This window comes from Medicago sativa, chromosome 3 (genome assembly GCF_051527215.1).
Source record: "Medicago sativa cultivar Bolivia chromosome 3, Bolivia_mono, whole genome shotgun sequence".
NCBI lineage: Eukaryota > Viridiplantae > Streptophyta > Magnoliopsida > Fabales > Fabaceae > Medicago > Medicago sativa.
Window position 1 is genome coordinate 83,530,467 of NC_140751.1, and position 72,089 is coordinate 83,602,555.

At 34.6% G+C, this 72,089-nt stretch overlaps 5 protein-coding genes and 1 pseudogene across 6 annotated transcripts in view; 2 read left to right on the plus strand and 4 right to left on the minus strand.

Annotated features, from left to right (window-relative positions):
* The first annotated feature begins 24,545 nt into the window (after positions 1 to 24,545).
* On the plus strand, positions 24,546 to 28,767 carry LOC146941072 (early nodulin-70-like). Its single transcript, XM_085754862.1, has 12 exons — positions 24,546 to 25,127; positions 25,270 to 25,318; positions 25,420 to 25,627; positions 25,976 to 26,150; positions 26,236 to 26,307; positions 26,428 to 26,682; positions 26,783 to 26,909; positions 26,992 to 27,278; positions 27,624 to 27,817; positions 27,935 to 28,017; positions 28,205 to 28,281; positions 28,405 to 28,767. The coding sequence occupies exons 1-12, from the start codon at positions 24,813 to 24,815 to the stop codon at positions 28,543 to 28,545; spliced, it is 1,983 nt and encodes a 660-aa protein (XP_085610988.1). The 5' UTR covers positions 24,546 to 24,812; the 3' UTR covers positions 28,546 to 28,767.
* A 5,124-nt stretch (positions 28,768 to 33,891) lies between these two features.
* Positions 33,892 to 41,610, plus strand: SULTR2;1 (slufate transporter 2;1). The gene is made up of 12 exons (XM_085754863.1): positions 33,892 to 34,309; positions 34,505 to 34,553; positions 34,736 to 34,943; positions 35,046 to 35,220; positions 36,099 to 36,164; positions 36,255 to 36,485; positions 36,684 to 36,810; positions 37,629 to 37,915; positions 40,197 to 40,390; positions 40,490 to 40,578; positions 40,872 to 40,948; positions 41,195 to 41,610. Exons 1-12 carry the CDS (start codon positions 33,980 to 33,982, stop codon positions 41,324 to 41,326), a joined length of 1,965 nt encoding a protein of 654 aa, XP_085610989.1. The 5' UTR covers positions 33,892 to 33,979; the 3' UTR covers positions 41,327 to 41,610.
* A 1,850-nt stretch (positions 41,611 to 43,460) lies between these two features.
* LOC146941074 (Tetratricopeptide repeat (TPR)-like superfamily protein) lies at positions 43,461 to 45,042 on the minus strand. The gene has a single exon (XM_085754865.1). It carries the CDS (start codon positions 44,704 to 44,706, stop codon positions 43,633 to 43,635), a length of 1,074 nt encoding a protein of 357 aa, XP_085610991.1. The 5' UTR covers positions 44,707 to 45,042; the 3' UTR covers positions 43,461 to 43,632.
* A 1,929-nt stretch (positions 45,043 to 46,971) lies between these two features.
* LOC146941075 (heavy metal-associated isoprenylated plant protein 23-like) lies at positions 46,972 to 48,162 on the minus strand. The gene is made up of 2 exons (XM_085754866.1): positions 47,723 to 48,162; positions 46,972 to 47,453 (listed from the first exon to the last, which is right to left on the minus strand). The coding sequence occupies exons 1-2, from the start codon at positions 47,886 to 47,888 to the stop codon at positions 47,161 to 47,163; spliced, it is 459 nt and encodes a 152-aa protein (XP_085610992.1). The 5' UTR covers positions 47,889 to 48,162; the 3' UTR covers positions 46,972 to 47,160.
* A 3,347-nt stretch (positions 48,163 to 51,509) lies between these two features.
* Positions 51,510 to 55,309, minus strand: LOC146941076 (aspartic proteinase-like protein 1; annotated as a pseudogene). The gene is made up of 9 exons (XR_015032246.1): positions 54,637 to 55,309; positions 54,153 to 54,397; positions 53,821 to 54,047; positions 53,582 to 53,720; positions 53,430 to 53,500; positions 53,226 to 53,325; positions 52,479 to 52,539; positions 52,312 to 52,383; positions 51,510 to 51,974 (listed from the first exon to the last, which is right to left on the minus strand). The product of XR_015032246.1 is annotated as an aspartic proteinase-like protein 1 (transcript).
* Positions 55,310 to 66,710: 11,401 nt separating this feature from the next.
* Positions 66,711 to 72,089, minus strand: part of CSI1 (binding protein) — a 10,908-nt gene continuing 5,529 nt past the window's right edge. The window contains 5 exon segments of the mRNA XM_085754867.1: positions 66,711 to 67,241; positions 67,342 to 67,458; positions 67,765 to 68,219; positions 69,387 to 71,418; positions 71,420 to 71,938. Coding sequence (XP_085610993.1) covers positions 67,101 to 67,241; positions 67,342 to 67,458; positions 67,765 to 68,219; positions 69,387 to 71,418; positions 71,420 to 71,938 — 3,264 coding nt within the window. The 3' untranslated portion in view covers positions 66,711 to 67,100.

Here is a 72,089-nt window from a genome sequence, read left to right on the forward strand (position 1 = left end):
CCTTACTTCTTTCACTACTCCAGTGCTCCCACCGGAATTAGAGAAGATTTCATGCATGCTTGGACTAAGCTCCGGAAGAAAGAGGTAAAGCATATGGGTGTGAGGTCCGGTACCGCTCATGAGGCCTATACACAGTGGGTGATAAACCAAGCTGAAGAGATTGGTATGCCTTACCCCTCTATGAGATATGTGTCTGCAACTGTTCCTACTATGCCTCTGCCTCTACTCCCACCTACCCAGGAGATGTATCAGGAGCATCTAGCTATGGAGAGTCGGGAGAAGCATCAGTGGAGAGCTAGATACTATGAGGCTGAGAACTTGATCATGACTTTGGATGGAAAAGGTGAGCAGCAGACTCATGAGGTCTTGACGCTGAAGAAAGAGTTAGCTAAGGCTAAGAGAGAGATTGAGGAGAAAGATAGACTGCTTATGAGGGACTCCAAGAGAGCTAGGGGGGCCCGCGACTTCTATGCACGATACTGCGACTATGAGTCCGACTCTGAGGACGACGCTTCCACTTCCTATGCTTGAGGATTTCCACTTCCTGTTGTTATTTCCTTTTGTTTATGTTGAAACTGTCTTGTAAAACTATATGTTGATTGTTTGTTTCCCGTTTATGTCAATTGTTGTTTAGTAATGTTTACAAGTTTATAATTTGTCTAAAACTCTTCGATAACACAAAAAAAGAGTCTTTTTTGCATCTGCATTAACACATTTCATGCATCATATGCATTCATTGGTCACAAAGAACTTCTCTCGTGCTCATTGCCTCCTGGTTTTGTCCGCCGCAGTCTGAAAAGTGGCTCGTGTTCGCAAAGTCTACCAACCAGATAGAATTCATCAGACAAGATTTCACAAGAGAAGGATTATGGCTAACTTTGAAGAAGAAAATGCTCAGCTCCGTGCCGAACTGGCCGCTATAAGAGAAGACTTGGCTAAGGCTCACGACGCTATGTCTACTATGATGGCTGCACAGGAACAACCAGCCACTTCTATTCCGGTTACCGCTGAGGTGATTCCCTCTATCCCACTGTCTACTGTGGCTACTGATGCTCGTTTTGTTATGCCCAACGGCCGTCCTTACGGACTCCCACCTTTCTATTCTCCTAATACTGCTGCTGGTGTCTCTGGTTTTGCTGGTCAAGGACAGATTCCTGTGTCCACTGCTATGCCTCAGGTGACTACCGTCGTTACCGACCCTATTGTACACACTGTGCAACAGGTGATTGATGTTGATACTCCGCGTGGACAAGATCCCGCATTGGAAGCTATGAAGAGACAGTTGAAGGAGTTGGCTGGAGAACTCCGTGAGGTCAAGGCTAGCCGGGGAAGCAATGGTGCCCCTACTAAAGCTCGTGATCTATGCTTGGTATCCCGATTTGAGGTTCCTAAGAAATTCAAAGAGCCAGAATTTGACAAGTACAATGGGACCTCTTGCCCACACAACCATGTTATCCGATATGTCCGAAAGATGGCTAATTATGCGGACAATGATGCACTGATGATCCACTGCTTTCAGAGTAGCTTGACAGATGATGCAGCAGATTGGTACACTAGTCTGAGCAAAGACAACATCCACACTTTTGAGGAACTTGCTGCTGCCTTTGAAGGTCAATATGAATTCAATACCCGTCTGAGGCCAAACAGGGACTCTCTTAAAGCCCTATCTCAGAAATCAGATGAAACATTCCGCGAATATGCTCAGAGGTGGAGAGGGGCAGCTGCTCGTGTTTCTCCTCGACTGGATGAGGAAGAGCTGACACAGACATTCCTGAAGACTCTGAAGAAGGAATATAAGGAGAGAATGATAGTCTCTGCCCCAAACAACTTCTCTGATATGGTTACAATGGGAACACGCCTAGAAGAGGCCGTCCGAGATGGTATTATTGTCCTCGAGAAAGGTGAATCTTCAACCAGTGCACCAAAGAAATACGGTAATGGTCATCACAAGAGAAAGGAATCTGATGTAGGAATGGTGTCTGGTAACCCATCTGCAGCAGCCATGCAACTACCTCTGCCTTATCACTACATGCAATACTCTCAGCATCCGTTCTTCCCACCATTCTACCAACAATATCCTCTGCCACCGGGTCAACCACCAATGCCCGTCAATGCCATTCCTCAGCAAGCACAACAACAACCTCCCGCTCAACAGCAACGGCAGCAACAACAGAGTCCCCGACCCAAGCCTTCTTTTCCACCAATACCGATGCGGTATGGTGAATTGCTCCCAACTCTGCTGGCCAAGGGGCACTGTGTCACCAGACCGGGCAAGCCTCCGCCTAATCCATTGCCTCCCAGGTTCCGACAGGACCTAACATGTGAATTTCATCAGGGTGCTCAAGGCCATGATATTGAAAATTGCTTTGCTCTGAAATATATTGTGCAAGACTTGATAGAAAAGGGACGATTGACCTTTGAGAACAGTGTTCCTCATGTCCTTGACAACCCGCTTCCAAACCACGCTGCTGTCAATATGATTGAGGCCTTTGAAAGGGTTCCCGTTCCTCAAGAGGATCCCATGTTGGATGTCCGCAATGTCGTTACTCCTTTGGTGCCATTACATGTCAAACTTTGCCAGGCTTCTCTGTTCAAACATGACCATGATTCTTGTTCAGAATGTCTGCAGAATCCTATGGGCTGTTGTGTTGTGCAAAATGATATCCAGAGCCTGATGGATGACAAGTACTTGATTGCCAGTGATGTATGTGTGATTGTGCCAGTGTTCCATGATTCTCCTGTTGAAACTGCATCTCATACAAGAAATGTTGAGCCTTTGGTGATCAGGTTACCTGGTCCGGTATCTTATACCTCTACCAAAGCAATTCCCTACAAATACAATGCAACCATGATTGAGAATGGGGTGGAGGTGCCTCTGGTATCCCCAGCTACAGTTGATAATGTTGCCAGTGAAGTTACAGCTCTGAGAAGTGGGAAAGTCCGTCCACCCTTGTTTCAGAAGAAAGTGGTGACACCTATTGCCACAATAACTCCACCAGTTGCCCCTCCTGTTGACAAGAACACCGGCCCAGCAGGACAATCCATTGAAGAGTCCAATCTGGACGAAATCCTGAGGCTTATCAAGAAAAGTGACTATAAGATTGTTGACCAGCTGCTACAAACTCCTTCAAAGATATCCATCCTGTCTCTGCTCATGAGCTCTGAGGCTCATAGGAAAGTGTTAATGAAGATACTGGAGCAAGCTTATGTTGACCACGAAGTCTCTGTAGATCAATTTGATGGGATAGTGAGCAATATTACTGCCTGCAACAACTTGGGGTTTGGTGACGATGAGCTCCCCGAAGCAGGGAAACGCCACAACTTGGCTCTACATATCTCAGTACATTGTGGATCTGACATGATATCCAATGTGTTGGTAGACACTGGATCATCATTGAATGTAATGCCTGAGTCCACACTAAGGCAATTAAGTCGTCATGGGATCTCCCTGAGGGGTAGCAGCTATCTGGTTAAGGCTTTCGATGGATCCCGCAAAGATGTTCTCGGGGAAGTGGACTTGCCAATTACCATTGGTCCTGAGACGTTTCAGATTACCTTCCAAGTCATGGATATCAATGCCTCTTACAGCTGTCTCCTCGGAAGACCATGGATCCACGACGCTGGAGCAGTCACATCCACTTTGCATCAGAAGCTCAAGTTCATGAGAAACGGTAAGGTTGTCACCGTATATGGTGAGGAAGCATATCTGGTTAGCCAAGTGTCATCTTTCTCTTGTGTTGAAGCAGGGTCCGCAGAAGGGACGTCATTCCAAGGCTTGACTGTCGAGGGTGCAGAGCCCCGGAGGGCTGGTGCTAGCATGGCTTCACTCAAGGACGCCCAGAAGGCTGTTCAAGCAGGGCAAGCTGCTGGCTGGGGCAAAGTGATTCAGATTCTGGAAAACAAGCGTAAAGAGGGCCTTGGATTCTCCCCGACATCTGCTGTTTCAAAGGGAACCTTCTACAGTGCTGGGTTCATCAATGCTATTGCTGAAGACGCTGCTGGAAGTAGTCACGTGCCAACATTTGTTATACCAGGAGGCACTGCGAGAAATTGGGAAGCCATTGATGTTCCCTTAGTCATGCATGCTTCCATGTAATGTGTTTTGTTGCTCATGTTTCTTGTTTTCAAAATAACAATCCTTTCGCTCTGCCCAAGGCGAAAGTGATATCATTGTAAGGGCGTGTTTGTTTCGGCATTGCCGTTATCAATAAAAGTTGTCGTTTTCCTCACGACTCTTTGTTTTTTACTTTTTAGTGCCTTTTTCTTGGAAATAATGGTAATACCAGAAAAAACCAAAACATTTGTTGTTTTCTTATTAATTTCAAAAATCTGCATGAAAAACTTTTTCTAAAAATCATCCCAATCATATTATGCAGATTGAACCATAATAAACCCGTTGAACACAGTGACCCTATGGTTCCTCCAAATTTTGAATTCCCTGTATATGAAGCTGAAGATGAGGATGATGATTATGAAGAGATACCGTATGGGATCACTCGACTGCTTGAGCAAGAAAGAAGAACCATTCAGCCTCACCAGGAAGAGATTGAGCTTATCAACCTGGGTACTGAAGAGAACAAGCGAGAGATCAAGATTGGTGCTGCACTTGAGCCAGAGGTGAAAAAGAAGATCATTCAGCTTCTCCATGATTATCCAGATGTCTTTGCATGGTCCTATGAAGATATGCCGGGTCTAGATCCCAAGATTGTGGAACATCGGATACCGACAAGGCCTGAATGTCCTCCTGTCAAGCAGAAGTTGAGAAGGTCTCGTCCAGACATGGCTCTTAAGATCAAGGCTGAAGTACAAAAGCAGATTGATGCGGGTTTCCTCATGACAGCTGAATATCCTGAATGGATTGCCAACATCGTACCAGTACCAAAGAAAGATGGGAAAGTTCGAATGTGCGTGGATTACAGAGATTTGAATAAAGCTAGTCCAAAAGACAACTTCCCATTGCCTCATATTGATGTGCTCGTTGACAGTACTGCTCAATCCAAAGTGTTCTCTTTCATGGATGGTTTCTCCGGTTATAACCAGATACGGATGTCTCCTGAGGATAGAGAAAAGACGTCCTTCATTACTCCGTGGGGAACATTATGTTATAAAGTGATGCCGTTTGGCTTGATAAATGCTGGTGCTACCTATCAAAGAGGTATGACAACTCTGTTTCATGACATGATTCACAAAGAGATTGAAGTATATGTTGATGATATGATTGTGAAGTCAAGTGATGAAGAGCAGCATGTTGTGTATTTGAGAAAGATGTTTGAAAGGTTGAGAAAGTACAAGCTACGGTTGAATCCTAACAAGTGCACATTTGGTGTAAGATCTGGAAAGTTGCTAGGCTTCATTGTCAGTCAAAGAGGCATTGAAGTTGACCCTGACAAAGTCCGAGCCATCAGAGAGATGCCGGCCCCTCAAACTGAGAAGCAAGTCCGAGGTTTTCTCGGACGTCTGAACTATATTTCAAGATTTATATCTCACATGACTACTACTTGTGGACCAATTTTCAAATTGCTCAGAAAGAATCAGCCTGTTGTATGGAATGATGAATGTCAGGAAGCTTTCGATAGCATTAAAGAATACCTGTTGGAACCACCTATCCTTGTCCCGCCAGTGGAAGGAAGGCCTTTGATCATGTATCTGTCAGTGTTAGATGATTCAGTTGGTTGTGTTCTCGGTCAACAAGATGAGACTGGCAAGAAAGAGCATGCTATCTACTATCTGAGCAAGAAGTTCACCGACTGTGAGACTCGGTATACAATGCTTGAAAAGACTTGTTGTGCTTTAGCCTGGGCTGCCAAACGCCTGCGTCATTATATGGTGAATCATACAACTTGGTTGATATCCCGAATGGATCCAATCAAGTACATCTTTGAAAAGCCTGCTGTTACTGGAAAGATCGCACGTTGGCAAATGTTGTTGTCTGAATATGATATTGTGTACAAAGCTCAGAAAGCAATCAAAGGAAGTGTCCTTGCTGAGCATCTTGCTTGTCAGCCTCTTGATGATTACCAGCCAATTAAGTTCGATTTCCCTGATGAAGAGATTATGTATCTGAAAGCAAAAGATTGTGAAGAGCCACTGATCAATGAAGGGCCAGATCCCAACAGCAAATGGGGATTGGTGTTTGATGGTGCTGTTAATGCTTATGGTAAAGGAATTGGAGCCATCATTGTAACTCCACAGGGGCACCACATTCCTTTCACCGCTCGAATAAATTTTGAGTGCACAAACAACATAGCTGAATATGAAGCATGCATCTTGGGCATTGAAGAAGCCCTTGACCTGAGAATCAAACACCTTGACATCTATGGAGATTCTGCACTTGTTATTAATCAGATAAAGGGTGAATGGGAGACTCATCATGAGAAACTAATCCCATACCGTGACTATGCAAGACGTCTGTTGACATACTTTACCAAGGTTGAGCTACACCATATCCCTCGGGATGAAAATCAGATGGCTGACGCTCTTGCTACTCTGTCTTCCATGTTTCATGTCAATCACTGGAATGATGTGCCTGTAATCAAAGTGCAGCGTCTTGATAGACCCGCTCATGTGTTTACCATTGAAAATAGGCCAGATCAAGCTGATGAAGATGTGAATGATAAAAAGCCTTGGTATTACAACATCAAACAATTCTTGCAGAATCGTGAATATCCACCTGGTGCTTCCAACAGGGATAAAAAGACTTTGAGACGATGGGCTAGTAGATTCTTTCTGGACGGAGAAGTCCTATACAAGAGGAACTATGATATGGTCTTGTTGAGATGTGTTGATAAACAAGAAGCTGAGAAGTTGATGCATGATGTACATGACGGTACCTTTGGGACCCACGCTTCGGGTCACGCTATGTCGAGGAAACTGTTAAGAGCCGGCTATTACTGGATAACTATGGAGCGTGATTGCCACAAACATGCTAAGAGATGCCACAAATGTCAAATTTATGCTGACAAGATTCATGTGCCTCCACATGCCCTCAATGTTATCTCTTCCCCATGGCCTTTCTCTATGTGGGGCATTGACATGATCGGAAGAATTGAACCAAAAGCTTCCAATGGACATCGTTTCATTCTAGTGGCAATTGATTATTTCACCAAGTGGGTTGAAGCTGCCTCCTATGCCAATGTGACCAAGCAAGTGGTTGTCAAGTTTATCAAAAATAACATCATCTGTCGATATGGTGTTCCCAACAAAATCATCACTGACAATGGTTCCAATCTGAACAACAGCATGATGCAAGCTTTATGTGAAGAATTCAAAATTGAACATCACAACTCTTCCCCTTATAGACCTCAGATGAATGGTGCAGTTGAGGCCGCTAACAAAAACATCAAGAAGATTGTTCAGAAGATGGTCACTACTTACAAAGACTGGCATGAAATGCTACCTTTTGCCTTGCATGGTTACCGTACTACAGTGCGCAGTTCAACCGGGGCAACTCCTTTCTCTTTGGTATATGGTATGGAAGCAGTTCTCCCTCTAGAAGTGGAGATTCCATCTCTTCGAGTGATCATGGAAGCAAAGTTAACTGAGGCTGAATGGTGTCAAAGTCGGTATGATCAATTGAATCTGATTGAAGAGAAACGTATGGATGCTATGACTCATGGACAGTTGTATCAAGTTCGAATGAAGAATGCTTTTGACAAGAAAGTCCGACCTCGAGAATTCAAGGAAGGCGAACTTGTATTGAAAAGAAGGATAAGTCAGCAACCCGACCCAAGGGGCAAGTGGACACCTAACTATGAAGGTCCTTATGTTGTCAAGAAGGCTTTCTCTGGTGGTGCTTTGATTCTTACACACATGGATGATGTTGAACTCCCAAATCCTGTTAATGCCGATATAGTCAAGAAATACTTTGTCTAGAAAGAAAAGAACAGCGTGGTAGGTCGAAAACCCGAAAGGGCGGCCTAGGCAAAAATGCGCTTCCCGGTGGATCGAAAACCCGAAAGGGCGATCCAGGCAAAAGTTAGGGACAAAAAAAAATAAATATGAAAGAGCTCGCTGAGATTGTACGCAACTCAGGCAAGAATGAGCGCCTCGATGAGCTGAAAACCCGAAAGGGCGGTTCATGCAAAAATGAGGTTGACAATAAAGACAAGTAACTATATCTGGCAAATCACCATCACCCCTTTGGACATCTGCAACTGTCAATGATCGTCTTCATCAGAGGCTTCTGTACTTGTGAATTCAAAATTTCTATGAAATGTAGCGGTCATCGTGTTCAATGTATCACCAACCAATAAAATTACCATTTTCCAAGCTTTGTAAATCCGTGAAGCCATGCCTTTGGCTGACTTTCACTCTTCTACATCAATTTGAGCCTTTCTATTGTTTGAAACTCTATTTTTCTTCCTACTTTCAATGCTATATACAAAATATTTTCTTTCTATTTTGATAATGTCAATGTCTGAAACAAACATTTTTGAAAATTGAAAAATCTTTTTCTGTCTATTTTGAAAGCAAACCTGAGCAATAGGGTACATTTCAATGAAACATGCATGAATAAATGAATATCAATGTCTATTTCAATACATGTTACAAGCAGGTTACTCCCCGGGATGATCTGTGGTCAATGGCAAGAATGAAAAAACAGAATGAAATGACAAAATGAAAAATGCAAATGAAAGGCTCGCTAAGTTGAAAACCCGCAAGGGCGGCTTAGGCAAAAATGAGCACCCCGCTGATTGACAACCTATAAAGGCAATTCAGGCAAAAATGGGGCAATGAAAAGAATTTTTATTCCCCGGTGAATCGAAAACCCGAAAGGGCGGTTCAGGCAAAAATGGGGTTTGAAAATGAAAAATGAAAAGAATGAAAGTTGAAAAGCATTGACCGCAGATGCGAACATCCAATGTTTACCCAGCACTGACACGCCTAGCAACGGCGACCTGTATCCAAGAACCTTCCAAGGGTCCCTCCTTTACATATTTTATTGCCCTCAGCCATGGGTTGGATACGTCTCTCAACGACGGTTTCTCCAAAAGAGGTTTTTCCCCTGTGAATATGTTGCAGCACGAGCCACTACGTGCCCAATCTTCCAATGTCTCATCTGCCTTTGAGAAACTTCTCTGTCAAATTGCCAAGCCAATCATGCATTTCAAGCATTCATACATGCATAATCATGCATTTTACGTGCTCATGCATCCAATAATCTTGCTATATCATACATACATGTTGCATATCCAACTTTCAACTGCCAAATTCAATCAAAGTTTCAACTGTCAAACTCAATTCCAACTGTCAATTCCAATTTCAAATTCAACTGTCAAATCCAATTCAATTTCAATTGTCAAAATTCAAAGCAATCTCAACTTCAATAACAATTCCAATGTTGACATCCAATGACAATGTCAATGTCAATTTCCAATTCCAATATTGACATCCAATGACAATGTCAATGTCAATCTCCAATTCCAATGTTGACATCCAATGACAATGTCAATGTCAATCTCCAATTCCAATGTTGACATCCAATGACAATGTCAATGTCAATCTCCAATTCCAATTTCAATCCAATTCCAATGTCAAATTCCAATTTCAATCCAATTCCAATGTCAAATTCCAATTCCAATCCAATTCCAATGTCAAATTCCAATTTCAATCCAATCTCAATGTCAATTGCAACTTTCCAATATCCAATGTCAAATTCAATTCCAATTTCAATGTCAATGTCAATGTCAATTTTCAATTCGAATCAATGTCAATTAACTCTCAGTTTACTCTTGGGCCAACAAAAAATGGTCATGTCTATTTTCAAATCAAGTCAATGACAATTTACCCTCAATTGGTATCTTGTTAAGCCAGACTTTCAATTGGTATCTTGTCACTGGTCAAGTGCCAGGTTCGATCCAAAAAAGAACCACTTGTACCTGCTTGTATACCTATGCTTCCGGACAAACGGCAAGTTCGATAGAACAGTTTGTACCCAGCCTATGCTTTGTTATCGGTCAAACGGCAAGTTCGATAGAACAGTTTGTACCCAGCCTATGCTTTGTTATCGGTCAAACGGCAAGTTCGATAGAACAGTTTGTACCCAGCCTATGCTTTGTTATCGGTCAAACGGCAAGTTCGATAGAACAGTTTGTATCCAGTCTATGTTTTGTTACCAGTCAGACGGCAAGTTCAATCTGAAGAACAGTTTGTACCCAGCTTATGCTTTGTTATCGGTCAAACGACAAGTTCGATCTAGGAGAACAGTCTGCACTCTCCCACATGATGTGGTGATAATCCAACAAGCAAGTTCGATCCAAAGAAACAGCTTGTATCAACCCTTTTGTCTATGTCTCCAGCCGAACGGCCAGTTCGATCCCAAGAACAGTTTGTGTCTGTCTATCTGTTTGTATTTTCAATCAAGTGTCAAGTTCAATCCAAAGAACAGCTTGTATCTGCCTATATGTCTATGTTTCCGGTCAAGTGTCAAGTTCGATCCCAAGAGCAGCTTGTACCCATTTCTTGTTTGTATCTCTCGGTCAAGTGGCAAGTTCGATCCAAAGAACAGCTTGTACCTGTCTGTTTGTTGCCCGTTCTTTCTACCTTGATGTCTATAAATCCCTTGGTGGTGTGACACAGCCCGTAGATTCCGGTTCGATTGTCTTGCATTCATAAATGAAATGTTGCATGGCATTCATGTTTTTGAAAATCTGAAAGCGTATTTTTATGTCCAAAAGCAGTGCAAATGTTAATATTTAAGTATCTTCGTCCCGTCAATTCTAAGACTTCGTCTCTTGACTCCCCGGACAAAGAAACTTAAATAGGGGCAGCTGTTATACCCTAATTTTGGACCTAAAAATACTTGTTTAATTCTTCTTTTTTTTTGCATTATAAGTCATTTGAATTGTCTCTGATCAATTGCATCTTCTTCTGCATTTTATTTCAATGTTATTTGCAGAATTCACATGCAAGGGTATTTTAGTCATTTCCTATGTCAAATTTCTCTCAGTCTTTCAAAAATGTGTTTAAGTCCTTTCAAATAGTGTGAATAAGCCCTTGTTTCAGTTCTATGTCAAAATCCATTTCAAAAGTTGCATTTGAAGTCATTTTATGCCAGTTTTGCCCCTAGGGGCATTTTAGTCTTTTCAAGTGTCAAGTCACTGTTTAAATTCCAAGAAATTGTCTCTGAGTCTTTTAATTTTGCTTGTATAAGTCTTTGTTTCATCTCTCTGTTAAAAAATCCATTTTAATTTGCATCTGAGTCATTTTTTTTTTTTTTTTTTTGGTCGTTTTTAGCCCCAGGGGCATTTTGGTCATTTCACACGAAATTTCGGCAGAGAGAGGTTACTTTAAAGTACCTCATTTAGGCCATTGGTTCATTTTAGTCCGTTTTGTCAATTTTATTGGTTTCACTTTACGTTCTCTCCAATTTACCAATTTTATTCCAATTTTTATTATTTTTTTATTTTAGTCCTTAAACTTTTAGAAATTGCACTTTGGTCCTTTTATGCCATTTTATGTCCTTTTTTAGGTTTTACTTTTTAGTCCTTTAGGTCCCTTAAATCCTTTTTTTCGTTTTAAGTCCTTTTTCTCAATTACAGTCCAGTCCTTCAATTTTAGTAAATTGCAAATAGGTCCATAGTCTTTTTTTTTTTTTTTTAAAGTCCAAAACACGTGTCAGCATTTCATTGGGCAGGAGGAACACTTGGCACCTATAAAATGGTGCCAACTCAGGTCAAAGAGTCAGATTCACCCATTCCAAAAAAGACACCTCATCAAAATTCTAACAAACTTTCTCTCTCTCTTCAGAGAAACCTTCGCCACCGTAACCAACATCACAGCCACCGCAAAAACCACCATAACAGAATTCCGGCCACCGTAACAAACACACATTACGCCTATTCTTCACAAATTCGAACAAAAACCACCACAAATCTATCAGTTCATCATCAAATACAAGAAATCAACACAAAATTCCAAGGATTGAAATCAAAAATTTGCAATTCATCAAGAAACGTTTTCGAATTCAACGAACTCTCAGAGATTACTTGCGTAATCTTCATCATTGAGCTCGTTCCCCTGCAATTCAAGCATGAATTCACCATTGGAGTGGTGAATCATACGATCACAGAGGCAAAGGGAAAAGAGAAGAAGAGATAATCGAAGTTTGTTCTGAATCAGCGAAAGAAAAAGTAAGAAGAACTGATTTATTTTCAGTGCATCCATAGAGTTTATCAGAACGATCAAGAACAAGTGCAGGATCTTTCGTTGTTCGAACCTCCAAACAAATCCAGGTAAACTCGCATAAACCTTCTCGTTTTCATCCATAATCATCATCGAAGGTTATACGAAAAGGATTAAACGGTGAATTGGAGTGAAAGTTCGAAAAGCTCAAAAAAATTTTTGAAAAGAAACCCTAATTTCGAAAATAGCGAAAATTCACCGTTTACCTTTTGATTCAGAGCGTAAATTCATCATTAACGTAGAGGATGAATCGAATTAGGGTTTCAATTCCAAAAAACTCCAGATATCCAAAACGTTTCGATTCGGTGAGAGTTTGAATCGCTTCGAACAAATTTTCCACCAAAAACAACAAGTTCAAACTATTTCGAGCAATTTCATGTCAAAAATGTCAAAATCGAAGCAGTTCGAACAGTTTCTTTCAAGAAACTTCAAGATCGAAGTGTTCCGAATACTTTCCTGCAAAAAACTACGAATTCGAAATGGTTTAAACAACATCTTTCAAAAAAATCACAAGTTCGAAACGGTTAGAGCCTCATCCTTCGAAAATCACCAAAGCGAAACGTTCTGTGTCAGATCCATGCTAGTTTGTGGTTTAAATCATGTTTATGAGTCAAGAGTCATGAAGATGAATGAAACGATGAAGAAAGAACGAGAGAATGTGAGAGGATCTGAAGCAGAGAGAGAGAAAGCTAGGGTTAGAATGATTTTGGACCGGTCTCCATGCTTTTATACTGGAGTGAACCGGATTGGTTCAGTTAGACCGGTCTGGTTCACTCCTAAAACCTGAATCCCCACCGTTAGATCTAGGTTTAGGGTTCCTGGATCAATCCTGCGGTCCACAGGCTGCCTGGTGATCCAGGATCCACTTGTGTGTGGGTTTGGGCCTTAAGCCCGTTTTTCCTGTGTTCTAATGCTTGTTTTTGCTATTTCCATGTTATTGTTTGATAATCACACCCCTGGCATGCTTGAAACATTTTAAGAAGCCTTAGCAAAATTTATAGGATTCTCTTAGTATTTTTGTGATGCTTTTGTGTTGGTTGTGCACTGGAGAACTTGATAAAAAATGTTGAGATAGTTTCTTGTTACATTTCTTGAATTTCATGTTAAAATTAGGGTAAAATTGATTCAATTTTTGTTTCTATTTTTGATGCACATTCGTGATTCATGAGGGGTGTTTTTGTGAAGAATTTACCATAGTTTGAGTATATTTCCTACTGGTCATGTGCATTTGGTTACTCACTTGCTTGCTTTGCAAGTAATGTTGGTGAATAGGTGGTGTAAAATAGGCCTAAAATTCACATTAAAATGTAAGGCTTGCTAATTCTCTTGAATTCTCATTTTTAAACTTGGATTTCACATCTTAAAAATGTGTTAAACCATGGGAGTTATAGGTTTTGTTCAAGCCTTGCATCATTAATAAATCTTTAGGCCTACTTTGCATTATTTTTGCTTGTTTTTATGTTAATCTTCTTACTTTTGTTATGATAGCTTTGATTGGTTTCATATCTTGTGCTACTAACCTTTTCATTTCATATTTCATATTCACCATAAGCATCATCATCTCATCCCATTTTCATCTCTATTCTTCTTGCAATATGATTTGTACCAAAGTTAGAATGTAAACACTTAGGAAATTTTGTAATATTCTTCTTATGCTTTTAATTTCTTGGCAAAGAGGCCATAGAATGTATCTAGGGTATGATGTAAAGGACAATGGACTCTAATGATGTACACCGACACAAGCACCGACACATGCACACACATCACTATATAGCTAGAATATGCATGTTTAGATGTATGTTTAGGATTGTATGTTTAGATGTATGTTTAGGCTTTAAACTTAGAAAAAACCAATTTTCCAAATAAATGTGAACAACTTCACTCAAAGCTTTTCCAAATAAACCTTGGGATCCAACATCCCATTGTATTTTCTTTTCCATTTTCTTAATCAAACTTCAATGAAAATAATCAAACTTTGACTTCTTTTGCAATTCACTAATTCAACCTCACTATTTCCTAATCTCATGCCCTTGAGGCCTCTTTCTATTCTTCAAACTCCATTTTCAAACTTAAAATCAACCAACCAAAACAAAAAACACTTTTTGAGAGAGAACTACGGTGGATTTGATCCCTTAATCGGGTACGTAGGCAAGGAACAAAATTCCTTCAATTCAACTAAAATAAAAATCCAAAAACATTCTTCTCCCTCCAATTCTTCACTTAGTAATTCTTAGGTGTAAATAACATTTCAAAATAGCATTTAAAAATAAAGCGCGCGCGTAGAAGTTAAAGACGGTTCCTATAGGTTACTATAGTCGTTATGGGTGCCTAACACCTTCCCGTAGCGAAAACAACTCCCGGACCTCGATTCTCAAGGGTTTTGCTTACTTTTTCCCTTCCCAAGAAAAAATAAGATATCACCGGTTTAAAAGGTTCAAACGTAATCAATGTTTGACACCCGAAAACCAAGATAAAACAAACACCCACTCCATACCTTCCTCCGTAGCCACCCCCACCTCCCCCACCTTAGCCTCCCTTTGATTAGAAATCATAAAAAGTCTTGGATATTTAAGCCTAAAACTCCTCCCCCCTTTCCACTTATCATTCCAAAAACTAGTATCCAACCCATTGCCCACCTTCCGCAATACTTCCGAATTAAACCAACCATCCACACCAAAATCACCCAACTTCACCAAATCCTTCCACCATAAAGATGCATGTCTTGGCCACATATAATTACCCCCATCCAACAAACTCCCCACATAAGTCCCATACTTCTCCTCTAACACTTCCTTCCACAAAGCTTTTTCCCCATCGAGCAACCTCCACCACCATTTTGCTAATAAACTCACATTCATCACCCGGATGTCCTTCACTCCCAACCCACCCTTCCTCTTATCTTGACACACCGTCTCCCACTTCACCCAATTAATCTTCTTCCTCGGTCCCACCCCTCCCCAAAGAAATTCTCTTTGAATTCTCACCACCTTCTTCCACACCTTTACCGGCATCTTGAGAAAAGACAAATAAAAGATCGGAATTGAGTTAAGAACCGCATTCAAAAGAATAATACGGCCTCCGAAGCTAATATATTTATGAGTCCACAAATTCAATCTCCTATTCAAAGTATCTAACATCGGTTCCCAAGTTGACATTCTCCTCCCATTAGCACCAACCGGCAACCCCAAGTAGTTAAACAGCAAACTCCCCTTACTACAACTCAAGAAGTCACAAACCATATCCAAAAAGTCCTCTCCCACATTCACCTCAATCAAAGAGCTCTTCAAAAAATTGATCTTCAATCCCGAGACCATTTCGAAACCACAAAGAATGGACTTCATAGCCCAAAGATTCTCAACCGTTGCTTTCCCAATGCAAAGCGTATCATCGGCATATTGTAAATGAGATACCACCAAACCACTCTCACCAATTTCGAAACCCTCAAATAAATTGGACTCCCTCGCCTTAGTCATTATACCATTAAAACCTTCCGCCACCAAAAGCAACAAAAAAGGGGCTAAAGGATCACCTTGCTTAAGGCCACGATGGATACAAATCTCCTCCGTAGGACTCCCATTCACTAAAATAGACATAGAACCACCACAAACACAAGCCTTCATCCACGCCACCCACTTCTCACACATACCCACCCTATGCATTATATATTCAAGAAAACTCCAATCCACCGAATCATATGCTTTCGCGAAGTCCACCTTGAAAATCAAGCAATCCTTCTTAACTCTCTTGGCATAATCCACCAACTCATTCACCACCAACACCCCATCCACCAAATTCCTCCCTTTAAGAAACGCCGATTGAGTGGGGGCAATGATCGAATTCATAACACCGTCCAATCTCCTTGATAAAACCTTAGCAAGAAGCTTATACATACTCCCTAACAAGGATATTGGCCTAAAGTCCTTCAACTCCAACGGGGACGACACTTTCGGGATCAAAGTCACAAAATAAGCCAACATACACTTTGGCAACACCTCATTTCCATGGAATTGATCAAACATAACTCTAACCTCATTCTTAATCAAGTACCAAAACTCTTTAACAAAGGCAAAATTGAAACCATCCGGGCCGGGGCTTTTACTCCCATCACTATCCCTCACCACCGCCTCTATCTCCTCCAAGGTAAACGGCGCCACAAGTAACCCATTCTCTTCAACGGATAGTTGGTTAAAACTTACACCATCCAACCTTGGTCGATCCCACCTCTCCTCCGCCACGTGATTAGTAAAATAACTCACCACCTTCCTTCGAATATCCACCGGTGAGACCACCCACCATTTTCTTGTTTTTAGCTAAGTTTGTTACACCTATAGCAATTACTTGGTGTGCAAGCAATAAGAGGAACACTTGTGTATATATTCTGATTCCTCAATGAATAATAGCTAGTTCATTCACATTCACTTTCTCTTAATCTCTTGATCCCTCATTCTCTCTTTCTCATTCCATAACTGTTTCTTATTTCTCAAGTTACACAAATTCACAAACCCTAATCAATTGTTTCCCCTGACAATTTTAGAGTGTAATGTAAAGTGGATAATCACAATCTTTAATTAACAAATTAAATGTCAATATTGTAGATATATAATAACAAACCATGAGTTTGTTACCATAACAACCCTTGATTTTTTTTACTTTACTCGCTTTAGAAGATCCTTGCCCTTTTTTGATTTATTGTTCTCGGTCTCATTGGTTTGTTGCGCATGTATTTTGCCATGTGTTTTTTATGTTTTTGGTGTGTATTTTGTTTTGTTTGGTTTTATGTTATCCGGTGGGACGCTGATATGTACTTTTGTGTTTGTGAACACATCTTGTGCTTGGAATTTATTTAGTGATGAACTTTTGTTTTGTTTTCTCAGAAAATAAAAATATTGTCATTGTGCTCGGAATTTATTTAGTGATGAACTTTTGTTTTGTTTTCTCAAAAAATAAAAATATTGTCATTATAAAAATGTAGTATATGATTTGTCATAATTATTACCAAATGATATGTCAACATATCAATGATTGTATGTGCAAAATATTTTAAAACTAAACCTATGTATAAATTAAACTCATTTCCAGCTCATATACTTAAAACAAAATTGTACCAAAAAATTGTGGAAAAAAACTATTTTATAATTTTTTTAGGGGTATATTATAATTTTATTTATCGGTGCTGTTGTTGACGGAGGACATTATTTTCATTAGATGTAATTAAATATTCTTGGGTGGCGGCAAAAACCTTGAAGCAAGCTTAGTTTACAATTTCTACCATTCCTATACTAGATATTGTAAGATTTGCCGGTGACATTAAAGCAGTAGGACCTCACTTATGTTTAGGAAATGACTTTTATAAAATTATTTATTTCTTTATTGATGGCATGAGGAAGAAACAAGAAAAGAATTGAAATAAGAGAAATTAATAAAGATAAAATTAGATATTATATGCAGGGGTTGGAAGTTCGAGCCTCGAACACTCTGTTTGTTCATCTTATAAAGATAAAATTTAACTCTTCCAACTGATATTTGAATTTTTCTAAAGATAAAATTAAACTCTTCCGACCGTTATTTGAATTTTTCGCTTGGTTCTTCCCCCTTTTATACTCAGTTAAAAAGGTAAATCATATTTTTTGCAAACTTTGAATCCATTTTATTTTTATTTTTTTGATAAATTTCAAATAATTTTAAATTGAAGATATATTGTGTTCTATGAACTAAATAAAATTGCCCTCCAATAGAAATGACTATTACTTCGTCTTCTTGTGTCATTGTGTGTAAGGAGCTCTTATATTTAACATTCATTATTTTTTAACACTCATTCAACATCTCATTTTCTTTTTAATTCACTACTCTTATCACATCATCTATATATCATATTTATCGTATAACTCTATTTCTTTCTCTCTCAAAGTATTACATGGGTGTATGAAAGTAGACAAATCATTTTCTTTGTGTAAGTATGGTCCTGTATATATGAAATCGAGATATTGACATTCCAATCAAATTGACCCTTTGACTATTCCCTCTCAATGCACCATTATAATGGAGTCAGGTTTTTGTTTTGGAGAAATGATATTTGAATAACTATTTTTTAATAACTTTTGTGATAGTTTTTTTTTTTTTCATACTCATATTTTGTTTTTACTTTATCTTTCTATTGTTTTGGTTTTTGAGCAAATACCCATATTTCTTTGTATATTTAGGTTGTCCTACAAATTATCAACATAAATGGTTGCTCAAATAATGTTCCTCTTTGTTTTAGGTGAATAATTGAGTCAAATTTTGCTTTTTTAAAGGAATGGAGTCAATTTTATTTCTGTTTTTTTTTCTTACGAATTATTTACTATTTCATGTGTCCCTGTATATATTATCATGTTGCCTAAATTATGAAAATTAAAAAAAGTTGGTACTATTAGTAAAAATATGCGGACAACTGATAATATGTCAGAAGAGTATGGTGTTAAAAAACAAAATTAATATAGTTAAAAATTTGAAAGAGTCTTTTAAAACAAGACAATAAAAATCTCAAGAGAAGAGGGAGGGGAATAAAGATTTTTTTTTCATTTTCTTCTCCACTTTCTTCGATGATTTGCGAAGATAAAAAAATTGACTAAACTCTTTCTTTCTTATCTCACTCAAGGTCGTCCTTTAAGGGTGGGAATATGCCCAACCATCCTATAAAGATCTACGACTTAGTCTACATCAGGTCATATTAGGTTAGACTCTTTTGTTAAATATGAAATGTTAAAACTTTTTTACAAGTCTATTTCGTTAAAAATGTTAAAGAAAAAAGTCTTTTATACCTATCACTTTAAAATGGATGAGAAAGATACTATTTTTTTTGGTAGAAAATGAAAGGATATTCTAGTGTTTTAGATAGCTTGTATTTACCACGAAAAGTTGTCGCATTATTTAGTTCTCTAATTTTTTCCCCTAATCAAAGGCACCATAGATACAGGGCCCGTTCTTTGGGGAGTGCAAAGAGCTCAACCGAGCTGGGCCTCCTAAAGTGATGTGCCTCAAGAAAAAAATTATTGCTCAATATCCCCACCCCCACTCAAAAAAGAAAAATAAACATGTTTCATGTTTCAATTTCTAAGTAAAAAAATCATGTTCCATGTTTCTATTTCTAAGTTAAAAAACACGTCTTTAGTAAAAATAATTGTTAATTTTGATTTTGGTGGCTAATAATCATTATACGAGTGTTATTTTCAATTTAAATAGAAGATTAATCTTTTAAAAAAATTGTAGGTTTTTTTATTAGGGGCCTATTTTTACTATGAGAGCCGAGCCTCCAGTTTCATAAGGACGGCCCTGCATAGATAGAGTGATACGGTGAAACTGAAATTGTTCAACCATGGCTCCTGTTAACTTTTTTTTCTTCTTCTAGTTCTATGGATATTTTCTAATTATTGAATCATTATATATCTATTAGTATTAAGATGGATACTAACTGTGGTGTGGTTGCCACTAGATGCTGGTAAGTCTTATAATTATCCAAATTCAGAGGTACCATAAATTTTAGCCATGTTGAAGAGTTTAGAATTTGGAACACATGTCTTTTTTGAATCTTTACGGTAGAATCAGATGCTTTAAATATGGTTTTGGCACTGAACTCTCATCAACAATCTCCCATTTTTGTTGGATTTATTATTGAGGATTGTATTAATTTTAATGTTTTTTTACATATTTTAATTTTTTTTACATGTTTGGTGTGAAGACAACCAAATTTCCCATTATTTAATAAAATATGATCATTTTAATCTAGATTTCATGTGAATTAGAGAGACTCTACTTTGTATTTTTTCAGTCTTGTTATTTGATTTATTTTAGACTTTCGTCAATAATATTATCCTTTACAAATAAAAAAGTGCATGAGAAACTGAGCAAGAGTTAGTAATAAATAATTTAATTCAATGGACTTTCCTTGCACTCAGCATTCATAGGGGATCCTGAGTAAACAAACGAACTTTAATAAAAGGTGTTAAAATGATGTCTACAATTTTTTATTCACAACTTTGAAACTTATGATATTGCTAAGGTAGATCCAAAGCTTAAAATGCTCGGTTTGTAGAAAAAGAGCCTTTGCAGGTATTTACTGTAATTTCGTATATTAGAAATCTTGCACACCTCTTAATCACTAGTAGTGTGGCATTCTTCCTCCATGAATTTTGCAATCCTAAATATTGATTGGAGCATCTTGGTGGATTCAGGAAGAGCTGGATTTTGTTGTGTTTTACAAAATGGAAATGACGCTTAAATCATGAATGTCTTGCCAAATCAAAAATGGTCATGGAGAAATTTTTTTTATTCTTAGAGGATTGCAACTTCTTAGAAATTTGAACATTCCTCAAGTGGGGTGTTATTTTAACTATATAGTAGCTCTTAAGCTTATTGCCAACTCTCTTAACCCACGGCATTGTTATGCAGCTTAAATTCACACCATTTATGATTTGTTGAAGTTTGATCGGAATGTTCAATTGATTCATACGTTAAGAGTGGGTAACTAATGCATTGATTTCCTTTACTTGCTTTCTATGAGGGGCTAGACCTATAAGTTGCACCTTATGATAGAAGTTATCGTTTATCAACGCATAACTAATTCATAACTAAAATAGTACATCCGACCTTAATTTATCAGCAATAAAGCAGTCCAAAAACAAATGTTTGGATATTTCATTCAAAGTGCATCACTCTGCACACAAAAGGGAAGCTTAATTTTGCACCCCTTTGAGTATTAAATTATTTCTAGTTGGAAGGTGATCATTTTGTAATCTTCACTCAAATAATAACGAAATCTTCGATGGAATCAAATTGTTCCAACTAATTATATACAAAGGGGAATTTGCTACAACTTCAAAATTTGATATGAGCACATATGCTTCTTTTACAAAAAAAAAAATATATATCATCAAAATTAAGGTCGTAAAATAATAAATACCTACATTCCTCCACTAACTCTACCTCCCAAATAAATAAGTTTCTTCTCAAACTCCGCCTCCCACCTCTTACCTCATCATGCCTCTCAATGCTAAAAATATCCTTCTACAAAGTCGGATCTTTAGTCTCCCTCGCCACAAACACTTTTCCATTAAAAATCCCATATTTATTAACCAATAGTACACACTTTGTTTCAATGAACCCAATAATTTTACAAGCCTCTTCACTCTCACTCCATCAAAAAATTTAAAGAGTCTCAATTATAAATAATGCCGGTTATGTAGGAGTAGGGACCTACCCAACGAAGCTAAATTAATTTCCCCGAATTTTACTGTTGTATATTTATACATTAAAGAAATGAATCGTATCTGTGTTTATTATTCTCTTAGGGTAAACAAATATGTTTATAGTCAATATAATTTTGCACCAAAAAAATATGTGGCAACACATCATTATCATTAGATGTACAAGTAAAATATTTTTACATTCAAAGGGCAAGCAAACTAAATCCTAAATTATTTACCTTATTATATTTCCTTTGTAAAAAATATCTCTCTTAAATAATAAATTATACACACACAAACAAAGAAATCTTATGGGCACTGGAGTGAAGTGTTCAGTAACATTAGAGCCTTTTGTTAACTATGAAGAAGTGAATGATTTTGTTACGCTCCTTTTTTTTTTTTTTCTACCAAGAGGAAATAGCTTGATAAAGCAGTGGGTTTGGCTTGGCACAAGGCAGTGCAAGAAATAAAAAGATGATGTAAGAGGAGGTAGTAGGGCCAATCTAGTGGTGGTGGCAATTGATGACCGAGCAATGTGGACAAATTGGAGCTCCCAACAAGATGTGGTAATGATTGGGTGAGTGGGCACAAGGGCACAATACATGACCCCTTCCCAATAGCTTCAACCAAACTAGGATAAATTATTGCTGTGTTTACTCAATGCTTGGCAGCTTATATATGAATCTTTTGCGTAATTTTACCCCACATTGTGGGACATTTAATACTTCATTCTAAATTATATGTCATTTTAGTAAAATTTGTTTGGAAGAAACTTAATAGGAGAGTCTTATGTAAAAGTCGGATACTAGTGGAACACACCTGTTGAATATAGCACTATCCTGACTAGACTCTTCAATTTATGGGATATGAAAGGTGAATTCTGTACACGTACTAACCTAGTGTTAATTGAATATTTGAGTCGGTGATATTAATATTGGCGAGTCTATAAGGCATGCTTCTATTTGTCATGCAATTGTCTTATTGTATCTTGAAGTTAAAGTGATCAATGTATATTCAAGTTGTATGATGCTAAGCATGTACATTATAATATACTCTTCTTGGAATGGTACTTGTTCATGTATTTTTGCATGAGACGCTCACATTTTTTAGATTTGTGTTATTTGAACAATAATTTGATTTATAATTTTTGGGACAACCATAATTTTATAAAGAAAAGGAAATATTGACACAAAACCAAAACAATAGAAAGAGAAAGTAAAAACATAATGTGAGTATAAGAGATAAAGTTGTCACAAAAATTGTTAAAAAGTGGTTATACAAATATCATTTATTTATTTTTGGTTTAAATGTGTGTTTAGTCCCAGCATTTTCATCCAATTTTGGCTTTGGTCCCTACACTTTTTTTTGTTTGGCATTGGTCCCTGCACTTTATAAAACTTTTGGCATTAGTCCTTCTGTTAAGTATCTGTTAAAAAAAAACCAAAACTAACGGTGTGCCACGTGGACCAATCATGGCACGCCACGTGGCACACTAAAATACAAAAAAACTAAATTTTTAACTTAAAAATATCATTAGTCCTTGCACTTTCAACATTTTTTGATATTAGTCCCTGCACTTTGGTATTGGTCCTTGATTTTTTATTTAAAAAAAAAACATTCAATGAAATTATTATGTTTTATTATTGTTTTGTTCATTATTTTTATTGGAATAATCATTAAAAAAAATCAAAAAAAAAATCTTTTCAAAAAAATTGATTAAAGCTTAATAAAAGATCAATAAAAAAATTTTGATTTTATTTTTAACTAAGATTTAAAAAAAAAAATCTTTTTAAAGAGCAAAATATCTTACTTATACCTTTTATTTGAAAATAAATATCTTAGCTTGTTTTTTTAAAGGGGAATAAATATCTTATTTACTATTATTTTTTTTTTTGACAAGTAAATATCTTATTTATCTCTACTACTTTTTATATAATAAATAAACTTTTTTTTAGAGTAAAATGTGTAGTAATTCCAACTAAACTTTCTTATTTTTTTTAAAAAGATTTTTTTGATTTTATTTTTTTATGATTATTCTCAATAAAAATAATGAACAAAACAACAATAATAAAACATAATAATTTCATTGAATGTTTTTTAAAATAAAAAAATATAAAAATTCAGGGTATAATACCAAAGTACAGGGACTAATACAAAAAAAAAGTAAAGGGACTAATATAAAAAAATGTTGAAAGTGCAGGGACTAATGATATTTTGAAGTTAAAAAGTCGATTTTTTTGTCTTTTAGTGTGCCACGTGGCGTGCCATGATTGGTCCACGTGGCACACCGTTAGTTTTGGTTTTTTTTAACAGATACTTAACAGAAGGACTAATACCAAAAGTTTTATAAAGTGCAGGGACCAATGTCAAACAAAAAAAAGTGCAGGAACCAAAACCAAAATTGAGTAAAAGTGCAGGGACTAAACACACATTTAAACCTTTATTTTTTTAATGAGAAAGGCCCTATTAAAGTTGCGTTATAACCAGTACTACAACACTTGATTGTGGTACATCATACTCATACATGCCAAATGAATTTCTGTTTTCCATTTTGTTATGGACTAGGCCTAAGCTCATTCCATTAGGAGATTGAATCATTAAGGTGCATGCTATAAAGCTGCACTACCGACACACCATGGCGTAATTGATGATCTAATTAGTTTCATTTGATGAAGATTAAACATTGATCAGCGAATCATGTTGGATATGACTCACACATTTTAATCTGGTAACCCTAAAAATCATATATAGAAAGGACATGTGCAGATTAACGAGACACAATTATATAGTCACAAAAAATCTCCTCACCATCGATCACAAACTATTTAAGTTTAATCCCTATATTTAGTATAAAAAAAAGTATAATCCCTACATAAAAAATGATTTATGATCATACATAGATATCTCATTTGATTAATTTAATATTGATTGGCTGATATAATGTTTCATATTGAGCAAAGAAATAAAAAAAAAAAAATGTGATCAGATAAGGATGTGGAGCAACAACATGGTAAAGATCAAATCCACCTCAAGAGTTTGAAACCATACATACCTATTCAAAATCTTGAGGCGTTAAATAATTTTCTTTTTTTTTTTGAGAGGGTGAGACGTTAAATACATGATTCACCTATCTTATATATCATTCCTCATCCATTTACTAAATTCTAGCCAACTAAATGAATTGGATTTAGATTTATAAATGAGAAAACAAAAAGGGACGGCGACATGATTTAAATTCAAGAGTATATGACCTTAAGTGAAGAGTTTGAGTTCATATACTCCAATTTGTTGATTAAACAAATTAAGACACTTGAGCCTTGCTTGTCCAAAGTCTTAATCGGTTAAAATCCTTGTATTATTTATATAAAGTATAATCATAATGTCCTAACAACTAACAAGCATCGTGGGATGAATCTAACAACATCATCTCTTCCATCACTAGAAGTGTTAATGGACCTTGAGAATGAGAACAATGATAGAGAAAACAGAATACTATGGGTGCTGAATCCTCCGGAGCCACCGTGCATGCTGCGCCGGATCATCGACAATATCAACCTTCGAAATAGATTCTTTTCTCTCAAACATCAACCTTCGACCAAAATAGTATTTCCTTTGTTGCAGGGTGTTTTTCCAATCCTTAATTCATTCAAAAACTACAATGTTCAAAAGTTTAAGTGTGATGTCTTGGCTGGTCTTGTGCTTGCAATCTTTGCTATTCCACAGGTTTAGTTATAAATAAATTAAGTTACATTAATATATAGTTCATAGTTGCAACATGTGAAATTTTATCAATAATAACTTAGATTGTTTTTTCTTGTGATCATTTTACTTAAAATTATTAAGACCGATGTTTTTCGTTCTGCAGGCTATGGGAAATGCAAGTTTGGCGAAGATGAGTCCTGAATATGGCTTCTGTAAGTTGAATATTGATTTATAAATGCTATGCACATTGATTTTAAAATCACTATGTTTTCTTTTAGGTGAAAAATTAAGCATGGTTTATTTATTTATTCAGATACAAGTATTGTGCCACCTCTTATTTATGCTTTGCTAGCAACTTCAAGAGAGATAGTAATTGGACCTTCAACTGTGGATTCATTGCTACTTTCCTCAATGATTCAAAAATTGAAAGATCCTATAAATGATTCCGTAGCTTACACTCAGCTTGTTTTGACTGCAACATTTTTTACTGGTGTCTTCCAAGTGGCTTTTGGATTCTTCAGGTATATGTGTTACCTTCTTAGTCTTATTTGAATGAATAATTTAATTAAGTGCTTATAGATTAAATTCTTATCGCATATTGTTTATGTATAAGTTATTTCAATAACAAAACATTAAATACATTCACATATTCGGAATACTTTATAAAAATAAGCTAAAAATAACTTATGAATATATCATAACATAACATCCTTTCATAGACTCTCCTAAACAGTCACGCAAATACTTTTGTTAGTAGATAAACTCAACTAAGTTAACTTATAAAAATCTTATTCTTATTTCCACTTATCAAATCATCTTCTAATAACTCAATTATCCAATTTCAATAGTTTTTTTTTTTTTAATTACAGGTTTGGGTTTCTGTTAGATTATCTTTCACATGCCACAATCCTAGGGTTCTTGGCAGCAGTTGCCATAGGCATTGTACTTCAACAATTGAAAGATTTATTTGGAATCGCCAACTTTACCAACAAGGCTGATTTAATTTCTGTGATTAATTCTCTTTGGACTTCCTACAAAAACCATGTAAGGAAAAACAAAACATTGAATTTGATATTATTTTTTATATTTGTTTAATTGTTGACATTTTCTTTTCATTGACCATTTTCAGTCAGAGTGGCATCCTTTCAATTTTATTATTGGATTCTCATTTTTGTCTTTCATCATATTTACCAGAATCCTGGTTAGTAAAATTTCTAGAACCTTGAAACTATAGCTAATTAATTCTCTACTTGTAGTTCATTTTTACTATCAGAATTTACTGCACTAAAATTCAATGCAACTATTCTTGGATATCTAATAGGGGAGAAGGAAAAAGAAACTCTTGTGGCTTTCACACATTGCTCCACTTCTTTCCTTCATTATATCCACTGCTATTGCATATAAAGTAAATGTTCATCAACACAAACTTGAGGACTATAAAATTGAAGTGTTAGGTCCAATCAAAGGAGGTAGCTTGAATCCAAGCTCACTCAATCAATTACAACTTGATGGTAATGGTAAATATTTGGGTGCTTTGATCAAAATAGCTTTGACTGTTGCTATTATTTCAACCACGGTAGGGTACCCTAAACTATTGATGTTAATTAATAATTAGTTTTAATGATAGTAGTTTTACTAACTATAATTTTTTTTTCTATTGTATAACCATATGTTAGCAATCTGTAGCTGTTGGCAGATTATATGCATCATTAAGAGGTTACAATATTGATCCAAACAGAGAAGTTTTATCTTTAGGCATAATGAACATTTTTGGATCCTTCACTTCTTGTTATGTTGCATCAGGTGAATTCTTATTGTTATTTTCTAACATTACTTTTGAGAATTCATTTTAATTCAAATATGACTAAATAACCCATATATGCAGGTTCAATTGCACGTACTGCTGTAAATTATAATGCTGGCTCTCAAACAATGGTGTCAAGCATAGTGATGGCACTGACAGTGTTGATGTCCCTTAAATTTTTGACAGAACTCTTGTATTTTACTCCTAAAGCAATGCTAGCAGCAATAATTCTTTCAGCTGTACCAGGACTTATTGATTTTAAAAAAGCATATGAAATTTGGAAGGTTGATAAAATTGATTTTCTTGCTTGTGCTGGAGCCTTCTTTGGAGTGTTGTTTTCTTCTGTGGAAATGGGCCTTGCAATTGGGGTATTTTTTTCTCTAAATAAGCCCAACTTATATTGAAACTTCGTAGGCACCTCCTTTTCCCACCCTATTGAGTTTATCGTGCATCCTATGTAGTTCGGATTATAGAATCTGAATGGCATAAACCTCCTATAAACCCTTTAAAACACATTAAAACGTTTTGGATTTTAAAATCCGAACAGGGCGCGTGAGAAACTCATAGAAAGGGAAAAGTAACTACCAACTTCATATACATGTCATACTCGCCAACAACGGAAAATAAAAACTAGGCCCTTTTTTTTATATTTTCGTTATTCGTTTTTAATTCAACTAATAAACATGAGAGAATATTGATTCAATACTTTGCAGGTCATGATATCATTTGCAAAGATAATTGTGATCTCAATTCAACCCGGCATAGCGTTTGTTGGAAGGCTGCCGGGAACTGATGCATTTGGCGACGTGGAACAATATCCGATGGCAATTAACACGCCTGGAGTTTTAGTGGTCTCTATAAAATCTGCTTGGCTTTGTTTTGCAAATGCAAGTCCTGTTAGGGAAAGGTATATACGGTCTTTAATCATCTCATCTGTATTTAGCTTGTTAATTGTGTACATAGATCCTTACGTTAAGCTTTTTATTAGTGAAAAACCTGATTGCATATGTGATTTTTTAAAAAGGATCGAGAGTTGGGTGATTGATGATGAAGCTGGAAATGGTAAAGGAGAGAGCATTATCAAAGTCGTCATTATTGATACATCATGTGAGTCTTCTTAGCGCAAAATATCCGATGACGGTGATTATGATCCCCTATCTATCAATCGATCATAATCATCGGTTCATAAAAAACGTTGGTTGTGATGTAGCGATAGTGTATTTTTCATTTTACACTATACAAATTAAACTTTATTATAATTGTGAAATTGAACGTTGTCATTATAATTTGATAGGTCTTGTGAGTATTGACACTGCTGGCATAGCTTCTTTGGTGGAGCTGAATAAGAATCTTATTTTACATGGAGTGACGGTGAATTTTTCTCCATTTTTTCTCTCTACCATGCAATTGATAACAAAAAAGTTTTGTACATAATTATAGTTTTAGTTTTAGCCCTGAAAAATGCTATTAATTCCTCCTGTCTATTTCTTTCAGTTATCCATTGCTAACCCAAGGTGGCAAGTGATTCACAAGCTAAGATTGGCAAACTTTGTGAGTGAAATTGGAGGAAGGGTTTTTCTGTCTGTGGGAGAAGCTATAGATGCAATACTAAGTGCAAAAATGGCTACAATATAACTAACGTCATTTACCTAATGCATTAAAGTTTTGAGTGAAGATGTGATGTCCAACCTCACTTGTGTAGTTGCTCTTAGTCCAATTTATCGATCCACATTTATATGAACAGGTGTGGATGAAGAAGCTAGTTCACAAGAGTGTGATTTATTTTGAAACACCGAGTATATATGAACATTTACAATAAAATCTATGCAAATAATGGACATATTATGATTATGAGAATGATATATTTCATGTGCCAACAAAAAACTAATTGGATGGGTATTTTTGAGACAAAATTCCTAATGATATTTTAAAGATAACAAACTTCAAGATTAAAATAAAGATGTTATGATCCATCGTGTTTTCTAACATGTGCTCTTTATTGTATTTTGCTTAGATAAGTTGTAATAATAATCGTCATTAAGGTTCGTAAAATTTCACCTAATACAAGTCAACTTTTAGGTGAAAGAAACGAACTTCCTCAAGTAGTTCAGGTTATTCACCATCTTCAAAATTATCAACATAGTTATCAATATGAACCAAGTCAAAGAATCATTCTACTACATGAAAAGAAACGGCATTACATAATTACTCCTCCTGATTCATCTCTCTATTATCATACCTCCTAGATTATTGTCGTGCTGGGTTTGTTCATCTACAATACTGTAAAATGAGTCGTTAAGGCCAAATTATATATATCCACTCTAGGTTGCTTTGACAAATTCTGACATTCTTAAACCCTTGTGAGCTGAAAAATATTCGACTCATATTTGATTATCTTTACTTTGATTAATGACTCTTTCGACTATCTATACATCAACTCACCCTTAATTTAGTCGTAGGTTGTTTTTCTTAGATTATTTTTAAATGTAAACAACAATAAAAAAAATGTTATGTCTGTTGGTCTTAAATGTGAATATTTATGTATTTGCACGTATTAATTAAAGACTAGTTTAATGCATGACATCAACAATGTAATTTTTTTTATGGGTAGTGTTAACTTGTGCCCTTAGGGCACATGTTAAGAAACCAAAAGGAAGAAATATTTTCTAAAATTTTGTGCATTCAATTTATTAAAAAGTTAAATATTAAATGCTATGCACACATTCAAATAAATTATTTCTATATTTGAATCATTAACTTGTGTCTTAAGGACACAAGTTAGCATTTCCCTTTTTTTATTTATGTTTGATCAGACTTTACTTATCTATCGACTGAACTCTAGATTATCAGGTCTTTTTTATCTGAAAACCGGAGGGTTAATACCAAAAAAACAATGTAAAGATTTTTCTATAAAAAAAATGTAAAAAAAGTACAAATTTTTTTGTTTGCAATATCAATTGAATCTTCTTAATACGAGTATGATCCAACCATGAATATCCTTCTTGTCAACTCGTCATTAATGCAAATAAAAGTAAAATTGTTTTTTTTCTCATCTTCCAACCTTCTAGAACGTTCTATTTTAGATTATAAAATCTGAAAAGATGAAGAATTTTAGAGGTTCTTTTAACGTGGTTTTGTATATTATATAATCCAAAATTTGTAGGACACGCGAGACACCGTGTTAAAGAAACAATCTAAAAGTAATGGTTCATATTATATAGACCTGTATTTTTAAGGTCCATATTAGAGTAAAAGCACTCAAATTCTAGAACGGAGGAAGAAGCAATTTTCAAATCCACCATGGTTTGGATGGCTTCCATGTCATTCACTTGTCACACTCTCTTCTATTCAATGTGGATTGTGGAGGGCCTAATTAGAGTGCTCTTTTCACCCAAAAAAAAAAAGCTCTTTAGAAACTCGTCTAGATTCAATGCATCTGGTAGCTATAGTGTTGGTGCAGGAGTACTTAATTAGTCGACCAAAGACAAGCTGCTTAGGTGCTTTGGTTAGTTCATCGACAATGATTCCTGTCAATCCTTATATAAGCAAAAGTAGTCTAAAAAAAGAAAAGCATCATTTGTCTACAATGCGAAGACTGGTTCTCTCTAAATAAATAATTGAGCTATATTTAAAGGGTTTGGCCTCTTCCATCAAATATTTTTCATATGCACCGGTGGGTGATCGAATTTTAAATCAAATGATTAAGAAGATCAAGTATCTATCATTTATGTCATACTAGATTGATAGAAAACCACGTTAAAAGAACCTCTAAAATTTTGGATTATATAAAACTATATTCATCAAGTTACCAATTCTCTTCATAATACTTTCTCTGTCCTAAATTATATGATATTTTGAATATTTCACATGTATTAAGAAATATAATTAATTTTTTATGAAAAAAAAATATTATGAGTTGTTTTACATATTGTCATTAGTAAATAGTATGTGAAAGATACATTAAAAAATTGAAAGAAGAGATAGCAATAAATAGTAAAAAATATAATAAAAAAATAACATTAATATTTCATTGGGATCATGAGAATATTAATTGAAGATTATATTTGAAATGTTAGTTAACATTAGATATGAGGAAATAATTTAGAATTTGCTCGTATTTGAAATGTGAGAGTTTTTTTTTTTTTTTTTTACAAAGAAATGTGAGAGTTAGTTATCTCTAGTTTACAATTATATCCCAATCTCATGACAAATACTCTCTTCTATCTTAAATATTCCATCCGTTTCAAAATGAGTGTCGTTTTAGGTGTTTACACACATATTAAGAAATGCAATAATTAAGAGAAAGAGAATTGTTATTTTACCAAATTATCCTTATTAACTATTGGTTAGTTTTAAAAGTAATACTTTGGAAGTAGTGTGCAGAGTATTAATTGGAGGGTACAATTGAAAAGAAAAAGTTATTATTGCATTGGAAACTGAAAGCGACACTCATTTTGAAACAAATTTTTTTTGCTAAAGCGACACTCATTTTGAAACGGAGGGAGTATAAGTTAGAAGGTATGATATACTACTTCCGTCCCTAATTATAATACCTTTTTAAGAAAAAAAATTTGTCCCTTTTTATAAGACCGCTTTGTTATTTTCAAGTACATTAACTATTTCTTTACATACATGTCCCTATTTATTATACATCTTTTTCTTCAATCAACAATAAATAACATGTTGAAAACATAAACTAACTCTCTCTCTTGAAGGATAAAATTGTAAAAACAATACTCCCTCCGTCTCATAATAATTGTCTCTTTACCCATTTTTCTTTTTCTCAAAATAATTGCCACTTTAGAATACCAATGCAACATTTATTATTTTTTTTCCATTACTATACCCTTATTTATTGAATTTCATCCAACTTAACTACTCCACTAACTACAATTAATAAGGGTATTTTAGTAAATGATACTAATTTTACCATCAAAATCAACACAATTAATCATTTTCTTAATAATCGTGCATAAACCTTAAACGACTATTATTTAGAGACGGAGGGAGTAGTGATTACAAACAACTTTAATGTAAATATCCACTATCTTAATTCCCGTGATTTTAGCAAAAGGGTCTTATATATAGGGACGGAGGTAGTATATACCTTGTTCTTTGTACCTAAATTGTTACATTGAATATTGACTTTTTAAGAACATATGAATGTTTTTCCATGTTAAAGGAAGGGTTTTAATAATCAGAATTTTGGCTGATAATTATATATTAATTTTTTGAAAATCTAAAATTTAGGGTCTTTATAATCATTTAAAAAAAATAAACTACACTATATATATATATATATATATATATATATATATATATATATATATAACCATTTATCGGTTTCACCCATCATTAAACTCTCCTATAGAGTCTAGCTAACCACTTTTAGTGAAGTCTCTTCTTCTAACATATTTTTTCCATCTTCAAAACTTTAACATCAAACATCACTTAGAGTGAGTTTGGATGGGGTAATTGAGAAATTTTGAAGAATTTAGAATTTTAGGTAATTCAAATTGTTCAATTAAATTGCTTTCATTTTTAAATATTATTGTTTGGATGGAATAATAAAAAATTCATTGTCATCATTTTTGGGCAACTTTTATAAATTTTATTTTTTGGGTGAAATTTGAAAATTAAAATTAGGGATCAATTTATACTTTCTGAAAATTTTGAGGGGTCAATCTACAATTTTTCGGAAATTTATTGGGGTCAAATTGAAAATTTTGGAAAATTTAAGGACAAAAATGCAAAATTTGAAAAAAATTAACAATGAAGAATTTTGAAATTCTTAACTTTTAGATGTCATTTAAAATTCTCTAAATTTAACTTGAACAAAATACTTCATAAATTTCCATCATTTTGAAAATTCTTTAAATTATTATCCAAACAATGGAATTCACCTCAAAGTATTTGAATTTCCTCAAAACATTACATTACCTCAAAACATTCCTCAATCCAAACACACTCTTAAGAATTTGAGTCTAGTTTCACTCTTAACAAAGTAAGGATTTAACTTGAACAAAATACTTCATAAATTTCCATCATTTTGAAAATTCTTTAAATTATTATCCAAACAATGGAATTCACCTCAAAGTATTTGAATTTCCTCAAAACATTACATTACCTCAAAACATTCCTCAATCCAAACACACTCTTAAGAATTTGAGTCTAGTTTCACTCTTAACAAAGTAAGGAGTTTGTTTAGTTCATGTTTTCATTTCACTTTAACTAATAAGCATAAGAGATATCTAGATCAAATATAAATATAATTTTTTGCCATTTTCTTTTTAAATTTTTAATAACGAATTTAGCATTATTTAGAAGTATGAAAATCCCAAAATAATATTTTCATTGTTTCTAAAAATACATTTATTTTCTAACTTCTATCTATTCAATTGTTCATTACATGAACTTTCTATCTCATTTTTTTAAGCATGAATTTTCTATCTCATTGTTAACAATTTAAAATGAACATATTTTTTTTTTAAAAAAAAGTAAAAACTGAAAAGTATTTTGAGAAAGACAGGTCTAAAGTTGGTTAAAAAGATTTTCAATTAAAAAGAACTATAGTAGACTTCAAAATAAAGTTATTGAGAATAATTTTATTTGTCAAAGAGGAAAAAAAATATTAAATAGTACAAAAGTGTCAAATTCTTACAAAGATTCTGTCTGATGTGTGTACTAGATACTAGCTAGACAATATTAAATAGAGAAATGATATTTTGACAACCACTTTTTGACAACTTTTGGACAACTTTCTCTCTCATACTCACATGATGTTGTTATCCTCTCTCTTCCTTTTTCTCTCTCCAATGTTTCTGACCAATAAGAAGTGAGAAAAACAAGGTTGTCAACAAAGTTGTTATTAAATGGATGTCAAAATATCATTACTCTATTAAATAATATTTAATTTCTTCTACATTATGAAGCAATCCTTTTTCCCCCTATATAAACTTGTTCCAAACATCTAATCCTTCCACTTCAAAACCAAATTCATCACAGGAAAGTTTCATGAGAGTGTAGTAACATTAATTTCACGTGACAGAGTTCACCCAAACACTTCAATATGACTTCTTCAACAGTGGAACCCTGCACCTTTGAGGATATGCAGGTGGACCTTGAGAAGAATGTTCAGCAGGATGTAAGGTCTCAGTGGGTGCTTAATGCACCTGAGCCCCCAAGTCCTTGGCATGTGGCTGTAGATTCTTTGAGGAAAACAGTCTCAAACTATAGAGAAAAAATTTCTTCTCTAAGTGATCAATCATGTGGTACAGTCCTACTTTCAGTTTTGCAGGTTGTTTTTCCTATTCTTGTTTGGGGCAGAAGCTACACTGTTGCTAAGTTTAGGAAAGATTTTCTTGCTGGCCTCACTATTGCTAGTCTTTGTATTCCTCAGGTAGCAATCATTCTTCTTGATGTTTGAACATTTTTCCTAATATATTTAAGAAGACAACATGAGAATAAGATCCTAAGATTGTTTATATGTATGCTCATATATTTATTTGTATATTGAACATGTCTTGTATCTGATTAATTTTTAAATTAATTCCAACAATATTAACTAACTAAATGGTTTCATGTTTCAATGTAGAGCATAGGATATGCAACATTGGCAAACCTTGCTCCTCAATATGGACTTTGTAAGCTACTTTCTAAAAATATATATATGTTTTTCAATTTCTTTTTGCCCCTTATCTTCTTAGGGAATATTATAATTGATTTACTTCATATGCATGCATGGTTCGTGCAAAAACAAAATTACATTGTCAATTAATTATAACCATTAGATCATAATAAATTTGTGCGGAATGAAATGAAATAGATACGAGTGTTGTACCACCGCTTATCTACGCTGTAATGGGAACATCAAGAGAAATAGCAATTGGTCCTGTGGCAGTGGTTTCGTTGCTGTTATCATCAATGGTACAAAAATTAGTAGACCCTTCTACTGATCCAATTGGTTATACAAAGCTCATTTTTCTTGCAACTCTCTTTGCTGGTATCTTTCAAACTTCCTTTGGACTATTCAGGTGAAAATTATCTTCTTGTACTAACTATAACCTCTTTTGTTTTTTCTTTATGTGTAGTTATTATTTATGAAACGGTTTGTTATTGTTATTATGTTTTAACAGGTTGGGGTTCCTTGTGGATTTTCTGTCACATGCTGCAATTGTTGGATTTGTAGCAGGAGCTGCCATTGTGATTGGTCTTCAACAGTTGAAGGGACTGTTTGGAATTACACATTTTACCACCAAAACAGACATAATCTCTGTCTTGAAAGCTGTTTGGGAAGCATTTCATAACCCTGTATGCTACTACTTCCCTATATATCCGTTTACTTTTTCTTCGTTTTTACTATAAATAGCATATAAACATATTAATCCAAAAAGTCTAAGTTAACTTTTTTTATACCATACACACGAAGAGTTTACTATAACTTTACCTTTTCTTTTCCTTTTTGACCTTTTCTTTTTTGAATGTATGTTTTGATTTGATAAGTGAAATTTTGACATGAAGTTCGGCAACAAATTACATGGTTAACGAAGTTTAAATATGTAGTTGATGTCGTTGAACTGATTGTGATTAAATATAATTCACCATGATTTTGAATGTCATTATTTGCGATTGTCAAGTGTACGTCAGAACACAAATTAAGATTAATGAATATTATGTATATTTGAACATTATTTGGATGATTAATTAGATATATGAGTATGTTTTAACACTTGAGAATCGTTTTGTCAAAAAAACACTTGAAAATCATGATTAATGATGTTCAAAATTGAGGTTAGTTTGTATAAAAAATTGTTGTTAATTGCCTTCAGTTGATGGTTAATTAGCTATGACACCTTATAATAGTCATTAATCATCTAGTGAGCATAATTAGCTACATATTTGAATTATGTTAACCATCTAATTTGTTGTCGAAATTTGTTATCAAATTTGTGTTCAAATAACATGACTTAATAATAATATTAACATTAGATATGTTGAAGTGGTTTATATTTAGTTTATTTCATATGAACTTGCATGCAGCTAAATTTTCATTTTTATTTGTAAATAACGCATTCTTTTCTTTTTTTCCATTATTGCACATAAAATACAACTGGTTAAAAATGTGCAAGAACTATGATAAATGTAGTTTGATTAAATAATATTAATAGCATAAATTGAATTACGTGCAGTGGAACCCTCATAATTTTATCCTGGGAGGCTCATTCTTGGTGTTCATCCTAACTACTAGATTTCTGGTGAGTGTCATATATAGTTGAACCACCTCTAACCAGATTTTGTTTAAATTGAATTATCACCTCAAATTGATGTTCAAATTTATACTGCAGGGTAAAAGGAAGAAGAACCTATTTTGGTTGGCATCAATTGCACCACTTGTATCAGTTATATTGTCAACTCTAGTTGTTTTTCTAACACGAGCAGATAAAAATGGAGTTAAAATTGTGAAACATGTTAAAGGGGGACTCAATCCAAGTTCCATCAATCAGTTAGACTTTAACAGTCCTCATGTTATAGATGTTGCCAAAATTGGACTTATTGTTGCTGTTGTTGCCCTTACTGTGAGTAAATCATTATCTAATTATTATATATGTTTAAAAAAAAAAAATCATTTCGACCCCTTTCTTGAATCAGATACTGTGTTTTAAAAAAAATGAATTGTATAAGTTTCATTTACAATATTTTTTCGACCCTGTTCTTTCTTTTTAATTATTCGTTTTTTGTCTTTCATTTCATGTTAATTTCCAACATTGTTATAGGAATCTGTTGCTGTTGGACGATCTTTTGCATCCATCAAAGGATACCAACTTGATGGAAACAAAGAGATGATGTCAATAGGCTTCACAAACATCATAGGATCTCTCACCTCCTGCTATGTTGCAACTGGTACTATTTTTTAATCGTCAACTATTTTTATTTTAAAAAAATTAGGGAAAGAAAAATTATCATTTATTAGAATATGATACTAATAGTCATTTTACAACTGTTCTCAATAATCTGTTTTAAATGGAATTTCGTCTTTGAGATTATAATAAGATCAAACTTTTACTATGAATTGACATCTAGTAACAAAGTAGAAGGAATTTTTTTTCTTTTGAATGCTGAACACAGCACATTCTTATGCAATATAAAAAATTCAGTTGTCTTCTTAGGGCTATATATTTATATATGATTCTTACAAGAATATTTGATTTTGGTAAGACAGATTAAAAGGTCAAACTTTTACTATGAATTAACACCTTATGAAAATAACAAAATTGAAGGAATATTTTCTTTCAAATGCTACGCGCGTTTTTATTGCATATACAAGAATGCAACCAAATTAAATTGTCTCCAAATATGAAATATTCTTACTCTATCAAAAACCACCTATCATTCATTGTAATGAGATACCTAGAACGTGCATATTAAATTTTTTGTTTAGTTTTTTAGTATCTCTAGTCTTTTTGGTCCCCAATTATCTGAGATTGCTTTTAGAAAGCACAAGACAAGTTCCATCAAAGAAAGCACAAGAAAATATACCTATTAAACCTAAGTAGAATAAAAAATAAAACTCCATTAGCATTAAATAATTGAACTGAATCCATGACGGTGTCCTATTTAGACCACTTCTTATTGGCAACATAAATAAATTAAGAAGGTTCTTGTTTGATTACTATTTACTACTAACAAAATACTCATGCATTAACATGTCATTGTGGCAGGTTCATTCTCTCGAACAGCTGTTAATTATGCTGCTGGATGTGAAAGTTTAATATCAAACATTGTGATGGCCATAACAGTGATGATATCACTTCAGTTTTTGACAAATCTATTGTATTATACACCAATTGCTATTATTGCTTCAGTGATTCTCTCTGCATTACCTGGACTCATAGACATAAATGAAGCTTACAAAATTTGGAAGGTTGATAAGCTTGACTTTCTTGCTTGTGCTGGTGCCTTCTTTGGTGTACTATTTGCTTCTGTGGAGATTGGTCTTCTAGTGGCGGTAATCATTTCTCAATTTGTGGCATGACTTCACTTTGCAACTATTCACATAAATTAGCTACCAACTATATATTCATTTTTATATATGGGATTTGCTAGAACACACCCACTAGTTTTTATGTGGGAGTGTTTTAGCAAGCTACACCTTAAGGTGTATTTAACTACTTTTTAGTTATAACTTGCTAAAACACACCTTCTAAAAAATAAGTGGGTGTATCCTAGCAAATGCCTATAGGAGTTGCTAACATACACCCACTTATTTTTTAGAAGGTGTGTTTTAGCAACATTCACCTTAAGGTGTATTTAACAACTTTTTAGTTATATCTTTGCTAAAACACACCTTAATAAAAACTAGTGGGTGTATCCTAGCAAACCCCTTTATATATTTATTACAATAAAAGTAAAGCTAACACCTAATAAATGTGGAAACTTCCTATCATAGTCATCAAAAAGAATTTCCAATTTTGGATTTGGATAGTTTGTAGAAGCATGCTCAAGCAGTTGCATGTTCTAGGTGATCTCGATCGTTGATTTGAGATTGAACAATTCAATTTTTTTTTTGTCAAGTAGTCTACTGACTATAATTCACTTTTAAAAGTGAATAGGTGGGGTGTCCGAACCCCAGCCCTTACATATAAGAATGCATTGTCTCTGCGAGCCGAGTTATGTTCACGGAAACAATTCAAATTATACAGTCAATAAATTAAATTTAAGCAATCTCGACGATTAGTTTAAGATCGAACGACCCAAAATGTAATTGTGTCACTTAGTTACAACAAAGAATCCAATTCCTACAATTTTATAGGTTTAAGTCCTCTCATATGACAAAAAAAGTCCATTTAAATATTCATTTCTTATTAAAATAAAATGGAAAGAGAAAGATAGTTTATAATGAAATAGAGAGAGTGAAAAAATAAGGGTTGAAGTTGAGCAACATAAGAGAAATATATTGAGGGATCAATTCCCCTAATTTTATACCCTAATAAAGCAAACCACCCCAAAATAAAATCTGATGACTTAGAAAGGAACTCCGCCCTACAAAGTACAGATGAATCATATTCCTTGTTGATGGGGAGAGTAAAAGTACAAAATATCATCTATTGCGAGTATAATGTTTATCAAAACTATAAAGTATTTAAAATAATGTTTTTATTTTAGTGGTATACATTCAATATATTGCCTATCATTCCTTTTTGTATAATCCAATTGGTGAACACTTGCCTTCTATGTGTTTAATTTTTTATGTTTAATTTTTCCTTTAAAATTGGAGAAGAGGAAATCATTATTAATAATTGTGACACTAATCACCATTTTACAATCGTCACATATAAAACTGACACCTCTTTTATATCCATCTTTAAATTGAGTTAATTTTGCGTTAAGTACCTAAACCCACCTTTGTTCATCGGATACAGAAGAATACTCATAAATTAAAACATCTCAATCATTAATTTATGTAGATTCTTTGAAGAATCAAGACTAGCATCTTTATTGCACATCACTCACTTGAGATTCAAATGTTCACTCCACTAGAAATAACAAAGTTATAGATAAATGATACTTTTATATTCCTAGTTGTCAAAGCACCAACAAACTTGAGTGCACCGTAGAACAACAATTATGAAAGACATTACTCTTTCAGCCAATATATGAACACAATGACATTACTAGTGGATATCTTGCAACATAGTTTACACTATTTAAGGGTATGCTTCCATATAGCCAAACTTAGAAATTCTTATTCAACTATTCATAATAATTAATTGGTGATGGCATGTGCCCTAACCTAACTTTTTCATATATTGTATTATATAATAAGTTTATTATTCCCCACTACATTAGGGGAGCAACATATTTGGCACTAAGTGTGATACATAATGGATGTGGAGCATTGAAAAATCCCACTTGTTGGGACACGTTTATCTTGAAAACTATAGCAACCAAGTGAATTCTCTGTTTTAGAATATGAATTTCCTAAGGTTGCAATCACACATAAAAAGTTATCAAGTATCAACAAATTTCAAACACTTTATGGTGTGAGGTCAACTTGTATCTTTGTTGGAATTAATAATAATGGATAGAGTAGTAGCTTTCTCTTTGGAAAGTTATAATCATATACAATTATTCATTGACAAATTTCACAGTATTTTGTACTAACAGAAACACTCTAAATACATTTTGGCCAAAAAAATTAAATCATAGCATAATTAATCCTAATTAATTAAAGAACATATATTATCAATGATGTACTCATGAAAATTTTTGATTATCTTAATTGGCAGGTGGTAATATCATTTACAAAGATAATTCTGATATCAATTCGACCAAGCACAGAAACTTTAGGAAAACTTCCTGGAACCGATCTGTTCTGTGATGTTGATCAGTATCCTATGGCAATTCAGATTCCCGGGGTTATGATAATACGTATGAAATCTGCATTGCTTTGCTTTGCAAATGCCAATTTCGTTAAAGAAAGGTATTATTATTTGCTACTATATAGTTTAGTAGTTGGAAAGATAAACTAAAAAATGATTGTGATCAGTATAACCAAATTATTTTCAACGTTCATTTCAAGGATCATCAAATGGGTCACTCAAAAAGGATTGGAAGATGACAAGGGAAATTCAAAAGGCACCATTCAACTTGTCATTCTTGACACCTCGAGTAAGATTTTGTTAATTTCTATACTAACTCTTTCTCAAGAGAACTTATTGCAACTATTACATAATTTTAGTGATGTAAAAACTAATAATCATATAATAACTAATCACATTTTATTGGATTTTGACCACAATTTCTGCATGGTTATGACTCATTTTACGCAGCCAGCGAATCATGACCAAACAAATTAATGACTTTAAAATAGTTATTAGATTTATGAACAGTGTATAATATTTTTCCAATGAACTCAAAATCTCGTTGTCTGATTGATCAATACATGTATGATATTGTTATAGATTTGGTGAACATTGACACCTCCGGAATTGCTTCTATGGAGGAACTGTACAAATGTTTGTCTACACATGGAAAGCAGGTAACTTCGTGTTTCTATAAATACATGTTTTATTGGATGGTAGGCACACTGATCTTCATACCTTTTTGGTTATGATCGAGAACTGTAACCATGTACTTATGTGTGTGGATCACAAAAACCGATTAAATAATGATAAAAAAAAAAAATTAATTCATTTTCATACATGTAAAAATACATATCTTATCTTATGATCCATAATTTGGACCTCTAATTAACTGCCTTTTTTATTATTCCGGATAAATTCAGTTGGCCATTGCAAATCCGAGGTGGCAAGTGATACACAAGCTAAAGGTGTCAAACTTTGTCAACAAAATAGGTGGCAGAGTGTATCTCACTGTTGAAGAAGCTGTTGCTAGCTGCAAGAGTAATCAGTTCTAACTAAGTTGTTTAATATTGTATGGATGGATGTGGCTACTAGCTTATACTTCAACTCTCCTTCTATCTCCTTATATGAATAGGGAGATGCATGTGTGTGTAAAATAAGCTTATTTGCTTTGTGTGTTGGATTTTCAGTCCCAAAGTACGTTATGCACGAAATGGGACATTGAAATAAGTTACTACTAATTTCGAAATTCTTGTTAGAGATGTACTATATGCTAAGTTTTTGTCCATGTATGTGCCTACTAATAATTTAACCCAGTTGATATGGTGTGTCTCAAAAATGATTGGAAATAACTTTTTCGTACAAATTTAGATTAACTTGTTTCAGATACCAGTATGGCGCACGTTAAACAGATTCACTAAGAACTAATAACATAGAAATATTGAAAGTTTAACTTATTTTCAAGGTAATCAATACCGGAATGGTCGTTGAACCAGCGTGCTTAGGGGTCAACCGCGGTCGGACTGTTTCTGAACTGAACTAAACTAAAGTGAGAACTAAAGTCAAGTAAAGTAAACTAAAACTAGAGTGAACTAAACTAAACTGAACTAAAGTCAACTAGACTAAACTCAACCTAACTGAACTAAACTGAAATAAAGCCAAAAGTCAACTAAACTAAAGTGAGAACTAAATCAAGTAAAGTAAACTAAAACTGGAGTGAACTAAAACTAAAATGAACTAAAGTCAACTAGACTAAACTCAACCTAACTGAACTAAACTGAAATAAAGCCAAAAGTCAACTAAACTAAAGTGAGAACTAAATCAAGTAAAGTAAACTAAAACTGGAGTGAACTAAACTAAAATGAACTAAAGTCAACTAGAATAGACTCAACCTAACTGAACTCAACTGAAGTAAAGCCAAAAGTCAACTAAACAAAACAAAAGTGAAATGAACGGAACAAAAGTGTCTGAACTCAACTCAACTCAACTAAGCTCAACTTAACTGAACTCAACTCAACCTAACTGAATTGAACTAAACTAAACTAAACTAAACTACAGTGAACTAAACTGAACTAAAGTCAACTAAACTAAACTAAAGTGAAATGAACTGAACTAAACTCAACCTAACTGAATTGATCTAAACTAAACTAAACTAAACTAAAGTGAACAAAACTGAACTAAAATCAACTAAACTAAACACTAAAGTAAAATTAACTGAACTAAAGTGACTGAACTCAACTGAAGTACTGAATTAAACTAAAGTAAACTGAACTAAACTAAACTAAACTAAACTGAACTAAACTCGACTAAATTGAACTTTGAAGCATGGATACTTCTAAAACGTGAAGTACCTGTATTGGATACGTGTATGGTACTCGTATCGTACGTACCAAACCCATTTTTACTCAGTTGGTTTGGTTCAGGATGGTGGATATGATAAAAATGTGCAAACGTTTAAAAAAAATGGCAGGAAATATATTGATTTTTCAATTGTATTTCAGTTATCTCTCTTGCTTTTGATGAAAATAGCAGATGCGGTGGACAAAGAAAGTAAATCTCTAAAACATGATGATAGAAATGTGGTTAAACACGTGGTTAAAATACAAATACAATACTACTTTTTAATATAATTGATTTTTTTTCCTCAACATATGTTTTTACAACAACATAATAATTCACTCAAATTTTTTTTTTTTATATTTTATATTAACACACTCGTACCTTGAATTTCTAAAATTTGTCGTATTTCGTACTAAGCATCATAGAACTCAACTCAACTATCATCTTTTTACTTGTTTTCCATTTTTCTCTTTGTAACTAAAGAATACAAAGGTGATTATTTAAGCATGTAAGTCTTGTTTTTCGAATTTTAGAAAACAGACAGAAAAAACCGGTCTAACATGTTTAACCAGCTCAATCACCGGTTTTGTTGGTTTTCATCCAGCTTATCGGGTTTTCCCCTTGTTCTATTGCAGACCAGTTATTGGTGTCAATTGGACTGGCCATAGGTTCGGTTCCCCCCAGTTTTGATTACCTTGGTTATTTTGAACCCCTCACAAATCAAACCAAGTGGAATAAACATTTATATTGTGCAGCTGTGGGAGCATGCACAAGGGGATACAATGAAGTATGACAATCTTATTCTATCATTAAGACACATATATAAACTATCAGTAATGATCCAAAAAATAAAAGAAATAGTAAACTTTGAGCTTATAATTTATTGAACTCGCATATGAAATGTAGCATCCTAATAATTGAACAATACACAAAAATCGCCATAAATTACAAGCATGCCAATTGCAGGCAACACAAAATGAAATATGAAACCAAAAGGAAAGAAATAGAAACTACCTTCTCATCATGTACGAGTACACGTTGAATCAAAATCATCGGGAGCAACGCGAGCAATCCAACTACTAAGCGTTCTCTTAATATCAGAATGATTAACATAAGCCAACTCATACATACTACACAAATTCACAACAAGAGTCTCATTGAGAGCAACAGTAGGAACCCTTTCAAGAGCATTTTCCAACACCTTGATCGAATCGGACAAATCCCTCAAATACATCAAACAAAGAGCTTTATTATTAAAAGCAACTATATCACTATGATCCCTCTCAATGCACTCATCATACTCCCTCACAGCAGATACATAATCCTTCCCAACCATATAAATCAAAGCTTTGTTTCTATTCACAAGGTTCTTAAACTCAACCTCGCTCAACGACCCATGATTCTTCCCTTCAGCTTTCAAAAACGAATCTTTCGCACCTTCTAAATCACCAGTTTGCAATTGAATATACCCAAGTTGCGAAATCAAAAACGGACCTTCAGGATCACGCGAAATTAAGGTTTTGATCAAACTCAAACACACACCGAATTCCTTATGACTCAAATGGTGCCCAATTATACAATTCACAACAAAAACCTCTCTTTTTCGCCATACACGAACAGAAGCACTTAAATTATCATCTTCCTTAACCTTAATCTTCTCCCTCACGAAATCTAGAAGATTATACAATCGATCAATTCCTTGCTGACGTTGCCCTAATTTAATCGGAATTAAAGCATGAAGCCATCGAAGCGAGAAAGGAACCATGGATCCAACACGATTAGGGTAGATTTTGGGGTAGGTTTCGTAACGGTAATGTGAACTATCGAGATCTTCAACGGAATCGAGTTCTGAAGAAGCTTCATTGAAACGACGTAGTTTGGTGAATGCAAGAGCGTTGAAAGCGAGGTATGTGAGGTGATCGTGAGGCTTTTGCAGAAGAGAGAGGGCTCTGGCACGTGCGACTTTGTCGATGATTGAACGCCACGCGCCGCGGTTGGCTAGGTCTTGGAGAGAGTGGAGATCGTGGCAGAGTTCGTCTAAGGGGTTGATGAGAGGGTCCGATTGGGTTTCGGATCTCGGAGAATCCGATTCCATTGTGAGTATCGGGTTTGGCAGGTGCGGTGGAACGTGGTGGCCGGTGCTGGAGGAGTGATCGGAGTTAGCTTTAGTTTTGTTGGTTATTGGTTGGTTGGTTGATGATTCTGCAAAGAATTAGGATTTCTCTTCTTGGGCCCTAATATCAAGTTTCTAAAATAACTAGAGCTTTTTAGGAGTTGTTATTAGCACTCCCTTTTTCTATTACAACTCTATGACATGTTTCAACTTTGACTATGCAATGAACTGCGTCTTATTTGGGTTACAAATTATTTTAAGGTTTAGGGATCTAACTATAATTTATTTTAATATTTCAATGAATTAATTACAAGCCTTTTGGATGTTGGATGCTTACACGTGTGTGAATCTCCGTGTTGCAGCAGCTGTGGAAATCGTTGGATCGAAAGAGATAAAAAAATTCTTTTTAGATCTAGCGATTTTGACAGTAGTTGTAGAGGATCTAAATTCATGCTTAGTATTAGGTATGTGTATGATAAATGATAAAGGTGAGTTTTTGAAGTCTCAAAACGCTTGGCACCAAGTTTTCCCATCCATTATGGAGGTAGATTCTTTAGGTCGTAAATGTCATGGAGTGTTTAAGTGAGATTGGAATTCAAAAAGATCATATAACTAAGTTGCAAACTAGTGATGAATAATATTCTTCAGAATTATTTGTATAGGAAGGGACGGACTTTGAGGAAACTACAATGTCTACCCAGGGGCGGATCTCTGTTGAGACCGCCAGGTGCCATGGCATCCCCCAACATTTCTATATATATGATATTAGGCATAGTTATATCACAAATTTCCCTTGTTTGCAGTGGAAGGGGTGCCGAACTTTCACTGAAATCGCGCAGGTTCGAGCCCTGCCTTCGTTTAATTTTTAATATTTCAACTGTTAATTTTTATATTTTATTCAAAAAAAGCCTTCCTGGGAGGTATCGAACCAGCTCTTCAAAAAAAGCCTTCCTGGGAGGTATCGAACCAGCTCCCACAGAGTGCAATGAAAAGGGACTAACCACTAGACCGTTGGTTTCTCACTGATTTATTCATGAAACTGTTTAATTTATATTACATACAATTTTGGTACCCCAAAAAATTTATTCAAGATCCGCCATTGTGTCTACCTACTTCAATCAACCTCCAAATAATATATGTGATCTGAACAAAAATTATAAAAGAGAAATAACACTTAACGAGAAATATTGTTATTGTTTATCGATAAGATATGCTTATCAACGAAGATGACCAAAATATACGATAAGATTATTTTTGGATTTGACGAGAAAGAGGATTCAAAAACTTCCAAATTATACAAACAAATATAAAGTTTGTTTAAATTGTAAAAGGTATTTTTTTTAGTAAAAGGTATTTTTTTTAAGGATAAGGATAATTGTAAGATTACGTTTTAATTTTTTTATGGTGGCCAGGATTTGAACCCCGGACATTGCATATATTATGCATTGTCGCATTGTCCATGCCAATTGAGCTAAACTCAGACTAATAGTTTTAACTTTTAAAACCTGTGTATGTATCTTGTGTGCATCTCCACCAATTATCGCAATATTTCAACATATCCACGAAGTATCTCATACGTATTCATTCGTATCCGACAAAGTGAGTACTTTTTTAAATTCTTATGCTTCTAAGAGCATAAATATCGCTAGTGTCTTTTGCCAACGCGTACATGTTTTGTCAGTTTGGACATTGTTTGGATACCACTAATTGATATAGTGGTGATGGCAAATGGTTGCTACGGTGCCAAGAATGGATACGGTGCCATTCTCTCAACTTTTCACCTTTTAACTATATTTTATTAATTTAAAATATAAAGTTAGAGTATATTGTAAGATTAGTGGGACCCATTTTAAAGTTTTAGAAGAGTGGTATGGATATTTAGAAAATGTAGTTGAGTGGTTTAAATAATTGGAAAGTGTGAAGTAGTATAAAATATTAGATATGACCCATTTATACCACCCATATAAGTGGTATGGATGTAGATGCTCTAAGATGTCTTCATTATCAGGCCCTAATCCATAACTTCCTAACGTAAACAACTCTCACTACATCTATATGGTGTGTTACACGCAAACTTATTCATCTTTTGATTTGCTTTGAGTTTGGCAAAATCATGGTCCCACCATCATTTCATCAAATTTATAGTTATTCTAGACATACACTTAATTTTGGAAAATACTTCCATGACATTGCTTGGGAGATGAATCACTACAGCTCACGTAGAAAAAAGAAGTCAAAGAACAGAAGTCATCAAATACGAGCCCTATAGATTAACAAATACTTCAAAGTGGAAACAATAAAGTAAAACATAAGAAACCACTACATTCTTATTTTGACATAAGAACCTACTACATTCAAAAGTTAAAACTAGAAAATCTACATCACTGTGCTTAAAAAACATTTTTTTTTATTTTTAATATTTTTCCCTATCATCATCTACATAATGGAGCAGGCATTTGGGTTTTCATCACTAAACATGGTGGTGAGGTGTGGCTCTTCATATGCTCTAACAGTTCCAGTGGTCTCCAATCTCCTTACATATCCAGGAGGAGCCTTCTTGTCATAAGAAGGAGCAGCGTATGGATGAGCCACCATGTTGTATGGCACATAAGGCCAAATCTCTGCCTTCTTTCCTGTTGACTTTGCTTTCTTTAGCACCTTATTTGCCTCTACATACCCCGTTACTGTCACTTTTTGTTGTTTCCTGTTTATCTCCACTGATTTTACTCCTGCATCACCAAAAAAAAATCAACTTCATTAGCTTCATGTACTATTGTACTTGATACTATGTCCATACATATAATGCAAGCAAGCTATAAAACACTGACATCAGATACGACATTTATACCGACGCACTAATTATAATTTGAGAGAATAGAATGATTAATATTTAAATGTAGCCATGTGTCAGTGATGTCAGACGTTGGACACGTCATCAATATGAAGTGCCGGTGCTATATAGAGAAAGATAAATTAATAGAGGGAAAATGTAACTTACCATTCATTGAAGAGAGGGCTTTCTTGACCTTAAGTTCGCAACCATCGCAATCCATCCTCACCTTCAACTCTACGGTCTGTAATTGCTTCTTCTTCTTGATTTTGTGATGGTGGTGACCACTGCCCATTAGATCAGATAAGTACTCTAATGTGCCTCCAACTCCCATTTCTGTGTATATTTTGATTCACAACCACAAATGGATTATACTTTAAATTTGAAAAAAGTTCTTTTAACAACTTGTCAATGCCAATGTATATGAACACAAGAGCACAATTCAAGGCTGAGAAAGTTCTTGAGTTTGTGATATTAGACGGAAACTGAGATGAGAAATTTGATAATTAATAAGAGTGTATGTTGGCTATGGGGATGATGAAGGTGTGCTTATATTGAGAACAAAGGGAGGGGGCTCCAAAAAGAAGAAATTGCAAGGAACTTTCATGCAAAACATAAAAAGATTCCTTCTTGCCTTATATTATAATGATCTTTAAATAATGTTGCTATCTTAAAACTTCTTTTACTTCCCTTGAACTTTTTGACACGGGCCAACTTATAAAGTCATTTTTATCAGATTCATAAAGAGAAGTGGAAAGGTAATTTCCCCCACCTTCAAAAGTGTACAAGAGCCTTTTTTGGGTACCATGAAATTATTGTTCTATAACTACTTAATGGAGAAATTTTATACTTGTGGTTCAAGAAAGAGTAAAATTGTATTGCACTGTTTCAATATGGTGTATATTCAGTTGACATTTGACAACATTGTTTATTAGGGAATAAAAATAGGCATAACAAATGACAGCTAATGAGAACTCTCTGATTGGGGCTTCAATCCAAATTGAAGAATAATTATTAATAAAGGAAATTGTTTATTACTGAATGAACAACCTACAACTATCAGATGGTGACACAATTTAGAATAGAAATCAATGGGACAAAGGTCATGCTTGATATTGCAACGGCTATGAATCTTTTACCCTCAATTAAATCTAACTTCTAATTAAAGCACTTTAAACTCAAATGAAAGTCCTTGTGAGTTGTAACTATCACTACTTTGGGAAAAGAGAGTTATTGCCCGTTGATAATAACATGCCTTTTTAATCAAACTATCTATCAAGGAATCTTAAACAAAACCTTAGCTTAGCCAAGAAGTTGTATGATACGACCCAATTCGAGTAAGGATCACACTTCAGAAATTAGAGAGAGAAACTAGAGATAAAAGAAAGGAAATTCATTATATTTTTCATTGATTCCCATCCATAAGGCATACAATACTTATATAGACTTGTGCATACTCGTAATAAGATAGCCACAACGGTTGCACAATAGCACAAGTTAGCAACTAACTAATAGAATATGCCTAAAAGATCCCTTCTAGATTAAGATGAGTCATACTACCTTTTAGAACTAACAGAGTCACCACACTAATACTCCTTATTCTAAATACCCTATCATTGTATGTGTACATGGTAACTGTGGTTTACCAATAAGGTATCAAACAATGAAAAATGTGTCATTCGCCATCAACCAAACACATGCAAAATTGAATGGCGTCTTTCCAAGTATTCTACGTATCTAGCTCTTTGAAATTGGGATCAATGATTCTTCCATTATACCTTTTTGGTAAAGTTAGCATTTGATTTCAACGGCTTCTCTTTATGAAGTATTTAACCAAAAGAAGCAATTTAAATAATTTAAGCAATCCGCTGCATAAGCTTTTGCAATCAACGTAGAAACTACGTACACAAAAGCACTCAGTATCACTTTTGGAAAACAAAGTAGAGTGAAAAGAAAAAGGTAAGGAAATAAAAAAGTGCAGCAAAAAGTGGATGAAAACAGAATGGAGAAACATGCATCCCATACCACCCCCAACATATGTGTTTGTGAAAAGAACCAAAACTAGGTCAATAAAACAGTATAGACAAATTAAAAAAAGTTTTAAAAAATTATTAATACTACATATGTCAATAAAATATAACATTGTTCCGCCTAGCTTAGAACTCTATTAAACGTGTTTAGCTTAGAACAATTCTAGAATGAGTGACAACAATTGACCTTTGTCAATCTAGCTAGCTAGTGCATTGTGAGATATAAAATTGAACTTTGATTTGCATGGTAAGAATTGGTAATCAATTGCTCGTTGTTGCTTTTAGAAACTTGATGTGTGGACACATGATAAAATGCAATTTCTGTTTCTAATTTCTACAGAACTCGTCAGAAAAGGTTTTGCATCGACATCTTTCTGTGTGCTTTAATTCTTCTTGCTTTTGGATTATAGATTCTATTGGTTTTTATTATAAAAAGGAGCGGCTTTAACAAGGAAACGGGGAAGGAAGCTACAACAAAAGGTATAACACGTTGTGGCTGGTCGATTAGGTGGGTCTTTAGAGGCATGTTTACAAGAGATTTTACTAGAAGTGGAAGAGTTTATTGTAGAGTTTGAATCCACTTACTCACGTTTTTACTGTCTTAGGATCCAGCACTTACACGTATAATAATACACCAACGCTAACATATATTTCATAAAAAGAATATTTTAAAATAGACAACATGAAATAGCTGTAGATACAAAGAGCAGTTGGTAGGAGGCAAGGTTTTGTTTGGTCCAAAGAACCAACATTCATTATTAAAAAATGAGTATATTTCTCCTTTTTTTTTTTTTTTTTGTTTCAAACAGATCACATTCTTAATTTAGTTCATGATCCGTCTTCTTGGCCTCCTTGAAAGTCAGGGAATATGACAGCAATACAAATTGGTGAAGATTAGTACAAGCTCTCATCTTTGAAATAACAACGTACCTTAGTTCATCGTAAGCTGGACTCCCTCCCTTTAATATTAAATTTGTCAACTTTTAAAAATAAATATTTTATTTTTCATGTAATATATTTTTTCTCTCTGGTGTTTTGCTTTCAAATAAATAACTTCAACTCCCACGTACATTTATAAAAATAATTAATACTTCATTTGTCCTAAAATTTAAGTCATCTGTAAGACTGTAACAAAACAAACTATGACGCTGACTCTTAATCCTTCTCTAGCAGAGATCTATGAGTGAGCTTTGTGAGCACAAAACAACAAGCAACGACGGCAGAAAGTTGCTTAAGGCTAAACGGTAGTTCATTGGAGATTGGGTGGAACGATAAATAAGGCTTGGCTTGAGACAGAACAGGAGAGTGGCAAAAAGCTTCTGATCGACAAAGAAAAATGGAGGAAGTGAGATACTGTTGAGGCTGTGTACACTGTGTCTGCCTGGGAGAGAAGTGATTAGTGTTTATGGAATTTTTTAAAAATATTTAGTATAATAGGTCACATCTGCATTTGACGATGTTGGTTTCAATATATTTGATACCTAACTGACACCGCTCAAGTTCAGATTCGAGAATCAGGACTTACCCGATTTGGCGACCCAACCCGAATTTTAGGGTAGGATCAGGTTGATTTGAGTGGGTCATCTGAGATTGGTAGCCCTATATACAACCCAAATTCGAGAATCAGGACTTACCCGATTTGGCGACCCAACCCGAATTTTAGGGTAGGATCAGGTTGATTTGAGTGGGTCATCTGAGATTGGTAGCCCTATATACAACCCAAATAGTAGTAGGTCAATGCAATATTGCAAATTTTACTAGGAAACCTATTTACAACAAATATCAAGATATTATTTTCCTTGAATATCCTATTTTCTGATTTTTCATAAAAATACTTGAAAATTGAAATGCAAAGGCCACAGATATTTCAGTCCACAAGAATTATAAAATAAAATTGGTTTAATAAAAAAAATGAATTCAAAATGTTAACAAGGAAAAATCTTCATACCAAGCAAATTAATTTACATAACCTCACCCGACCTAGAATGGGTGCTAGGAATTTAACGCTGACAAGGTTAAAAATAACAGGCAGCATTAAATGGAGTAAGATCTAAATTACTTACAAACCTAAGGCCGAAACAGACAGATTTAGATACACATATAACGCTTTTTAGGCAGGCTACTATAAATAATGAGAACATGAAAGTCTTAGTAAAAGACCAACAGAAGATGAAATAGAAGCAGCCAATGGCAGTGCCAATGTCGCCAGTATGAAATCATATAAGATGTCTGAGATGAAGCAACTGAAGGTTTCTGAGGAGCCCTTACAGCAACAGCTGGAGCAACTGCATGCCCTTTGGTTCTTTGCTGCTCATCTGCAGGCAGCTGATTTGACGATGTCCCATTCGGAGGGGAGAGGGGCATCCTCTTACCTAGACTGAGATCCTGACCTACAGATGCATCATGTAATTGTAAACGGTGTAAGTCAGAGGAAGAGTGAAGGCTAGAAAAAGCATTTGCATCAAATATCACTAAATGGAAAAGAAAACTAAGGAGACAGCTTCATTACCTAAACGAGTAAGACTTCAACTTAAGCTAAATATATATATATATATATATATATATATATATATATATATATATATATATATATATTGACAGTAACACATGAATTCAAAGTCATGGCATCGTTCATTCTTTGGATGCACGTGACAAGGGGATATATACCCATAGTTTATTAAAAAAAAAATGAATTAGTATGTTTCATTGAGAAATAAAATGACTCACAATTTGAGTGTGACCATGCTAGCTTCTTGTTTTCCCTATCAAATACCAACCGGTATCCCGTCATGAAATTTTCTGCAAATAATTTTATCAGATTTATGATCAGAATATCCTTCTCTCCAGAATCAAGAATAGGGAGTATATTTTTCTAGAGAAATATGCAAACTTACGTCCAATTGTTCCCATACCCCCTTCGGTTGGCTGTATTGCCAAACAAAATCCATCAACTCCCTGCATAAAAACGACAGGTCTTTATAATTTAGCTACATCTGTTACAAGAAAATGGCCTTTTTTCCATTTGCCTTATTCTAAAACAGCTAACTGAAAATGGAATTTTCATGAGGAAACATTTTCTTTTTAAAAGAAAATGCAATGCAACTAGAAAAATATAATCTTTTTCACAAGATCTTCACAAGGCAGCAAAATTATTGTTGCACCGCCTTTTGTAACTAAAAATTGTTGCAATTCAAGTTTACTGTTACAATTGGCCGCCTGAAGATAGAGTGTGATTATGAGTACAAACTACAAAGATTCAATCAGTTCAAACCAATGTAGCCCCAGCCCCCAGTAATGAGCATGAATATAAGATAAAAGTTGAAGCTTGGGAGTTGGTAAAGAGAATGGCAGTGAAATTATGGGTATGAATGTAATAATGTGTTTGATATAAAATTATATTTTGTTCTTGCAATGTAGAACAAAAGAAAAATAATTTTTTTCATTGATCACATTGTAAATAAAAGTTCAAACAGTTGCCACTTTTTTTCTATTGGATTCCACATAAGGGAAGTGTTTCTCAAGTAACTGGTTCCAAATAACTAATCTATATCTATATTTATGATAAAGCCTCTTAAGATCATATGTTTTACTTCTTCACCCCCTCCTCCCAAAAGAAAAAGGAACTACTTATCCACACCCACCTGCTCGTTGTAAGATACAAACACGGGATTATAGACCACAAAACTGTTGTTCTGTTGGAACACGAGTGTCAACGTGGGAATCTTAGGCAGCTGTTGCGAACTGCTTCAAAAATACAAAAAAAAACATCAGTAAAGATCAGAAAATTTTAGCAAGTGCCAAGAGTGGTGGGGGGAGACAGACAGAGATCTATCGAGTAAATTCACCTGGGTACATAACAATACTCCCAAGGAGATCCTTGAAAGGTAGATCTTGTAGCATTTACTTGTTTGTCAAACTGTAATAAATAATTAAATAAATCATCATATAAATAGCTGGAGAACAGATTTACAATCATAAATTCAAAAGACACAAGTACCTCCTCAGCTATTGCTCCATATGCATGACCAGGAAGAAACGTAAATGATGTTCCACTATCAAACTGAGCATTAAAACTTGTTACTTTAGGACAAGAGTTCCCAATACAACAGGCCTCCACTCCAATAATGTAGGTTGAACTGAGCAGAAAATTTATCATAATTAGCAAGTGACCATTTTCTAAATTATTGTAGTATAGTGAAAGGTTGTAAGCTAATTAAAATGTAGATGATTTCATACAAGATTCCATCCAAGAGCAAGAATGGAGTAGATTGTTGCACGGGTGGTCCCTGGTCACCAAAAATAATCTACCAGAATCATCTTCATTAAAACACAACGAAAAAGAATCGCGGATTAATCCTGATTTAGTAAGAAAACTCGGAACTGAACTCTCCCCAGGTCCCAAACCAATGAGACCATCCGGAGCAGTGCCATCCAAATAACCACCACTTTGCTTCATACCACACCTGCATTCAACAAAATTGATGTCAGTCAAAGGACCAGGTGATACATTTTCAAAAGAGTAACATCCTCATCAAGCAAAGGGACGTCGAAGTGACAAAAACACATACCCAAGAACAACTGGAGCCTGAACAGAAGAGTTAGATGTGCTGCCGTCGCCGGATTGAAGATGCAATATGTCCTCAACTAACAATCCAGAACTTGATGTATTATCTGATAAGTAATTGATCGTGTACGGACACTGCTGTTGCTTCGAAGTTTTACAAGTTGAACCCATATCACACAACCGGTGGCTGCATGATAAATGCTTGCTGGATAACGAACGAGAGGGACTATACTCATTCAGATCTCTATCCTGCATAATAAATGCCCCATATGTGAAGGAGCACCTGCCAATCAATTACTGGAAATAAGTGCTAAACCAGTTACCAACTCTTAGCTTAGAATCTAAAACTTCATTCAAACCTATGCAACATTTAAAGCTATTAAATTGTTCCCTTAACTGTGCCACGAGTGTTTATACGAGTAGATAAGTTCGAATAAGTTAATCGAAACAAACCCTAATGCTATAGAATATGGTAATAATGCACATACCAAATTGGAATAGAAACTGGCAGATAAAGGAGCACAGTGTATACAATCACAAGGAACCCAAAGAAGATCACTCCCAGCATCCAACGCTACAAGAAACGAAGTACTCGGTGTTCCTATATCAATCCACGTGTAATGTAACCAACCAAAGTCATTTCCAAACGACATCGTTTTGCTACCTTGAGAAGGAAACAGAAGCTTGTGGCGAGCACCACCGAGGTTGATCTTGTGTCTGAGAAAATCGTTTCTGAGAAGCTTTTCGTGGTAGTGCATGGTGCGCCGGTCCGGCCAGTCACCGGTTTGAACTTGAACCGGTTTCATTTCTTCGGAGAATCGGTGAAGCAGCTTTACAGAAAAGGTGGTTTGAAGCGGCATTGCGGATGTGACTGTTGTTGAGAGTAAGAAGAGAAGTAATAACGGCCACCGTGACGGCATCGGAGATCGAGATCTATACTTACTTTTTCCGAAGGGGTTAAGACGAGATTAGTTGAGATAAGTGTTGATTAGTGAAAGTAAAGGTTGTGAGTGAGAACTGAGAAGTTCAAAGGAATGAAGAATGTTTGAGTGAGGGGTGCGCAATGTGCATCATTATTCATTCATTCATCCTTGTATGTCTGGTTTGTCTCGGTGACTGTGAGTGAGTGTGACTGGATAAAACAAACTTTGTTCTGTTCTTGGGGTCGAGGAATAAAGTACTAGTGTTAATTGATTGATAGAAATTGCAAAAGAAAGTAAATGTAGTTATTTTTGTTATTATTTTTTTTGGTTCTATGTTATTTTTGTTTATTTATACAATTTTTTTTACAAGATTACACAAACTTTGTTCTGTTTTTGTTTATTAATGTAATAACTAATTGATTTTTTTTTTTAGAGATTGATATGATAATAATTGCTACTCCTCCGTCCCTAAGATAATTGGCCTACTTTGGTTTTCGCATGAGATTAAGAAAAGTGTATAAATGAAGGGGAAAGTGGAATATATTGTATTGGGAATGATAAAAGTAGTATTATTTAGTGTTATATTGTATTGGGAATGATGAAAGTTGTATTGAAAATTGAAATGAGTCGGTTATTTTGGGACATTTTTTTAGAAAATGGGTCGGTTATTCGGGACGGAGGAGTAAAAACTTTTAATTTTTTTGGTGTGCTATTCAGTTCATAAAGGGTTCCATCACTGGTGTGTAATGCATATATTGCATTATTTTAGGGAGTTTTTGAAGGCTTATGAATGGCAAGAGGATGTGGGGTTCAAAGACTTGAGCTTTGTGTTGATTCTGAAGTGGTACTGAGTTCTCGGTTGAAAGGAAAAGGTAGTTCGGTATCTAGGTGAGGTTTAATTATGAATATATGGAGATTGTTAAAACTGGATTCGAAATTATGCATTTGCCATTGTTATCGTAAATCAAAATCGTGTAGCGATGCTTCGGCCAATTTATCATGTGAAAGTGGTACTGCATTGATGTTCTTTGAACGATGTCTTGTTCAAACTATCTCTTTATTTTTAGTTGACAAAGTTGGGGTTTCTAAACCTTGTCTAGTTAGACGGTAGTTGTTTCCTTTTTGCGCTTCGGCCCTCTTGTATACAAAAAAATACTCTACATCTTAGTTGAGTTGTTGTTTTTTAGTTATATGTAATGAGATTTAAATACTCTATATACCAGGAGGCATTTACCATGTCACAGGTCACACAAGTCAACACAAAATATGTATGAGATTTAAATTACAACCCAATAAAGCAAAAATTTGATAACAACATAAAAACATACAAGAAATCAAAGGAGGCTTGATCTTCGTGTCGGTGGTGTTAAGATCTTCTTCATTTATTCCATTTGAAAAGATGAAGACACATAAAAAGTAAAAAATAATTAATAGTGACCCTAGTGTCTAAACTAGGGAATGAATGATCAAACTAAAAAAGAATATCACGACAAAAGAATTTGTTTCGATTGATTATAGACCCAAAAAAAACGAGAAAAAAAAATAATGTTATATACACTAGCATGGTAAATAAAAGGAGAATGATAATCATTGCCTTTGGGACATTGTTTAAAGTGCTAAAATAAGTAAGTTTGTATAGAAAAGTGATGTAATTATTGCTTAGAAAAAAATAAAGACATGTATTTCCATGACAAATTTTCTATTAATGAACTCCTTAACCATTGCCCTTAGGGCACTAGTTAGTAAGACCCTAAATAAAATGATCCAAAGGTTAAATAAAATTTCCTTTCCAGTCATCTACCTTATGTTTCAATTTCAAAGCAACGGTAATGGGTATCATTTGTTTGACCATTGAAATTATATTTCTAAATTTCTTGAGGGGACACTTTGACTTTATGAAATCAGAGTACTCCCCAAGATATTGCCCCCAACATCACTACTCAATCAATCTGGATTGTCACTTTCCCATACGAACTCTGTCACAGGATAAATATTAAAAGGGTTATAAGTGTAAGTATATGACCAAGGAACCATGGTCTTTGTGATGTATATAATACAATCACATGCTTAACAAAACCTTTTCCTTCCTTGAAGTGGCTCTACCTATAGTAAGATGCCCTGAAAGGAATGAACAAGGATTTGACAATCAAATACTATCATATCAATAATCATGAAAATCATCTTTCAGGTCAAATGTATTATAATGGAAAAATTTGAATTTGGGACAAATAGGGATTCTGAAGTTTAGAGATGACAACAAAGTGCACTAGAACATCTAAATACTAAATAGTCAAGAAGAATTTCTTCCACAAACCAATTTTAAAGTGGCATATCTCCGGTGGCTATTTCTTATATATGCATACTTTTACGCAAAACATTGAAGAGAATATTATAACGAAACAACATTAACAGGTTTGATCTATGCATGTTTGACACAGAGTGACAATTGTATATTATTCTCATATAAAACAAACATGTCACCAATGTCAAGTTATCCCAGTGCATCAGAGGAGAAGATACCTTGGTTAGCCTTGAAGGACTATTTACATGTGTAAGCTTGCACTAAACACCGAGTTTCCAACATACTGCTTCATATTATTAACGCACTTGATAATCACCACCAATGTCTCCAGCTAACACTGCAATAAAATGTTTTCTCGTGAACCTGATGTGGGCCAAACTAGAGTAAGTATTGTAACATAGGAATATCACTTTCGGATGCTAATTCATGCTATGGACTGGGTCTTAAAACTTCTGCTTAGGGGACAAACAAACAAAACCATCGGCAAATCCACGTAAATGCAACTAAAAGTTAAAAGAAAGAAGAAAAAAAAGGAAAGAAAAATTGAAGTAGGTTTGCTTACATGTTAAAACACTGATTTCATTTGTTAAACTTTCCATCAATTTTGTTCAAATGTGGAGTTACGAGCTCTTTACATCACCGAAATTACACACTCCAAATCCGGTCTCTGTAAAATTTAATTTATCCTTCAACACTTGGTTGAAATCAACACTCAAATGTGATTACTAGTCATCATTGTTGCACCACATGTTGTGACTGCTGCAACCAAAGTTATTGAACCCTTACTATCCTTATAAAAGTTTTGGTCGATGGCCATCATCTTTGTTTTATTTGTGATGATTGGTCCATTAAGTGCATCAACTTTCAAATATTGATGCACCGCATCGACCAATCCTCGCAAGCCAAACCAAAAGAGCCATGGAGCAAAATATTTCAAAGAACAATAAAGACTCTCAAACTTTGGACAACGATGTCGCAACCTATGATGAACAATCCCGACACGGGGTGCAACAATTCACAACTGATTCCTAATTTCAAATAAGTGTGGAAAGATGAATTAAATTTAATGCTTACCAAATATTAGAGTATAGTGAAGAAGATAACTTGGAGAGCAAGTTATCTAGATAGCTTGGAGAGCAAGCAAGTTAGTTAGGGAGTTAGTTACTCCAAACCACTATAAATAAGCTTCACCTATGTACTATTTCACATCTTTTATTCAATTACATCTTTGTGATGACTCCTAGAGAGAACTATACAATCTATCTCTCCATTGCATTTGACCTAGAACCATGGAATCCTCTAATTCATAACATGGTATCGAGAGCGCTATGGAGATAGCGAATTTGATCCAGTTTCGATGAAGAAGAAGATTCCGATGGTGATGAAGAAGAAGATCTTGAAGCTTCCGCATCGAAAATTCTTGTCCTTCCGCTTCGCAAGCTTCGATTGTTTTCGGCGGTTTCGACGGTTCCGTTTCCACTCCTGTTTCTTCACCACAGGTCGCACCGAAATTGATGGATTCACCATCAAGATCGGTGAAGTTCCTTGTTTTACTGGAAGATTCTTGTTGCATCGATCACGAATGCGTTTTTGATGCTTCGGCGAGAAAACCGAGAAAACATCATTTCTTTATTCGGAGTTGATCGTCTCGCCAAATCAACGAATTCGACGCATCGCGAATGCGAGTTCAACGTTTCGAAGCCGTCGTCAAGAACTCGAAGCATCACATCATCAACATAAATTTCTCATGCTCTGGACACTGTTTACGACGCCTCTGCCTTGGTCGGAAAACGGGATCAAACGGTAATTGCGATCAAGAATCGGTTTCAATGATTCGATCTACATGACGAACACATCGTCGATTTCGATCCCGGTGGAAACCTTTGTGGTTCGTTGTCCTCTTCTCTGTCAAATTTCATTTCAATGTTGTTCTCTGTTTACGTTTTCGTTTTCGATCTGGCGGAAGAATTTCTTGGTTCTTCTTTGTTCGTTGTTTGCAAATTCTTGCTTGTCTTCGTTCCATTCACATAGTTATCGCGAGGAAGGATGTATTGTTTCACAATCTCAACTCGGAATCTTAACGGATCAAGAACCGTAATGCATCATTTTGTTCTTCAATTTCAAGGACTCATAGTTCGGCGGTGAAAAGTGATTTCGCTTCAAATTGGCTTATCACGTTTGCGGCACCTTGTTCTCGAGTCATGTTTACATAATTGCTTTTCCGGCATCGCGTTACGAAGCGTGTTGGAGAGTTCGGTTCAGATTTTAGAAAAGCTAGTTTTGGACCGAATTGCGTTTACATCGGTTTCGGAGACTCACGGTTTGAAACGCATTTGCGGCAACATGATTTTAGACAAGCCGATTTGAACGACGCTTATTGGAAAAGTCCGTTCGGAAAAGTTGCGTTTTGAATAAGTTTTTTCTTTGGTTCCGTCCGAGAATCATGTTTGGATTTGCTTCACATCTTCGGTCGTTTGGGAAATCACGAAGTGCGTTTCGGACTTTCGTTTTTGGAAAAGTTGTTTTCGAAAATCGCGTTTTGATTAAGTTGTTTTTGGTGAGGCTAGTTTTCGTATTGTTCACTCACAACGGCGTTACGGTTCTACTCTCTCGTAACAACTTTTGCACGGGAAGGTTCGACTTCCCTTTTTTGGCTTGGACCTCATCTTTGGGCTTCGAGTGGCTTCCTCATCATTTTACTATCGGTTTTATGTTTTTACTTAGTTTACCTCCATTTTACTTAGTTATTGCTTCGGTAAGAATAAACCGTAATTTCAATGTATTTCAAACTCAAATTGGTGAATTTCCCCATTTTGAGTTTGATGGGGACTATTAGAGTATAGTGAAGAAGATAACTTGGAGAGCAAGTTATCTAGATAGCTTGGAGAGCAAGCAAGTTAGTTAGGGAGTTAGTTACTCCAAACCACTATAAATAAGCTTCACCTATGTACTATTTCACATCTTTTATTCAATTACATCTTTGTGATGACTCCTAGAGAGAACTATACAATCTATCTCTCCATTGCATTTGACCTAGAACCATGGAATCCTCTAATTCATAACACCAAATTTAAAATGTGTATAGCTTGTTATTGGAGGAGCTCGTAACTCCACATTTTGACAAAAGTGATGCGCTAATGGAAAATTTAAGCAAACAAGTCAATTCTTTAGCAAATCATAAATGAATTGATGCACAAGTTAGTGTTGAAGATTATGCATGTAAAAGTACTGCATTTTTTTATCTTTTCAACTCTTTTTAACTTCCCTTAAAAAAAATCTCTTTTAACTTTAAGTTGCATTTATATGGATTTTTTCGTGTATATGTCGATGTTTTTGTTTGACTAGAATGTGTTGCTAGCATTATTCTTGCATTATTGTAAATTCTACTTGGAAACCTATTTATAACAGATATCAAGATATTATTATCTCTAATATCCTATATTATGATTTTTCATTAAAAGAAAACTAAATTTAAATGCAAAGGCCACACATATTTCATTCCTAAAGAACTATTATAAATAAAATTGATTTACTAAAAACGACTTCAAAATGTTTATAAAAAAATTCATACCAAGCAAATTATTTTACATAACCTCGCCTGACCTAGAATGGGGGTTAAGATAAAAAAAATGCTTCATTACGAGCTACGAATATCTAATGTTGACAAGGTTAAAAATAACATTAAATTTAATGTTGATGCCTCTTTTCTAACTCCAACAATAAGGTAGGAATATGCATGTGCATTCGAGATTAAGCAAGAAACCATATCCGCTCAAAAACCATGTGGTTTACACCATTGTGCTCAGTTGACGTTGGAGAAGCATTGGGGCTATACCATGTAATTTGGTTGGTACGTGAACTTCAGCTCATAAATGTTGATTTTGAGGTTGACTAGTAAAAAGCAGCTGATTATTTTAATAGAGGTAGGGGAGATATCACTGAGTTTGGTTCCATTATGGATAATAATATCCAATTTCGTAATTTTTATTTAACAAACTTTCATGTTGAATTTATTAAGAGGCAAACAAATGAGGTTGTCTATAAACTAGCTAAGGCAACCACATCCATTTTTGGTTTTCATATATTTGATTAGATTTCAACATGTATTATTGATTTAATATTTAATGAAATGATATCAGTTATTTTGTAGGAAAGAAATCATTGAGATGAAACAATTGAAAGTTTTTTAGTAGCCCTTCCAACAATAGCTGGACCAACTGTTTGTCCTTTTATTCTTTGTTGCTCATCTGGAGGCAGGGGATTTGACGATGTCATGTTCAGAGGGGAGATCAGAAGGGTATCCTCTTACCTATGGTGAGATATTGACCTATGAATGTAAATAGTGTTTAAGTCAAAGAGGAGAGCGAAGGCTAGAAAAAGCCTTTGTATCATACATCAACAAATGACAAGGAAAACTAAGGAGCAAGCTTGATTTCTGTTGCAGCCTAAAATTTATGGGTTGTTCAAAAACAACGAAATTTCCATCAAAATTTATCAAAATAGAGAAAACAAACGAAATAATAATAAAACTCTTAGAAAAAGGTCTTTGAAACCAAATAATGGGATTGGGAGTTTGTAATGCTATGATAATGATTAGCACCGGGTGACATAGAATTGGTGACATTGGTCAACCAATGTTACAAGTGACTTTTTTCTCTATCTTCTACAAGAATTATAACATTGTGATTGGTCAATGTCACCAATTATATGTCACCCAAGTCCTACCGGATCGAATATATTAACACCCTACAACTTCCAGTCAAAATTATATGCGCAAAATATGTTTTTTTCAAAGAAAGACTGTGGAAAATATTGTTAACTATAAAATATGTAAATAGTCGTTATATTTCAATTGGCAAGGACAATACATTGTTATGTGTATGGGGTGGGATTTAAACCTCATACATTATATTTATTCACCTTAAATGCGGGACCGACCCAACACATATCAAGACTCAAGACAAAATCTAAAATGTAACCTAATTCTAGGAAATTTAGCGGCGTTGAGGACAAAAAAATTGTTGAAGTGACTATTTTTAAGTTATTAATAGTTTGTGGAAAAAAAGTTATTAATATTATTTGTTTTACAAAAGTAATATTTTTATTCAAAATTTCATTTCATTTTTTTTATGCAAAAGTCATTCATTAAAATTATCATAATCAATTTCGTTTAACAATTCCCTTTCAATTAAAATAAATTTATTGAAATTTTGTTGACACGTTGTTGATCTTAAATAAGATATTATTAACTTTAATTTTGAATTTTTTAAGAGACACAACAATTATATAAATTGTTAACATTATCCTACAAACAATATACACATTTGGAAGAAAAAAAATCAAGTCTTTTTATATATTGAAGTATATTAATTGGTGTATCATTTTCCATTTGTATTATTTCTCTAAAAAAATCAGTCCCATAAATAAAATATGAGGTATAATAGGTAAAAAAAGTTAAATAAGTAAATGGTCCCTTTAAATACATCAACATTTGATTTTAGTTCACCTAAAATATTTCTTAGGCTTTTGGTCCCACCAAATTTTTCATCCATGAAATTAATTCCTACTTTTTAGTCAACTCATATCTAATTTTATTTTTTTAATAAAATTTTCCAAATTGGTAGAATATTACGACAATCTCTCCCAAAAAGTTATTTTTTTTAACAAAACTTGAATTAAATATGAATTTTTATGTTTTTGGTGCTAAACAATTCATATTAAATTCATGTGTTGTTAAAAAAAATTTAAACTTTTTGAAAAATATTGTCATAATTGTCTACCATCTTTAGAAAAAAATCACTAAAAAAATACTATAAAGCTATAAAGGTTACACATCAATTTGCTAAAAAAGTTAAGGAATATCCATCCGTCCCAAATTATAAGCAAAAAAACTCATTTTCTTTGTCCCAAATTATAAGTAAAAAATACCAACTTTTATCATATTTAATTATGTTGTTTTAAAAAATTATCGTTTAAAGAAAAATTAAATGCAAAGTACATTCAATTTGTTCTCTCTTTCATTTTCTCAATAATCAATAACTAATAAAAATTGTTTTTACATCTTGGCATAAAATTTATTTCTAGAATAACATAAATTTTCCTAGTAAGTGTGATTGGACAGAGGAAGTAGGGTAAGGGGACTAAAATCGAGAGAAATAGGCTTTGGGCAAAAGAAAGAGGTGTGCGTGAATCACTTACACACGACACAATGCTATCAGATAAATGGAAAACATAAAAGAGGAAAGAAAAGGGTTCCGACAGCTAAAGAGAGGTGCTTCTCCCGGTGGAGATGGAATCAGCAGAGGCTGCGGCTGGTGCAATGGGTAGTTGAAGTGGTGTTGAAAAATGGTGTTCTCACCCTTTGATTTCTCTCTTATCGCTTATTCTTTGTTTCTAGCTTTTATTTCTCTCTCTGTATTATTTATTGACTGTCTGGGTTACCATGGTTGTATTGCTACTGATTTTTGTGATGGAGAGAAGAAGGTTTTTTTTGTACTCAACTTACATTTTATGTTCCTATTTATACTAAAAAAAAAAATTAGGTTAAAATCCTTGTTGGATGAGGAAGAGGCCAAATTGTGCTGGTGAGATCGTAAGCAGTGTTGAAATTGCAGGTTGGTGGTTGTAGAAAATGCAGAGCATTGTGAGCTCAAAATGGAAAATAGGAAAACAAACACTAAAGAGCAATTGAAACCAGGTGACATTTAGGGTGGGTAGGAAGAATTTTTTCCCACCATAGGAAAGTCCCATTTTTCTTGACAGGTGGCTGTTTCACTTTCTTTAACCAGTTAGAATGAAAAAATAATAAGAAAGCAATTACCTTATTTTAATGAGTTAGTTTTACACCTCCTCCTAGATGACAAATGTTTCTATCCACACCCCCTGTTTGTTTCGGCACTCTTATGCCCTTTTTATCTTCTTGGCTTTTCGATAACATAGATCTGCCATTTTGTTTCACAACAATGCCTCACACAGTCATCTTTGTTCCTGATCTAGTTATCATCTAGCACAACACAATATCAAAATGTGTTCTAAATTTACTTTTTAAGTTCTATTATCTCATCTCCTTGCTATATATATATTAGTGTTATGGATTATTTTGTTTGGGTTTGTTGTTCTTGGTGTTATTTTACTGTATCCATCTTAAATGGTGTTGTTGCTTAATCGTTTATAATTTTGTGTTGAATCCTATTTTTTTCTTTTTCTGGTTTTTTAATATCCATGCTTTCATAGAGTTCATCCATGCTGTTCATCTTCTTCTAATTTTTTTTTTACAAACATTGAAATATAGGTTTTAATAATTACAGAAAAAATCTTGTCAATTTTTTTATGGAATAAACATTAAAATATAGGTGTTTTAATAATGACCTTTTCAGAAAAATAGAAAAAATCTTGTAAAAAAAAATTATGCAAGAAACATTAAAATATAGGTTTTAATAATGACTTTTTCAAAAAAAAATTGTGATTTTCAAAACTAAAATGCAGTAAAAAAATAACAAAAGTAAAAAGTGTTTTTACAATACCACTGCCACGTTTTAAAATTGCAATACTCGGAAGGACAAAAGTAAAATGGAGTGTTATTTATTTCATTAACAACAAATGAAATGGCAGTACATGTTTTTCTTTTTAATTATTTTTTGTTTTTAAAAATTAATATGGTTGGTAAAAATATTAAAATACAAAGAAATGATAACTTGTGCTCTTAAGACACAAGTTAATGAATCAAAAGTAATTTTTTTTTGAAGGAGAATCAAAAATAAAAAATATTGTATTGTATTCAAAGTATTTGAATTTAATTCTTTTATATTTGATTATTTGAATGCACAAAATATAATGAAATTTTGTAATTTAATTGTTGGAAATTAAATTGGGAGTATTTTTAAAAACTTTGGGTGCCAACAATTTTTTAAAAGTAATATTTGATTTTATTTATAATTTTCTTGGCCAATTCTTAGAAGAAAATTTGAAGCCCAAAATCAAACACATAAAAGCCTAAATTGAGCCCTGATTCAAGTATAATAAAAAAATATTACTTGTGGGGTCACAGGTACTATTACAACAGGTTGCTAACAGGTTGCATGGAAAAAAATTAAGTGAATCTGAACCATACATTTAAAATAATAATATATGGATGGTTATAAATGGTACTTTGTCATGGTGGGAAAGTATTCCCCCTACCCACCCTAAATGCCACCATCAAAACCATGTTCGAAATAGAATTTGAAACTATTATGTAGGGTCTGTAACAATATATTTTGGGAAATGTTAACTTGTCTTAACCCTTAAGGCACAAGTTTAGAAGCAAATATAGAAACTTATTTTTGAAAATTGTGCATTCAATGTCTTGGAAAATTAAAAACTTATTTTTTCAATACAACACACATGTTTTAATTCTTTTTTAGATCCTTAACTTGTGCCCTAAGGGCAGCAAGTTAACATGACCCACATTTTTTGTTTTCTTCATTCTTTGGTATTTGGTGAAATTGGTAATAAAAGAGAAAACAACGTGCAGTATTTTTTATTTCCTTAAAAAAAACATGCAATCTTTCTTTTATTCTTTCATTTATAAATTTATTTTTTAATTAAAGATTAAGAATTAAAATAAAGACATATTTTTAGATTTTGTGAGGAGATTAAGTATGACGCAAACATGATAGAATTAAAATTGTTATTGCATTTTTTTTTATAAATAAATAATTTGTTGCACAAAATTGAGATACTAGAGTTACCAAAATGAGTAAGACTTGAACTTAACCTATAACATATATTGACATCACATGAATTTATTATAGTAATGACATCTTTCATTCTTTGGTTGGTATCTGAGATGGTGGTGACCGACTTCTTGCATTGATAGCAAGGAGACACATTGGATGAAAATTGACATGTTACACAATATATAAGTTACAGCGTTCTTATACCTTAAAATTTTTGGATGGGAATATAATGTACAAACCATAAGTTTTCCACTCAACATAACGTTTAATTTGGCCTAGTCGAAAACTTCGATGCAAAACTAGTGGACGGGGGTTAACATGGCACATTACCTCAATTATATGGTATAAACATGAGCCTACAACTGTAGATAAAATATTTTAAGTGAATTATCATTTCGTGTAAAATTTATACATAATCCCTATCTATTAAATACTAGAGTCCAGTAAGATTCCAGTAAGATTTCCTCAAAAAAAAAAAAAGAGGAATCTGGTAAGATAAGGGGAAACACACTCTGAATTTATGTAGCACAAGTAGCAACAACACCAAAGATTAGATGAAATTAAGAAAAGCAACAATAATAATGTCAAAACTAAATCAGTACAAAAAATCACACGAGATATTTTTCTTTGGGTACAAATACTTTATATCATTGTTATTTTACATTTAATTTACTCCCAAATATGTATGAGCTTACAAATCACTACAACTCCATAAAGCGAAAAATTGATAACAGCAAAAGGCATACAAGAAACTCGAAGCAGACCTGATCTTCGTCGTGCCCCTAGTGTCTAAACTAGGAAATGAATGATCAAATTACAAAAGAATATTACGACAAAAGAACTGTTTTGTTTGGGACTGATTATAGACACACACAAAAAAAAAAAAAAAAAACTGTTGATATATACACTATGGTAAATAAATAAAATAATCCAAAGATTAAACAAAATTTCCTTTCCAACCATGAACCCTGTGTTTCAATTTCAAAGCTTGACGCTAGACGTAATGGGTATCATTTGTTAGACCATTGAAATTCTATTTCTAAATTTCTTGAAGGGCCGCTTTTACTTTCTGGCAACAGTGTGTACTCTCCCGATACTGTCCCCAGCATCACTACCCGCTCAATCTGGATCGTCACTTTCCCAAATGAACTCTGTCATCAGATAAAAAATTAAAAGGGGTTAAGCGTATGAGCAAAATAACCGAAGATGAAAAGAATGATTTATAATTTAGTCCAATTTTCCCTCAGTTACCTTTCCCATTTTACTCTTGTTTTTGCAAGAAATTTGAAGCTTCTGGCCTTTTGGAGGACTCTCGAAGGACCATGAGAAACTCTCATCCCACTCTGGGTTAGGGCCAGTTGAGACCACCTGAGCAGCATAATTATCATGTATTAGCATATTAAATTTCCTAGGAGAAAAAACAAATTAAAACAGGTTGTATATAAATTACTAGTATTAAGCAGAAAACACTTGTTCTGTGTTGTACATAATACAATCACACACTCGACAAAACCTTGTCCTTCCTTGAAGTGGCTCATCCTCAAGATGCCCAAGAGGAAATAAACAAGGATTTGACAGTCAAGAAAAACAACATGTCACCCATGTCAAGTAATGCTAGTGCATCAGCGGAGAAGATCATAATGAATAGGTATGAAATTGTACTTTATAAAATACCTTGGTTTGCCTTGGAGGATTGTTTCCAAGTGTAAGCTTGCAGTAAACACTCGGGTTTCCAACAGACTGCTTCATATTATTACCGGACTTGATAATTACCACCAATGTCCCCGGCAAACACTGCAACAGAAACTCTGCCTTCTCATGAACCCGAGGTGGTCCAGACTGGAGTAAGTACTGTAACATAGGAATAGCATCTGCGGCTGCTATGGACTGAGCTCTTGAAACTTCTGCTGGGCATGCTGACCAAGCTTGCCTGAGCAGAAAAAGTGCATCCAACGCAGCTTCCTGAGTGGCCTCTGAACCTGACTTTAAGGATGTAACCAGATGTGGAATGCTAAGTGTTGCTGGTTCAGTTGCTCTCAGGTGTGCAAAGTTGCTAAATAGAGAATTTAAGGCTTTAAGATACTCGTCGTTCACCGCTCCAGTAGCCCATAAATCCTTTTCGATAGCAGCTACAAGATCATAAAAAACCTTGTTAGGCCATGCTTACATACTGAAGAGAGGCAGAAAGAGATAAATTATAAATGCGAGTATTTCAGTTAGCTTCATGAAGCAACTTAAAAATAAACACATGATAAGTTGATACAAGATAGTAAAAAACTTTGTTAGGCCATGCTTACGTATTGAAGAGAGATTGAAAGAGATATATTATAAATGAGAGTATTTCAGTTACACGTGATAACACCATCATTTATCAATACACTCAAGATTAAAAACAACTTCATCTCCGTTTAACAGAGCCTTTCGAGTTAGACAAATATTTTCAGTCACTTAGTCAGGCGGCCATAGCCCGTCGAGGCTGGGCTATGTCACCAGGCCTCAATTTTTTTGGGGCCCAATTTTTTTTTTTTTTTTAATATGCAAGGCAAATAATTACTAGTTATATATAATCAAAGTGATATAATAACAAGTTATGCACGCGAGCTGTAGTGGCGCGGCCACTTTTGGTTTAGTGTAATGTCATGGGTTCAAGTCCCACTTGGGCAATTTTTTTATTTAGTGCCTCATTTTAATTTTTTGGGGCCCAAAATTTAATTTTTCTTCAAACCTTAAATGACCAAAACCGGGCCTACGAATTGCTTAAGACGGCCCTCAGTTAGTGTACCTAGTACAAGCCTACGTGCCCATTTTTGTAGAAGAGTTTATACTTTATATAGCATGAACATGTCCAACAACAACAGGCTGGCTTTTCCTACCAGTATGAATTGATTACATGAATCAAACAGTGTCACAAGATTTTTCACAAGATTTGTTAATTTGTTCATATGTAACATTATTGGTTTTTTTAACTGAAAATATTGTGGAAACCAAGTTATTCACAAGCTTGAAAAAGCAAGAAAAATGCATTTACGGAGATTTATCAGTTAGTTGATGAAACAACAACACCCAAAGCCTTATCCCACTAAGCGGGGTCGGCTACATGGATCAAATTACACCATAATATCTATCATAAACCATATTTGGATCCATTAAGTTAATCTATGAAAGGATAAAAAAATCTGCTTTTTAAATGGCTGCATAAAAAATAATGCACCATTTAAGTAAAAAGAGGATAAGATATCACAAAATTGTTCAGAATAAAAACAATTGTTAACATCACATGATGGCAAAGAACTTACCAGTTATCGCTCTGACTGTTTCACTAACAGCATACTCTTGAATAGTATGATTTGAAAAGAGAAGTTTAATAAACATCGCAGCCTGAACAGATGTTTCAGGATCACTTGAACCAATCAGATCCAGTATAACCTGAACCCCGCTGGCCTCTGCGACTGCTCTTTTATTTGCTCGACTGTGCATCACAAGGTTCTGCAGAGCACATATGGCAACAACTTTCATTTCTTCAGTGGGTTGGTCTATAAGCACATTCACTAAAGCATGACAAGCTGAGGCTGCATCAGCTGTCCGAGCAAGACTCTCATTCTGGAATAGATCACCAAGAGCCAAAGTTGCTAATAACCTCGCTTGCTGTGCTTGAGTTTGAGGATCCAAAAGGTACTGGGATAATGGTAAGATGGCTGATTTAGTGACTTTTGTTTCTCTAATCTTTACATTGTTAAGCAATACTTCTAAGAGTCTTGCAGCAGTGTCCTCACACTGATGAGATGTAAGGAGCTCCAAGAGAGCCTCTATGGCACCACTTTCAGCCATTGCCTCCGCAGCTGCACTAGTTTCATCATCACTTTCCAACACAAGAAGAGCATTTAATGCACCACTAATTGTGCTCTCTGATCCAGATTGAAGCAACCTTACCAAAACAGCAACAGGAATTTCCAAGTAGAATTCCGAACTAAATTGCAGAATACTTGCCAAAACAGAGGCAGCAGATTCCCATAAAACATGAGGAATGGAAGGGTCGGCTTGCAATATTACTTTGGAAATTTCAATAACACCACCCTCTTTTGCAATTTCATTGGGCCATACAACTGCAATACTGACAAGGGCCTTCAAAGCTCTCTGCTGCAATATTTGCATGCCTGAACCAAGAACTCGCACAAGAGGGCCAATTACTTGCTGTGTCACTGGATCCTTTTGAAGGTCTTCTTCTAAAAGTAGATGGGATAGAAGCTCGGCAACCAACTGCTGCACTGTATCTGTTTGAGAATCAAGCAAAGGGATGAGTGGTTCAATAGTTTGGTGAGAAGTTAATCTATAATCAGCACGGCACTGCGGATGCTCTAAGATATTAACCAAAACCTGCAACACACTATGTTGTCCATTGGGCCCAAATTCTTGTCTTGTTAGCAAAAAGAACAGGGGTTCAACCACTTTAGCAGCTGATGATCCTTTGGCTATGCTAGCATTGTTGGTCAATATACGTAACAATTCAGCAAAAGCTGCACAGAGATAATCAGGTGCTTCATGAAGGATGTCAAGTATGCATTCAATGACACCAGCTTTCACCATTTCCATTTTACACGAAGGTCGATCTTTTCCTAACTTGACCAGAGCTCTGGAAATGGCCTCATGAAGTACAAAGTTTGTACCAAAAAGTAGGCCAACAAGAGGAACAACTGCACCACGTGCAACAACCAAATCAGCCAATTTCTCATCGCCAACAAGCCTATCCAATGCCCGTACAACTGAATGATGAGCAGGACTAAACTCAGTTACAAGAAGAGAGACCAGAGGTTCAACACACCGTGCAGCAGCCACTGTGGATCGAATCCTTGTATTTCCAAAAAGAACGCAGCATAATTCAGCAGCATCCCCTTTGAGATCCATTGAACAATCTGATGAAAGAATTTTGCAAAGAACATCAATGGCATTCGTCTCAACATCAGCAACAGCAAGTGCTCTTGCAGGATTTTCACTCAGTAACTTAACTAACGCAGAAATCGCAGCATGTTGCTCTCTCTCTAAACCAGTATTAAGAATCTCCACCAAGGGTTGAACAGCTTGCCGAGCAGTCTCTGCATTTCTAATGTTGTCAGCCGAGAATAAACTTTCCAAGGCTTTAGCAGCACTATACCTTGCAGCTCTTCCTCCTAAACGTAACACGGCTACGAGTTGAGTAACAGCACCAAAGGCTGACTCGTGTCTCCTTATCTCAGCATTGCTAAACAAAATACCTAACAGATCTGTAGCAGCTTCTTCAATGGCATCTTGTGGACCCAGTGAAAGATACTTAGTAAGTGCCTCTATGGCCCCGAGACTCTACCATTACAATCTTATTTGATGGGCAATCTCTAGCAAGCTGAGTCAAAATCCCTAGTGCTAGAAATGGTGCTCCTGGGCGATCTGGAATCGGTTTGAGCAGATCAACTAGGGCAGGTATTGCCTTCCGAGAAGTGGCACCAACTCTAATGTCATCAACTCTAAACAACCTCTCAAGAGCAACTTGATCGGGAAAAGGCACCAATGAAAATTCATTAGACAATTCCAGAAGATCCCGTATATCAACATCAGCACAGCCAAGCAAGGAGATAAGACCACCTGCCACCCCAGAATTTGCAACAGATAGAAGAGTTCCCCTGCTACCGTTACAGACTAAGCTAGCTATTGACTGTGCAGCAAAATATTTGTTTGCCGATTCCTCTGACTTCAACAAATTGGCAAGGGCTGGTATAGATTTCATTGTTGCATGTGCTCGTATGATATCCCTATCTTGAAATAATATTGCCAACAACATAGCACAAATCCACATGCTGCTATCTTCTTTATCGTCAATCTGCATGGTTGCCATAGAGTAGCAAATGTTAATATACAAAAATAATAGGAATACTAATCTGCTATTTAACTATATATTTGATGGCTAAGGGCGACTTCATGCTGATGAGTAAATATTTGACATAAATAGTACTATCTATTTACTTCAGAAT

What these genes read in the sequence shown, in the direction of transcription:
- LOC146941074 (XM_085754865.1), bottom strand. Translation starts at nt 44,706, where the DNA reads ATGGAATCGGATTCTCCGAGATCCGAAACCCAATCGGACCCTCTCATC.
- LOC146941075 (XM_085754866.1), bottom strand. Translation starts at nt 47,888, where the DNA reads ATGGGAGTTGGAGGCACATTAGAGTACTTATCTGATCTAATGGGCAGT. An exon ending in AGCCCTCTCTTCAATGAATG is followed by an intron (nt 47,454 to 47,722) that starts GTAAGTTACATT and finishes TTGGTGATGCAG; the next exon opens with GAGTAAAATCAGTGGAGATA.
- LOC146941072 (XM_085754862.1), top strand. Translation starts at nt 24,813, where the DNA reads ATGAATCTAACAACATCATCTCTTCCATCACTAGAAGTGTTAATGGAC. An exon ending in CAATCTTTGCTATTCCACAG is followed by an intron (nt 25,128 to 25,269) that starts GTTTAGTTATAA and finishes TTCGTTCTGCAG; the next exon opens with GCTATGGGAAATGCAAGTTT. An exon ending in TCATATTTACCAGAATCCTG is followed by an intron (nt 26,308 to 26,427) that starts GTTAGTAAAATT and finishes GATATCTAATAG; the next exon opens with GGGAGAAGGAAAAAGAAACT.